The following is a 59,543-nucleotide window of genomic DNA, read 5'->3' as shown; positions in this document are numbered from 1 at the left end:
AAAATAAAATAACTTTGACCACATTCTATAACTTATACAATATAAATAAATTAGTATATGAGATCTTAATAGATTTTACTTATTATAAATTTTCCAAATATCAACTTTTTATAATTTTCACTTATACATAGCCAAAGATAGTCAAACATGTTCATTGGAGACCGTGCAAATACAAAGTAAGTCGAACTTTCAGAAACAGAGAGAGTATAATTGATGTTGGGCATACAATCAAGTATTCACATAAGAGCCTTCTTACATATTAACCCTATATCTTTCATCTAATAACTAGGTCACTATTTCCTTTTGTCTTACTCCTTTATTAATTTTTTTTTTTTTTTTTTTTTTTTTTTTTTTTTTTTTTGCCTTTATATCTCCAAATCTGTGGGTTTTTTCTCTGCTTATATATGGATAATATTTTGTGTTTGATTAATTAGAAATTTTCATTTTCAAAATTTTAAATTTTATATATAAACAAATATGTATGTCGTGAATTATGTCAAATTTTTGACTCATATCAATATTTATTAAACTAAAATTATGTGGTGATAGGAAAACCTAGTAGCATACTTCCTCCGTTCTTTTTTACTTAACTCGCTTTGACTTTTACACTATTCACCACCCTTCTTTTGACCGTCTTTTGTGAATAATAGGTAAGGAAAAACATATTCATGTGGGATCTTTTTTAATTTGTCGCAATAAGTACTATCATAATATATAACTTTTATAATTTTTACTTATGGAAAATTAAACTTAGGACATTTTCAATTTTGCTACCACCAAAAGGCATGCACCTCAGTTTTGCTACCCCTTAAATTTTTTTATTTTTTATTTTACTACCACCTAAATTAGAGTTGTTGAAAATCGGTACCAGTTGACGGAAGCTGTTAATTTTGCCGTTTGGTGGGCCCCACTTCAGTTAACTAACCTCCCTTCACTTCTTCTCTCTCCTAGAATCTATTCCTCTGCCAACCTAACTCTTCCTTGTCTCTCCATTGAATACTCCCAACCCCCGAATTTAACTCCGTTGAAGGCAGGGTTAAATTTTTTTTTTTTTTGTTGATGAATTTTTCTCTCTCCTCTGTCACCATCTCCATCTCTCTTTATCTCTACTTTTCTGCAAATTGAAGCATATAATTGTGCGCGTGGAAGGTCTTAACTGGGGCAACATAGCAGGGGAAGACAAACAGTTGCAAGGAAGCGTCATCTCCATTGTTGTAAGCTGAAGATTCGCCTGACAACGATGTATTGGAAGGTACGAAACCCTATCTATTTATAGTGGTCCAACAATGGTGGTAATTTTGCAATAATTCATTGTAGTTTGGGTATTTTTGGGAGAATCTGCAGTAAACCCTAGATTAGTGAGCTTTGAATATTTTAAGCAACGTTGTTTGACTAATTAAAAATTGATGCTTGCACAGTCATGTGGTAGGGTATGGGGGTTTATTGAGAATGCCTTTTTTTGTTACAGTTAAGAATAAAATAGTGTTTGATCTGTTTTTTTATTGCTATTTAATTGTAGTTCCAAACAAATAGCTGATGGTGATGATAATGTTGATATTAAGCTAAGAATATATGGGGGTTTTGTGTTTAAGAGCCGTAGGGGAGTCCAGTACCAAGTGTATGAAGCTGGGTTCACTTGTTGGAAAAGGGATGTATCTCTGACTTACTTGACAGTGGGATATTTAAGATATTTATGTACTGAAGGGATTAGGGACATGGGATGGGATGTACCTAACATATATATTCTCTGGTACAAAGAAAAGGGTAAGAGTTGGATGACTGGTAAAAGGAAGATAGAAACTGATGAGGATGTACAAGGGTTATTAGAAGCCAAGCATAGGGATGGGTATTTAGAGGTGTATTGTACAGTTTCTAATGACCCCACCCCTAGTGAGAACCCCCAGAGCATTGTAGTTGAGGATAAGAACCCCACCTCAATCCCACAACAGTCCAACCTCAATGAAAGTGCATCCAACTGGGTTGCCCATGTGTCTGCCCATAGTGTTACTGGATCCAACCCAACCCAACCACATCCATCTCAAACACAACAATGCTCTACCCCACCTCAAACCCATGTGTCTGCCCATACTGTTGCTGGATCCAACCCAACCCAAGCACAGCCATCCCAAACACAACAATGCTCTATCCCACCTGAAACCCAAAACAAAACACATAAACCTACTGTCCTTGTCTTGAGAAGGAGCCTTAGTCTTTGTAAAGTGCCTGAAACAGAACTTGGTGTGAGCAAAGTCAGGAGAAGCCCTAGCTAGGTTTTCTAGATCTGTTGATAAGGGGAAGGGTAAGGTTACAGAAAAATTTGGTGATGGTGGTGTGAGCCTGCATAAGGGTAGAGGGCAGGGAAGTGGGAAAATAAAAGCAAAGAGGGCTCTTAAATTGGGTGAAGGGGAGGAATTAGGTTCTGGGTCATCTAGCTCAGACGCAATTGATCTAGGTGGGTCATAAGCTCAGATGCAACTGATCTAGGGATTGATTGGGAGCCTGGGGAAGAAGAGGCAAACGGTGATGATGATGAGTGGCATAGGCAGACTGGAGAAGGCATCTTAACTACAGTACACAGTAGCTTGGAGGTTGTGACACATAGGCTTGAAAATTCAGAGGGTGTAGGTGTGGAAAGGGAGGGGAAACTGAAACAACTGAGTAAGGACATTGGTTGGAAGGAAGTGGATGTGCATGATGAAAGTTCTGAGTCAGATGAGCTTAGAAGTTACATGGGTCAAATGAGGAAGAACATGATAGTCCCTGGTTTCATGAAGAAACTGATTTCAAAAAACCAGTTGTGCTAGTGAAGAAGTTGCAGTTCTGCAACAGCACCATTCTAAGGAAAGCCTTGAGGACACATGCAATAGAGAACAGATATGAGTATTACTATCTGCACAATGGTGGTAACAGGATAACCACATTCTGTAAGAGAAGGTGTAAGTGTGAGTGGAACTTCAAAAGAAGCAAAGTGACAGGGAGCTACAACTGTAGTGCTAGGGTTAGAAAGTGCAAGTTTAAGGTGGCTGCTAGAAGAATGTACAACAGTCAAGCTTGGAAAATCATAGATTTTAGGCCAAAGCATATGTGTATGAGGAGTAAAAAGAATTCAATGGTGAATGCTGAGTATCTTGCTAAGAAGTATGTTGAGGAATGGAGGCACAACCCTAGTTGTTATAAAAAGTTTCAGAGCTAGGGTGTTGAGTGACTTGGGCATAACAGTAGGGTATTCCAGAGCTTGGCTTGCTAGAGCTAGGGCAAAGCTGATGATTTATGGGCCAGCTATAGAGCAATATGCCAGGGTTTGGGATTATGGAAAAGCTATAATTAAGTACAGTCCTGGCTCTGGGGTGTGCATAGTGGTAGATGGGGAACACAGTAGCCGTGAACCACCACTGTTTATGAGGATGTACATCTGTCTTCAACCATTGAGAAGTGGTTTCATAAAAGGATGCAGACCTCTGATAGGTGCTGATGGCTGTCATCTAAAGGGAGCCTACCCAGGACAAATACTTGTGGCTGTTGGAAACAATGGAAACAATAACATATATCTAGTTGCCTGGGCTACAGTAGAAGTGGAGAATAAGGACACATGGTGCTGGTTCTTGGAGTGTTTGAAAAAGGACCTTGGTGATGTGTGTGAAGGTGGTGGCTGGACATTCATGTCTGACAGACAGAAGGTGAGCTTACATGCCCTAATTTGACTGTTTAAAGTAACTAAATTGATATGAGTAGTTATGCACTAATGTGTTGATTGTTAATACAGGGTCTCCTTGAAGCCTTGGAAGTGCAAGTCCCATTTGCTGAGAAGAGGTTCTGTGTCAAGCATATCTGGGCCAACTTCAAGCTTCAATTCAGTGGATCAACCTTCAAAGAGCTCTTCTGGAATGCTGCTAGGGATACAACATTGGTTAGTCACTGAACTTGAGTTGAATGTTTGATTGATTGCTTCAATTCCTTGGAAATGCTTGAACTTTGATTGATTGCTTAAACTGAGTTTGAATGCCAATCTGCTTAAACTGAGTTAGATGTAATCTTGATAAATCTTTGATGTCAACCTTGGGGACTCTATTGCATGTCAATCTTAGTACAAGAAACATTGATTTTGTTCTGCCGTTTTTTGTATGATGTGGTAGGCTGACCTTGAGGTGGCAATGGAATCAATAAAATTCATGTCTGAAGATGCATTTGTGTTTCTTGATGACATTCCTGCTAAGTACTGGTCTACGCATGCATTTTCTTCTGATTGCAAATCAAATATGCTGTTATACAATGTATGTGAGACATTCAATGCTATTATAAGAGATGCATAGGACAAGCCAATACTCACTCAGATGGAGTGGCTGAGAAGGTATATGATGAAGAGGCATAATGAGAAATGGGAGGCTGCCAAGAAAATGGAAGGGAAGCTGGTGCCCTATGTGACGAAGCTTTTTGAGAGGATTGAGAGGGCTGCAAGGCACTGCATAGTGCAGATTTCAAGAGAAGACTCCTATGAGGTTGAGCTAAATGGGGATATAGTGCTAGTTGACATAGGTAAGATGACTTGCACATGTTACCATTGGCAGTTAACTGGTATTCCATGTGTACATGGGTTTGCATGCATATTGGACAAGAGGGTGGACCCAAAAGACTTTGTGGATGTGCATTACACAAGGCAGAACTATCTGTATGCATATGAGGAAGCTGTGAAGCCTATGCCTGGACCTAAGCATTGGGAGAAGCATCATTTCACAGAGCCCCTGCCTCTAGCAGTATGAGTTATGCCTAGGAAGCCAAAGTCAAAGAAAAGAAAGCTGGAGAGAGGTGAGGGAGCACCTGGGAGCAGTGGCAGACATCCAAAACCACAGAAAAGATAGAAGCTAGAGGTGTGGCAACTGTGGACAGATTGGTCATTATGCCAAGACTTGTGGCAATGCACCAATGCAAGTTCCTCCACCTCCACCAGAGGCCACCAAAGCATGCAAACTAGTTTTGCACAATGATTATATTGGATGAAGGAGCAAAGAAGGAGGAAGCAGGCAAGGGCTGCTTGGAAGGTGTGTAAATTATCCTGCCCAAACTGTTACATTTTAATGAATTTTCTTCTTCTTATTCTATTTTTTTTTATACAGACTGGTGGAAATCTTGGTCCAAGGAGCATAGCTAACAAGACATTCCCTCAAGAGAGACCACCCCAACAACTTGTGCCCTGCACCCAAGCATCCCAGGCATCAACAACAACAACAGCAGCAACACATAGGTCAACAAAGCAAGGGAGAAGGGAAAGGAAGAAGAAGAATTAGGCTATACTGGTTTTTTGAGTACTTAGAATTTTATCTACCTGTTTCATAGGTACCCTGCAACTATGCTACTACTGTTTTTAAGTGAACTTTGATTTGGCACTAATTGTCTGTAACAACTAAGTATCAGGAATTTAACTGTGATGTTTTCCATGCACTTTGGTACTATGCACTATGTTAATGATTTAGGTGAACTTATATGTTAATTGGCATTGCAAGTTGCCTGTACCAACTTACTTTATATGCACTGCAAATATTTATATGTTGCATTGATTTTTGCTCATTTATTTGCCAACACAATCAAACTTGCACCATTTTATTCAAAGTACTTCAAACTCTTACATTTGCAATTCATACTCCTAAAACTACTTCATCTAAGTACAGAAGCAATAAGAGTACCCTAATCTCATTTCATAACAATTAAAACAACAACAATCACAAATACACAACACATTATACTTGCTAACACACAAGTCATTCCACCAACACTAATCTGCTGCCCTTCCTTGTTGTATTTCTTCATCTCAGAACTTAGAGCTTTGCACTTCACTATCAGGTTGTCATTCTCAGTTAGCGAACACCTCCTTTGCCCACTTAAATCTTCAACTTCTCTCTGCAGTGAGTTGATTTCTCCCTTCATCAATTTTTTGTCCAGTGGAAGTTGATTGATGACATCCCTTTGCCAGTCAGTGCCTTCTTCCTCATCCACCCACTCAAAGCAATTGCAACCCCTACTTTCTGTTTTAGGATCATAGAATTTGCAGGCTTTGAACTTCCTTCCAGGGTTCTCTCTTGTCCATGATGTCAGCCTAGCCATAGGAATCCCACAGTCACACTTCCTCTGTTTGGAGGGAGAAGACCTAATCAACGACATTATAGCCTGCAATTCAACCAGATTTATCAACAATTACATTGATACAATCATTATTTAACAAACATCACCATCTCGTCCATGCATATCCCAGCTGAAAAACCCCTAATTTCAATTGGGATATGAACCCTAATTCGATTAAATGAAATTAACTACCAATTAAACCCAATTGAAAATTAAAATTGTATTCTGTATCATTCCTAAACACTCGCAAATACAATTAACCAGCAATAATTTGAACGTAAATAGCAATTTCATCTCCTAATTTGTTTCACATAAAGGAATTAATTGGCTTAATTAAAGGTGCTCACCTTAATAGCCCTAAATTCCGAACGTAATTTCACCTTCTGAGCTCTTCGCAATTGATCGAATTTGTCAAATTCTCCAAGAAAATTGATTGATTTTTAATACATATGTTTTCTGTAAGAGTACAGCTTTGGAGAAGATAGGTTAGCAGCAGTTACTTATATACATGATATTGACAACAGTACCATTGAAGTGGGGCCCACCAAATGGCAAAATTAACAGCTTCCGTCAACTGGTACCGATTTTCAACAACTCTGATTTAGGTGGTAGTAAAATAAAAAAAAATTTAAGGGGTAGCAAAACTGAGGTGCATGCCTTTTGGTGGTAGCAAAATTGAAAATGTCCTTAAAGTTATTGATTGTTAAAGTTTTGCATTGACAAAGGTGATAAAAAAAACAGGTCAAATAAAAAAGAACAAAGAAAGTAATACTTATTTTATAATATCTACCATTTGTTAATTGAATCAATCGAAACATGTAGTATTTCTTGAAAATTTATTGCGTTTTTCAAAAACTAATAATGGAGGGATAGCTCGATTGGTACCCTGCTAATTTGAAGAATTTATTGTTGATTTCAATCAATGTAAATTGATTAATTATATAAAACATAAAAGTTTGATATATTGTGATGAGGGGTGTACACAAAATGACCCAGACCCGAAACCTTTCTTAAACCGGAGTTGTTTGGACCGAACATGTAGATTCAAGTCTAGTTCTGTTCCTTGAAAATTAAAAATTCTGGGTTTTCGGTCCGATCTAGATAAAACCCTGGGGTTTCAAATCCAAACCACAAAACCGGTCCAAATTTCCTAATAGAGTAGCAGTCTTCTTCCAGCTACTTTCACTCTTTCTCTCTCAATATCACTTTCTGATTTCTCTAACTATCCTTTTCAATCTCCCTCCTACCACACCGTATGACCGACCGAAACAACATCATGCGAGGGAGTTCGGTGGTGCTTCACTCATTAAGAACCACCAAATCTGAATTTTTGGGTTTTGTTTTTAATTTTTTGAAATGTACTTTTATAGTTTATATTATATATTTCGAATATTTTTTTAATTTTTGATTTTGGTTTTTGTTTTTTTTTTTTTGTTTTTTTTTTTTTTTTTGAAGGGAATGGTTTTTGTTGAATTAATTATTGATTGAAGAAGAAAACAATGTGTTGAATTAAATTGTTTATCAATATGATTTAAAAGGGTAACAACTCTAAAATGTAGAAAATACTAGTACTCGAAAGTAAGTAACAAATATTTAGGCCTTGTTTGATTTGGTTGACATTCAAAAGAAAAAATTGGAGGAAGTGGGAATTTTCATTTCCACAAAAATATTGAAAATAAATTACTAAGCCCTTTAGTCAATTAAAATTCATAGAGTGTTTAAATTTTCATATTATTAACCAAACAAATTTAAAAAAATATGGAAATAACTTTTCATAAAATGTAATTTGATTCTCATCTATAATCTAATATTATATATATACATTATTATAAAAATAAAGTAGGCATTTTTGGAGAGCATTCAAAGCGCCATGTAAGAAAAAGAAAAGATTTGTATTTTATTTTTGAATTAATAAATTATGTCGCCACCTAGATAAAAGTAACGAATTAGATTTGATATATCTAAAATTTTAATGCCACGTAGATTATATTCCACGAATTAAATTATTTTAATGAAAAATAATAAAGTACAAATATAGGAAAAGATAAATTTATTAATTCAATACTACAAGTATAAAAAAGTCCAAAAAAATATACACTAAAAAATATTTAAATGATAAACGCTTATAATAAAGTTTGATACATATCATTATAAGATAAATTTTGATAGTATTTATGATAAAAAATAAAAATTGTTCGTTAATTATAATTAAATTGAAATTTGTGATACCTACCATTATAAATTGACACATCATACGACACAAACAAAATTTCGTGTCAACAAAAAAACTCCATCAAGCGAATTTTGTGTTAGTAACTTTGTATTAATTTTGGTCATCAATAGTCGGGTAATTTTTAGCTTAATTTTTAAAATCTTGTTTAAATTAATATTTCTAATTATTACTTACATTGTATTAATTTGGAATAGTTAACGATTTATATTTAGTTTTATTTACTAAATGTTTTTTACATGCAGATCTAACGCATCATACGACATAAATAAAATTTCGTATCAATACAAAACCCCACCAAGCGAATTTTGTGTTAGTTTTTGGTCATCAATGTCCGAGTAATTTTTAAAATCTTATGTTTAAATTTATATTTGTAATTATTAGTTACATTGTAATTATTTAGGATACTTAACAATTATTTGTTTATGTAATGGCATACGATTAGATGTTGTATACTTATTATATGGATGGCTTTGGTTATTTTTGGAGATGATAAAAAGTTCCTATGCATAGATTTGATTTTATATCGCAAAAATTTTTCATTTATTGGTAAATGTATTGATTTATTTTATATAAATGTAAAGATTTAATTTATATCAATTTCAGTTTGGCTTACATTTCACGGTTCAATTTATCCATTGATGTAGTAGATTGGTTGTGGACGAGGTTGGTGATTCTATCGAAATAAAAGATATGGTAAAACAATGAATAATGATTTAGGATTTAAATTATTAAAGATTTTATATACCGAAATATATATCATATTTACAATTTATTTATATTTAATAAATTCATTATAAATTATAGTAAAAAAAAATATTAATTTTTTGTGATTTTGTCTGAAAGTATTATATACAATAAATCAAATAATTAAAAATCTTAGATGAAAAAACCGTGCATCGCACGGGCTTCCATCTAGTTAATACTAAAGTATTTACCGCTAACATCACCAATGCCATGTGTCAGCTTCTTATTAAAAAAATTCCCTCCAAAATTATAAATGACATCATCCTTTTTTTTTTCTTCCCATTTCTAGATAAAGCTAATGTTTGAAAGAGGTAGATTAATTTTCCTAAAAACTTTTATGACTAAATTTAATAACTACAAAATTCTCTTTCGTTTTCCTTCTTTCCTATTAAATACTACACTTTTTTTTTCCGCTACATTTTATTAATGGCGGTATGAGTTTGAATTTTCTAAATTTTATAAATTCTTCAAATTTTTTATAATTAAACAAAATACCACTAAACTGATATAATGCTAACATTTCATATATTTTATTTAATTATGAAGTTAATTAGAATATTTAACATTTTTTTAGCTCAATTTATTTAATAAAAGAGAGATCATTATTTATTGTGTTTTTTGTTAAATATATATGTTGTGCGCATAAGAGGAAATGTTTTATTGTTAAAGTTGTACATCACACGGAACTAACCTAATACTTCCTCCGTTCTAGTAATATTGCAACAACTGAACTTTTACACTATTCATCATGCTTGTTTGACCACATATTATGATTTATACGTAAAGTAAAATATAGCCATGTAGGGTCTTGTTAGATTCGCCTCGTAAAATACTTTCACAATATCAACTTTTTATAATTTTTACTTATATAATTATAGATATTTAGCATATAAAATGTGTTTTGGGATGCGTGATTTCATTCTTGTTGCAATATTTGTGGAACAGGGGAATATATACTAAAAGACACACTAGCAATGACACGTGTCATCTCCTGGTGTGTCCTTGGTTTTTTTAAAAAAAATTAATTATTGATTAAGGAAACAAATTATTTACAAAAATAATATTTTTATTATACATATTCCATACTGATACGTAATAATTATTATATTTAAGATTAAAAGATTTCACAAATCATTCTAATAAAATTTGGACTACTATAAACCAAAAATCATATTATTAATATAATTTGTGACATGTTTCACAACAATAAAAAATATTGGTCAAATTTTTTGCCCACTTTTGTTTTAATTAGTTGTGTATTAGAAGCTATAACTAAATATAAAATGCAAATATCAAATCAACATATTATATACTTTAATTATTACTCGACTAATTTATGATTATAATACTTATCAATCAATAATATATATATAACTATATATTTAGTATGTATAATTCTAGATTCCGTGCCATGTATGGCACGGGATCTAACTTAGTATCAACTAAACGAGGCCTAAAAAATATGCGAAATAGTTAATTACATTCTACGGAGTAAAAAAAGTAAACAAAAATTAATAAAATTAACATAAGTTCCGCAAAATTCTTAAAATAAACAATTTTCATCAAACACCCAAAACCGAAGTCCACTCTTAACCTGATGAATCGAGGAGGACATGGAAAAGACCATAAAATGATGTAATTTTATATCCGAGTATATAATAGACACCCTGCGAAACACAAAGTAAAGTCTAGATGATTTATGTCATGGTAGTGAGGTAGTTGTAGTAAAGTCTGAATGATTTATGTCATTCATCAGTTGTTTCTGCCATTTTCCCCTTATCTAATATTTTCTGTTTTTTCGCAGCCCTGGGGTTGGATCAAGAGGACTTTTATTGAAAAGCAAGAAGAGCAGAATTAAAATATGTTTTAGCTTGCAAAAGTCCCTCCAGTCTTCAGAAAATATTGAATATTTTAAGGATTGATAGTTCGATATTAGTTTATTTTTATATTAATTCCTAATCCAAAACATGATATATTTCTTTGATAAATTTATTAAAAAATTACCGTTAAAGTTAAAAATGCAAAAAGTAAATTTGTGTCGTAATATGAATGAAATATCATGCAAGTTCCTTGAAAATTCTAGAGAATACATGTTTTTTTTTTTCTTCTTTTAGGACAGAGAATTGGGTTATGAACTTTCTAGAATTTTTTAGCCACGAGAATGATGAAGAAATTGAAGTTCTGTAATCTTCTAACCATATGTTTTGGCCACCATCTTCATCTATATATTAATATATATTATTGATGTTGGGCACTTGATAATACTTTAAGCTTTCATACAAATTAACCATATACCTTTCATCTAAATACTAATCCACTATTTCCTTTTTGTCCTACTCCTTTATGAATTACCTTATATATCCCATGTGTGTTTTCTCCCATTTTCTTCTTTCGTTGTGCCCAATGGCAATAAGGCTTTATTCTTTTCTTTTACGTGTTTAATTAAATAGAGATTTCCTTCTTCGTAATTTTATATAAGGAACAAATATTCATGTTGTGAATTATGTGGATTTTTTGCCTCATATCAAAATTTATCTAATGTGATGATAGGAAGATCTGGAAGCATAATACTTGTTTTATGAATTCTACCATTTTTTGCAGATGTTAAATCGTTTGAAACACGTAGTATTTCTTGAAAGCTTATTAAGTTATAAAAAATGTACGAATTTGTTTTTTTAATGTTTTGGTGTTATTTTCTTGAAAGATTTTGTGGGGTTATATATTTCAATAAACAACCATCGAGGGATATCTCAGTTGGTATACCGCGATTTTTAGAAATCTCCGATTGTTTTCGATGCAAGTAATTTTCAAAATTAAAATTATAATGGTTGATTTTGATGCGGTGAAATGATGTGCTGTGAATTGGCTATATTTTTGTGTCGAGCTGGTGCAAAGGTGGACTTTGGTTAGACTTGACCTGATGATTTGATAACATCTGGCAAATTGTATACCAGTATCTTTTCCGAATAAACCTAGAAATTTTGATGGAGCTTGATTTAATATGATTTTTGCTTGTTTTTTCTTAAAAACATGTTTGATATAAATATTTGTTATTTTGTTTTATTGTCACCCATCAATAAGTCATCAATTAATTATCACTTATCCGATGAATAATGACCCACGTCCGAATTTGAATTTTTTCAGAAGGAATTTTTCTTAATCCAAATAATGAATTTACTTTATACAAGAATATCCTAAAAGAGATTTATACGAAGTAACAACTTTATAGTTTACCCGTTAAACTTAATTTTTTTATTTTGTTTTGAATAAACCCATTAAACTTAAAATAATAATTTATAGCTATATAATATATACTGCGGTGTCTTGTATTATAAAAGTGAGTTATTTGTTGGCAAAGGAAACATTGTTCTCTCCATCTAAAATAAGGAAATCTGGTCTAATGGTCTGGTTTGATCTGATTTATTAATTTGACTAAACTTTAACCGCATTTTGATATTAATTTATAAAGAAAAGGAAATTTTGTAAATAATCACCACTCTATACACCCTATTTTGAAATAACCACCCTGTTTTTTCAATATTATAAAATACCACCCCCGTTTTTTTTTTCCCCTAAAGTGTTAGATTTCACCACCTTTTGATAAAAAAATTCATTTTAAAAAAAAATATCGATTTTTGAGCCAAACTTATTCTTATTAAGGTTTTAGGGGTCATTGTGGACCTTTGGAATCGATTTGATGTCAGAATTTGAAAAAAGTTATCAAAAATGCCTCATTTTGTATGTATCACGCAAATCGAGGTAATATTAGCATGCAAAACGAAGCATTACGGATAACCTTTTTCGACCTCAAATCAAAACCATAGGGCCAAAATGACTCCAAAAATCTTCATAGAGCAAGTTTTGGCACTAAATTCAATGTATTTTTTTTTTGAAATAGGATTTTAATTAAGAGGTGGTAAAAGCTAACGTTTTTTGAAAAAAAAAAGGATGGTATTTTATAAAATTGAAAAAAAGGGATGCTTATTTCTAAATATGGTGTAATGAGGGGTGATTATTTACAAAATTTTCTAAAGAAAAACATTATCAAATTGGATCGTGTTAGATTCATCTCATATTGTACTTTATATATATATATATATATATATATATATATATATATATATATATATATATATATATGTATGTATATATATATATATGTGCAAGTATCATATATTTTTAAACACGCAATGAACGATATTTAGCAATAAATAAATGATAATTAAAAATTCTGATCTGATCTGAATATTTTTGGTCTAATCTACTTTAAATGTATTAAGAATAAGTAATAAATATGTGAAACAAGTTGAAGTGAACAAATCCAAAAAGAGTAGTAACTATACATAGTAGTTAGTTACATTCTAGGGAGTAAAAACAAAAAACAAAAGGCAAAATGAAAAAAACAACAAAATTCTTAACACAAAATCAACTAAAAACCACTTAAAATAAGCAATTTTCATCAAACACCCAAATGTAAATTTACCCTTCTACCTCATCCATCGGCTCCCCACGTACACTCGTGACATGACTACTCAAGTAACACTTCGAAGGACTATTTTTAGGACTATTTTTACATCCGAATATATAATAGACGCTTTACGAAACACAAAGTAAATCCTAGATGATTTATGTCGTAGTAGTAACATCATTAGTAGTAATTTCCTTGAGAGCTTGAAAAACCTTAGAACTCTTATCAAAAATCTGAGCCCTACGATTATAATCAATCGGCTCACGTCCTTGATCATCACCCATGATTGCTTCTCTCTCCAAACACTCTAACAATTCAACCAACGTCGTTGATCCTTCTTTGCATTTCTTGTTCAATTCTCTCCTCCCTTGATCATTTTCAATCTCCTTCAATTCTCTCTCCAATTCCACCACTAATCTCGTGTTCTTGCCGCACTTGATCATACCCCCACGACCTGTTTTTGGGCCCATTTTCTTGGGTATGGCCCAATTAATTGGGCTTTGTTTGGATTGACGAATTATTTTTGGGGGAGAAAAATAGTTTGATAATGAAAACTCCATTTTTTTCTGCAATTTTTTGGGAAGATGGACGAAGAAAGAGTTTTAAGGAAATTTATAGATTGAAAATTTTTGTTGCTACGTGTCAATTTGTGGGTCAGAATTTGGATTACACGTGGTGCAATCTAGGGAGTTGAAAGAATAATTTAAATTTTGGAAAATTACAAAAAAGGCACGCTTCTCAAAATTCATGCAAATTTGCAAACTAATCCAATATTTAATGAATTTAAACATGTTTAGAACATACGTAATAACATAGTAATGCATGACGCAGGCAGTGAAGTAAGTGTTAAAGATGGATATACAACTATACAAGTAACAAGTTCCCAACCTAGGTTTGAAAACTATTCTTGCGTGAAACTAATTGATATTCGAATAATTCGATTAATCTTATCTAATTGGAATTACGTGATTGAGGATAATATTGTACTCGAATTTTGATACTTCTTCAGTTTGTTATTTTAACTTCTCGTTTTAAGAAAAGGTTAAAATGTCATTCTCTATTGTGATATATTTCTTCCGTTTTATTTTACTTGTAACACAATCTATGATTAGAGAAGGGTAATGTATCATATGTAAAATTATTTCAATTAATTAAGTCGTTTACATTATAAATTTTCGACCTTAAAATGTGTGCCACAAGACTGTGTAGTCTGTGTCGCAAGTATTTTAAAACGGAGGAAATATACTTCCTTTGACTTTTTTGAAAAGTCTTGTTAAGGAGTTCAACATATAGAATGATACATTTGCAACCTGTATAAGACTCCATTTGCACCCTGGAATATATAATTGTATTTGTAAACTTTGTATTTTTTTTTTTCCTTACGAGTTCGATTTTAATTTTAGCCTTTTCAAATTAAATACAAAGTATAATGAAAGAAACTATACTTTATATTCCATAAACAACTCTTAATTTAATATAATAATTAGAAACGATTGGAGAAATAGAGAAACTGAAGTTAGGCTTTAATATAAATCAGCTAAATACAGCCATAAGAAGAAACTTGCTGCTTAACATACATAAATTCAGCTTAAAGCTGAAGCCCTAAAATATACTACGTATTATTTTTTAAAAAAATAAAAGAATTATATGTACACCTACCTAAATAACTCCTTGCAAATAAATAGAAAAAAATACTCCGTAGAACTGAGATACCCAGCACAAATAATCTACATAGAAGCTATAATCACATTGTAGATTGGCCAAGCCTTTTCTCAGCGGCGATGGCAGCAGCAACAGAAGGTGGTAAGTGCATTAGACTACTACTACTTTGCTCGTTACTTTTATCCGGTGCTGCCGGAGGTGCTACTGCAAACAAGGACTCGACATCTTTCAATGTCAAAATAGGCTGATCTTGATTCTTCTTATTCCCACTAATAAAAGAGCTGGAATTTCTACTTTTGTTCAATTTGTAAATGCTTTCTTCAACTGTATCCTTAATCTGTTCAGCCAATGGACAAAAAAGGGATAAAGAAGTGAAGGTTAAGACTCTGAGCAGAATGAAATTGAGCAAAGAAAAACAAATGTAAAAATCATTGTTTATTTTAAAAAATCCCATGCTTTCTTCACAAAATAGTTCTATTAACAACAAACCTGGAAACCCAAAAAAACATGCAAGAGAATAACACTAAACACTCAATAGCCATGATACTGCAGTTATAAATATAGAATACTTTCAAAAGTGGAAAACACATACTAGAAATCGATGAACAGTAGTTTTACTAGTCTGCCCAATGCGGTGCACTCTGCTGATTGCTTGCGCTTCAGCTGCTGGATTAAGTAGGGGCTCAACAAGAATGACATGCTTTGCTTCTAGGAGGTTAAGCCCATTTGCTCCATGCTGAATTAAGAGGAGTAACACTTGGATAAACTTAGAAACTGGCTTCCGTTGATCTCTGATCTTGACACAACCCTTTTCTGTCATCTTTTCTCCTTTGAAAATGCTTAAAGCAGCTTGTGTTTGTTTTCTGTCGTTACAATATAAAATCATTTAGTTGTCCATCCATCATCAGACAAACCTATTAAAATCTGTAGGTTGCTTGGACTCCGATATAAGCTAAACCCTTTTTCAAGACTCCTACGCAGGATATCAGCAATAGACACACAACTTAGTAACAAACAGAAGATCAAGATCAGAATACGTGTCTGATAGATTTTGACTTTTGGAGTGTCATTTAAAAGTGTTGAAGGATACACAACACGATTAGAGTCACCATAACAGAGGCCAAAAAAATAAAAATAAAAAAAAATCATGGGGGGGATGGAATATGCGAACAATTGCAAAATGAAAGGGCATGTTGCAATTCAAGCAAAGGGAGGTAAGCAGTAGCATAAAAATTAGAAAGGAAACGTGTTAAATAGGTTTTACAAGGAAATTCAGACATCCAGAAAAGCTCTACCATGGATTTTATACTTAGACATCCAGACAACTAGACACTTTCGAAATTATTGACACAACATATCAAAAGATAATATCTCCCAACAAACAAAACATTCATAAAAATAATTCAGTAGAGTGAAAAGAGCCCCCACTACCTTCCCCCTTTCATACGAACATAACTAATCTCATTAGAAGCAAAAGCATGCTCCAACACATCAAGGACGTCATTCCAACTGGAGAAAACAAGAACTTTAGCCGCTGGATTGCTCGACTTGATCCACAGGATTTTCCTCGTAATTGCTTCAATCTTCGAAAAGTAAAAATTAACATGAGCCTCACAGCATTAAACTATTAAAAGATAACAAAGTTAGCAACTATTATGAAAGTAAGATCCTGATAGTCATGGATATGAATACCTTTGTACTGTATGATCCCTGGACAGATACAGAAGCCTCCAGATTTTCACTTTTTCCAACAGATGATTTACTCTGGCCATCATCAGCCAAGGCAATACTCTCAAAATCAGAAGGTTGTCGACAAGTAGGGCAAAGCACCCAATTATCATCCATCTTGCTGTAGGAAACCATCTTTCGCTCAGTTATTGTACAGAAACCTACAAAAATTACTTCTGTAATGTAAGTAAACACATAAGTTTCAAGCGCTGAAGCCAAATTTGAAAGCCATAGAATAAGTCTCTCTTGACAGCCAAAAAAAATTAAATGAATTACAAAGGTCAGATATTTTGAAGCAATAATGAATTAAAATCTCTCATTTTTGCAAAGAAACTTTCCGCGCAGGAGGAGAGGAGGGGGGGGGTGGGTTGGGTACTGCACAAACCATACTCTTTCACAATTATATATTTAGATGTTGGCTTGCTGACCAACATGATTAGCCAGTGTTATTAGATAGGACTTACATTTACAGCACGTTAGATGTCCACACTGAAATACCATTTTTTGATTTTGCAGAATTTCCTGACATATAGGACACATTTCCTCAGCCAATCTGGTACTATTTGCGCTCTCTGGTGTAGGAGTATCTATTAAAGCAGCTACCTCATTATCTGATTCTTCTTTCTGTTTAGAAACTACTAGTCCCTGGAAGAAAAAGACTCATTTATTGACAAGTCACTTAAATAGATATACAGCAAAATTAAGGGACATAGAAGGTTCAGTTCCCGACGAAGGCCACATATTGTTCCCAACTATAAAATAGTACACATGTTTGAACAAACAGACCATAAGCCACTTTGAACAGAAATGCAACGAAGGTCATATAGTTCCTAACGATAAAAATGCAGGTAATCTATAGTTCTATACCAATAATTGAAATCGGGTAATACAGATCCAAAATTTTCTCTTTAAACATAAAATTGTATCTTTATGTAGGATTCTTTTAACACTGACAAGAAAATTGTGATTGCTAAACTACAATTAGGCCTCCAATGCTTCTTCCCTAAACCCTTCATACTTTTAAGATAATAATCAGCAACCCCATATATATTTAATTACTGCTGCTCAAACTTTAAGCTACTGTCATAAATATTGGTTTAATCAAACCCTCCCCCCCCCCCCCCCAAAAAAAAAAAAAAAAAAAAAAATTGGACGTAGTGTGTAATTCTTACAAACGAAAACCATCATATTGCATCAGCTACTTTCTTTCATAGCATAACACTCTTATTTTTAGGGCCTCGTCTTTTTCGTCAGTTAACATCTCTTTGTACAAAATTTATATCGGACTTGCAATAAATAAATTTATTTGCAACTGTGTCAGTGTAAATTTGTTTATGGAAATTATCATCCTCAAACTTAGCATGCTAAATATATTCAGCATTACAGCCAATTGTATTTTAATAGGATTGCTGAGCCAACATTCTGATACATAATGATTTTGACATGTGCTGAAATCTTTAGGCAATTCATTTTTGGGAAACTATCCCATATAATGATATGACACCATGTTAATATTGGACCTAGTCATTTTCTAGGGAAATTAATTCTTGGATTTTTCAAACTTGGACTTGAGGACGCATTGTCACATAACCCCTTCTATTGGTAACCCCCAATTCTAAAAACCTCATTAAAGCTAGCAGAAAGGCAAACAGTGTTACACACTTACACATTTGCAATTTTGTTTTGGAAAAAGAAAATACAACAAACATTGAATACCACCCCTTCATCTCTCTCTCCACTCCTTGCTACCTTCAAACCCCTACTCCTCCCCTTCCCTTCTCTGGCAAACCCAGCTCCTCCAAGTTGCAGCAGCCACCTTCTCCCCGTTCCTCTTTTCATAGAGACAACTTCTTCTCAGATATTGAGGAATTTGGATCAGACGGTTGAGGCAAACCAATCAAATGATATGAAATCCCGCAATTTGTTGCTTCCACCACCTTCCCTACACTTTTCTTTCCTTGGTTTTTAAAAAGTTAGGATCTGGTGAATAGATGACTAAGGCAAACCAATCAAAACGATATGAAATCCTGCTAAGAATGGCAATGCTAACATCCATGCTCAAACAAGGTATAAAGGACCTATTAGATGACATGTAAATGAGTTCAAATACTTGACCTAGTACATCATTTTTTTTTTTCCCAGCAGGAAGATACAAACAAGTAGACTGGTGAATGGTGATGGTGTATCTGGTGACTGGAAGCTTTTTACAGGGGGCTGGATGACTGTAATAAAACAGAAGAGAGGGAAAACCAACAGGAGCATAAGGGGAATTTTGGATTGATATGCAGGTGGCAGGGAGGGAGGGGGGGGGGGGGGGGCGGGGGGAGGGAAGGGAGTTAATTTTGCCTAGTTTTTCCTCTTCCTAAATTTAATTCATCTTTTCATTTGAACAGAAATCTGCAAATATGAAACATTGTTAGCATCTCCACTAGCACTTGTTCTTTTGAGTTTCTGAGCAAAGCAGAGGAGAGCAGATTTCAGCAAAGCAGAGAAGGTATCAGCAGATTATTAATACTCAGCAGAGCAGGTTAGATTTTAGCAGAGTAGAGTAGAGCAGACCACAGCAACGCAAAAGAACAGGGCCTTAAATGAGATAAACAGAGTTGCAGGTATCAACAAAAGGGGTCATGCAGTGGGGTTGAGCCTACATAAGAAAATGGCTTTATGAACAGGGTTGTATGGTATCCCAGTTCAGACCAGTCAGCAATCAGTTGAGAGCTTCTTTAACAGTCCAATACCAATTATAATAAACAAATCTACACTGAGCACCTTAGCAGCTTAAACTCCCTACGTTCTCAAAACTCTTCTTATACTCCCTCCCTTCTAAAAAATCTTCTCATTTTGACTTCGCTCGTTTGCCAATACATTACTTTGGCATAAAAATCTTTAGTTGCCTATTAGTAAAAAAAATTGAAAATTAATTGACTACTCATTGAGACAAAACAAATGAGAGTATAAGACCCAACAAGATTATGTTATGCATTAAAAATTTAAGAGTAATTTAGAAGATTCTCTCATCTTATGAATAGTACCAAAATTCCAAATGGGAAGAACAAAAAGGAACAGAGGGAGTACTAAATAAGGAAGAGTTCACTGTTCATCTATTATTACTGCTCCTAAAGGCCTTTCCAGCTTTCCCACTATCATTTCTGCAAATATATGTAGAAGTAGGAAAATAAAAACCACTGCCAACTCAAGTAACAGGACAAGGAACCAAGAAATACATATCTTGAATATCAGCTTACTATCTTCATTTCAGATTTTCAAAAGGTATCAAACAATTCAAGATTTCCAAGCCCGTAATTTTGGCCTCTTCAAGCATCTCGAATTGTCATAAGCCATAACCCCCTCATAAATTTTCCCACGATCACGCGAGAGTAGACCTATCAATTTTTTACCCGACCCATTTTCCCGGGTCTTTAACAAAAAATTTTGACCCGAAACCCGATTTAACCCGAACCTGTTCGACACGCAAAATTTCCAGGTCAACCTCGAACTCGACCCTGGTTTGTATTATTTTGAAAATGAATTTGATTGAGTTTGACCATTTATCCACCATCCTAAGACATTCAAGTCTTTTCTCGTCTATTTATCTCATAAAACACTCTCACTCTCTCTCTCTCTCTCCCTCTCAGATCCACACCTACCATCAACCCACACCAATTGCATATTTGCATCCGCATAACCCACGCTACTGACAGCATAGCCGCTACCGACCGCTATTAGATAGTTTTTAGTTTGAATTTTGTATAATCAACGTCTTTTACACTATATCTTTATTTTGTAATTAAAGGTTAAATTGTATTGCATTAATAAACTTTACATAATACTTCTTATATATTACAGAAATAGTAAGTGAAGATAACACAATGCTACAAGTGTTTTTTATTTTCATAAAATATAATGCACTAATTTAGATAAGGGAAATAATAGTCAACTCTATGAGAATATTATTTACATAATAAAAGCAAATATATACACCTAAATATTAACATTGTCAAATATACAATTTGAAGAGATAATTAAATGATATCAAGAACTAAGTCAAGAGATATACATTACACTCCACATATATAATAAAGTTGGCTTCTTCCTTTACGTTTGTAATTTTTAAAAGTTTTATTTTTAATTTTATTATTATTTTTGATTAGTTAGGAATTGATGTTCATTGGTGATGATTTAAATTATCTAGTAGACATATAATGCCTAAAAACAATCTTGGCGAGAATGTTCAATTAAAAAATCAAATATTTCGAAAAATTAGCCAAAAATAAATTAAATTAAAAAAATTATTCTTAATTCGTTGATCAATAATTTGATTAGAAATGAAAATTTGAGGGAAAAATGACAGTGTGATTGTAAGCCTCGCATGGGCTTTTCCAAGATTGGTTCAAATTTTTGGCGTCATGGTTGCTAAAGTTGTTTTTTGTTATCACATTGTCACCAACTTTAATTTGTTTATGACCAAATTGTCTCCAGATTTCAATTTTTTAATACCAAATTGTCATGAACTAAAATAATATTTTTTTTACCAAATTATTAAAAAATTAAAGCACTTTGTCAGCTAGAGGCTGAGCAAATGTATACTAGAAAGGTCATCCATGTAACATAACCACCAGAGTACATGAAATAAATCATTGGAAGCCATAAATGATGCTATAAATAATAAGCTAGTACCTGCAAATACCGAAGTTTTCCCCGTATTTGTGATAATGTTGCCAATGACACAAATTTTTCACTCGAATTCTCCACGTTAGCAACATCGAGTTCTTCTAGGCTTAGAGCATCTATAGAGTTAGCATCATCACCGTTTTCTTTTAAGCGTAATCTTGAAGTTGCCATCTTAATTTCATCATATGCACGAAGAACCTGAGCTTGAGCAGTAGCCAACGATCTTGCATGAGCATATTCCTTCTTCATTTCCTGATATGAAGAAGGTAAAAGATTAGAATAGTACAAGCATCACACTAAACAACTGCACAACAAATTATAAAATCAGCATCAGCGAGAAACAAAAAACACCAAATATATCACCAATCCATGTCATAATTCTCATAAATCAAATTCTTAAGACTTCAGAAAGGGACATAATTAGCAACAACTTAAATGCAAGGAACTTGGCATGGCATACCTCAAGAAGAACCAGGTGTCTGCTGGCCGCTAATACACCTTCTCTCCCCAAGTGTGCCCTGAAATAAGTCCTTATAACACCAAGGATTATTTCCAATTCAGAGGGAAGTTTTGAATCCTACAAAACACAATATCATGACAAACTCCATAAGCAAGAAATTAATAAATGATAATAAAATTGAATTAGAAAGTTTGAATCAAAACGGCATATTGCATCATCCCAAACTCCTGGATAACAGCTCACACATAACATATGTAGCACAGCTCTAACAACATGCTCTATGTCTTATTTTTGAAGTTAGAAGATAAGGGAGCACAAAGTTCCAACTCGTCATTTAAGTGGAAGCACCATGACACTGATTTTACCAGGTAAATCCACCACGCTTGGGGGGGGGGGGTAAGGAATGAGATTAAGAGATGCTCACCATAAACATTTTTGCAGAATCCCTTTTACTTCTGCCTAAATTATTTGGACCTGATGATGCATCAATGTTGGACTTTTGCTCCAAATTCCAAAGAAAACGGTTCCTCTCCAATCTTTTCTTCTTTAGATCTACTGCTTCAGCAGACGAGATGAATCCTCCATTGTTCTCTTTTCTAAGAAAGAGCCTAGCCTCATAAGCCTAAAGACATGGTAGATAGGAACTTAGAAATATGCCACAAGCAGTAACCTCATTGAGTCTCATAATAAATTTACCTACTCAAGACATACCTGGAATAATTCATCCAATTCACAATGAGCACACAAAGGACCTTCCACATTCATATAACAATTTGGACAGTACCGTATACGGTCAACATCTTCATCTCTTGGTTTTTCCATCGTCTGATCAATTTCCAACAGTTGGTCTAATAACCTTTTCCGAGCAGCTTCCAGTGAGTCTAAGCCACTTTGAATAGAGTATTTAAGTGCATCTATACTCCGGAAACTGAAAGGAGATCCAAAAAAGGGAAAAAAAAAAGTTAAAACATAGGATGACTACCCATTTTAGGAGTGTAATCCTTCCATTTACTGTCCAGCTTACAACCAAATTTTGTCTCTGTCAAACCAACTCTTTTGTGCTACTAATATCAATTTTTTAATTCAATGTTTAGCAGCTTCAGATTTCAGTGCCAAATGATATTTGAATGTTTATACATGAATAGAGTGTTTCAATAAGATTACAATTCAATCCATTGATAAATCAGTTGAGAATTCATAGATCAGACAGACAAATTGGTTGTCAACAAGCATAGCTATTCACCATAACATGGCAACAATTCAGCAAAGACAGCAGCCATACTTCTTAATGAGTCAAGAATATTCAATAATATCAGCAGGTTCTTATCTATCATAAGGGACATCATTCTCATAGCTTAGAATCAGTCAATGTGAGCTATATAAAAGATGGCAACTTATTTCACAAAATAAGGATCATCCTAGAGATTGCCCGTTGGCTTGTCATTCAGAATGAAAACGAATTTCAGAGAATTTCAGATTTCTAAGAATACAAAATGTATAGCATACAAGCTTCAACTCACAACAGTTTGAAGAAAAGACTAAAGATTTAGAACCAACCGGGAGTCAATTCTTGCTGATTTTGTAATGTTCTGCCTGTCTAAAATAGCATTTTCAATCCTCCTTGAAAACTCATTAGCTGAATCTCTGTTTTGTTCAATTTGTTGGAGGGCTTCCAACCACCAGACTCTGTTCTTGTTTTCTCTGTTGTTTATAAAGTCATCAACCTTCAAAAAGCAATACATTAATAGTTTTTAGGCGTTCAGAAGAAACAAAAGGCAATATTCAACCACCAAGGCCCTCTTCTTTTGAGCTTCTGGCAGGATCAGCAGAGCAGAGTAGATTAAATATTAATTATAATTAGTATTAATTTAATATTAATTATTATTATTAAATATTAATCATTATTATTATTAAATATTAATAATATTATTAAATATTAATTATTATTATAATTATTAATTATTATTAAATATTAATTATTATTATTATTATTATTAAGTATTAATTATTATTAATAATTTAATATTAATTATCATTATTATTATTAAATATTAATTATTAATTATTATTATTATTATTAAATATTAAATATTAATTATTATTTTTATTGTTATTAATTTAATATTAATTATTATTATTAATTTAACATTGATTATTATTATTATTACTATTATGATTATTATTATTATTAAATATTTATTATTATTATTATTATTATAATTATTATTATTATTACTAAATATTAAATATTAATTATTATTTTTATTGTTATTAATTTAATATTAATTATTATTATTAATTTAACATTGATTATTATTATTATTATTAAATATTTATTATTATTATTATTAATTTAATATTAATTATAATTATTATTAAATATTAATCATTATTATTAAATTAATAATTATTATTATAATTATTAATTATTAATTATTATTTTTAAGCAGAGTAGAGCAGAACAGATTTCAGCAAAGTAGGGCCCAATTACATAACTAGAGAAAATAAAAAAAGAACATACAAGAGGATAACGTGATTTAGTTAAAAAAAATTATCCTAGAGAGCAATGGCATTCAGCAACAACTTAGCTCCATCAAGGGGACTACATATTTTATCATAAATTTGTTTGCTACACAAGAAAATTTTCAATTTGTTAAGCGGGCTTTGAGGCAGTTGATGGACCACATGCCTCACCCATACATGAATAGCTCACTGATAGTATGTACCGGATACTAAAATTACATGCATTTTAGAAAGCAGGGTACAAATTTGATATGAAACAATACAGAAGCTAAAAAATTAGAAAATCATCTCTCATGGTATCAGCAAAACAGCAAAAGTCCTTCATGCCCACCAAAACGACATAACAAAAACCCCACAACAAAAAGGTAGCCACATGAAAAAGGAGGAAAGCTACATACAGCACTTAACCAAAAATTCATGGAAGCGAACGAGGCTGCGTGCTATGAAGCAAATTGTACCACTTGTAATTTACAAGTAAATTGGAATTATTAAAATATGAAACATAATCACATCAATCACAATAATGTTTCTCAACTATTCCTCAAAGAAGATACGAAGTGATCCCATATTCTGTTGTTTTAAGGTATCATAGATATGCTTGAAATGGGATGTAACAAGGTATCGTAGAAATTGTTGTCTGTTTCTTCACCCTCATATTGACACACTTGGTAGTGAGGATGGCAGGTGCCACCTCCATTATCCAACATCAAGATGTGTAGTATCATTGTACTATGACAAATGATCGTCCTAATTGGTAATGCCAAAAAAACAAAAACAAAAAGGGGGTCATTATGGCTAGAAGACGCCCATTTCATAATACAAAACGCACTAGCATGCGCATCGCAATGCAACAAACAAGTAGATAGCACAGAAACACAAGTTGTGTCATAAACTATGCTAGAAGATTTGCAAAAAATTGTCCTTGCTTATTTTTAACATACCAATCCCATGTTACATTTGAGGATTCTGAACATGCAATTACACAAGTGCATAATCGAAACTAGATGAAGCACGTGCGATGCACGGTTTGTTTGTATTTTTTTACAACGTATATTATTTTCCTATGTTTGTGATAAAATTTGTTACTTTATTTATTCTTTGTACGTAGTATATCATATTATCATTTAATATTTTTATTTTATTTATTTCAAAACAAATTGTGAATTTTCTCTCATTCGTTATATATTTAAATGAAATTCCCAATATCAAAAGATAATATTTTATATTTATTAATTTAAACTTTAAAATTTCATTTAACAATTTTATTTTGTTAATGTAGAATTACATTTTTTTTTTTTTTGCTGGAAAAAGAGAGAGGATATATTTTTAATTTCAATGATTTTTTCTTATTTTTTGCATTTAATTTAAAACTTTTTTTTTTTAGAGAAAACTGATACTTTTTTAATTAAACGTGATTTCATAATTTTTATTAGTATATTTTAATAAACTACATTATTATAATCACTTGTCATATTTTCATTATTTTTTTATCTAATCCAATTTTTTTAAATATCAATTGAATGTGAATTTCATTTTTTTTAAAGTTTAATAGTATTTTTTTATATATATACAAAATAAAATAAATTGTTTTTTCTCTTTGGTAAAATTTCCAATTTAAAAATATAGTATTTTATTTTTATAATAAATTTTAATTTTTAATTTTAATTTTACGTGGTGCTTTAAAATAACAATTTTACGTGGCATAATCCTATACGTAAAGCTCTAAAAATACTAATCCTACATGGCACTCTAATAATTTTTTAAAAATCAAAAATCTAGGTGGCTCTCTAAAATCTTGGAAAAAAACTCCCCTTTATATAATTTAACGTGATTTCATTTTTTTATTACAATATTTTTATAAAATATTTTATTATAATCACTTGTCATATTTTCATTATTTTTTTTATCTAATCCATTTTTTTTAAATATCAATTGAACATGAATTTTTTTTTTTTTTTTTAAAGTTTAATAGTATTTTTTTATATATACAAAATAAATAAATTATTTCTTTTCTCTTAGATAAAATTTCCAATTTAGAAAGATAGTATTTTATTTTTATAATAAATTTAAATTTTTAATTTTAATCTTACGTGGCGATTTAAAATAACAATCCTACGTGGCATAATCCTATAAGTAGTGCTCTAAAAATATTAATCCTACTTGGCGCTCTAATAATTTTTTAAAAATAAAAATCCTAGGTGGCTCTCTAAAATCTTGGGAAAAAACTCTCCTTATATATATATATATATATATATATATATATATATATATATATATATATATATTAGTCAAAATAAAGAAAGCCAAAAAGTCAAGAGAATATATACCTGCATATATGACTTCTGGAACTCTTGTTGAGCTTGTGACAACCTTGAGTAAAATCCAGTTAAATACTTTTGTTTTAGACCCTCACATATGATAATCAAGCTTTCAATACTAGATTTTTTAACACCTTCTGAGCCATTTGTTGATGAACTGCAGTTCAATTCAGAAGTATCCCTAGCCCTATCCAAAATATCTTCGGTAACATTTTGAGTCTTATTTATATGGTCAAGACATGCAGTGATGCCACCACTAATTTGAGAAGGCATCTCTTCAATTTTTCCAGTTAGCTGCCCCCCACAAAATGATACTAGTTGCAAGGTGTTTGAAGCTGATTTGAGAACCTCAGCAAGATTTTGATGTATGTGGATATCTAACAAAGGGTCCACACGGAAATCTTCAGAATGTTCTTCAGCTAAATTTAATGCTTCTTTGTAAAAAGATGCTGCATTAGATAGTTCGCCTTGGATGATCGCTATACCGGCAAGCCCATTCAATGAAGAAACTACTTTCCTTAATGCATCCTCTCCCTCTACCTTAGTTTTACTAATAAGAACCTATAACATTACAAAAAAAAGCTCTTATTAGTAATTAGTACAGATGAATCAATTTCCAGCATGTAAGATGAATGATCTAAGTGACAACACACAGATAATATTTCATCCATGGTCATGGGAGATAGTTGGAGAGAACGTAGTCCAGATCCTCCCACTTGAGGGTGGCAGCAAGCTTGTCGAAGCTTCAAAAGTGAGTTTAGCAGCTTTGTGGCCTCTAAATGGGTAACAAAGGGATCAGGTACAGACGACGAGGAGGCTGAAAGAAACATCGGCTATTAGTAAATCTCTACTATTTTTCGCTTTTTCTCCTAGTCTAAAGAAGAATGGATGATTAAGTATTCCACTTCATAAAGAAGGTTTAAAATATTTTGCAAACCTGAGCAATGTCTAGACAAACTCTGACTTTTGAACCTTTCAAGAACTTCACAAGCAAAATCCACACAAGTTTCATGTTGCCGCTGGTAGAAGTGCTCTTCAACTGCAGAGAAAGAAAGCCAGGAGACCTGTTCTTCCTGCAGAGGAAGCTCAAGCTCATCTGCAACATGTGCCTTTGAGGAGCGCCACATCAACTGTCTGAATATTTGATGTGTGAATGCCATAGCTGCTACATTCTTTCGCTACAAAAGTAAGGTGCACGATCAGGAAAAACAACAGACTTTCAAATGGAAAAGGTAACTCTTCAGACAGCTCCTCCATGCCCTAATAATACCTCTGTTTAATATTATGGTTATGAGCAACAATTGGGTATTTTTGAGATAAAAAATATTCAATTGTTGCACATAATGTGAAACGGAGGTAGTATGAATTCGCAAGTTGGTTGTGAGACAACAAAATTAGTAACTCAGTTTGAAGATTATTCTTTAATTCTTATCTCTATGGAAGTATCAAGTAATCAGATGCTTTTGGTATCAAAGATCTTTTGTAGACAGCATCTTGCAATAGGGTAAGCCATAAGGACTGAAACAGGCAAGTCATAAGTTTAAAACAGCCTATTCACAACTGTACAGACTACAGATAAGACTGCATAGTTTTGGGATCATGGCCTAGGCAAAAGCCTACTTAGCAGCATTAGGATGATGGTGTGCTGTAAGAGAAATTCAGAAGCACAAAGAAGGATGTATAACCAAGTATGTCAGAACTCTAACTTTTTCTGCTTTTTTCTTAGAAAAAAGAATTCATCTTGTAATGTAACAAAGGACATGATCGCTCATAATTAAATAACCCCAATAATATCTCCCAGAGTATGGACACAAATATAATACACTAGATAATTAAGATAATTAAAACATTTAATAAAGAAAAATCACATACCTCATATGGTTCTCGTATAACTTCAGTCCACCACCTAGACACATCAAATGGACTTGCTTTAAGGAATTTGAGAAGACCATACAAATCATCTAATTTCCTTTGGATAGGTGTTCCAGTAATACACCAGCGATGTCTTGCATGTAGACGTAGTGCCATCTCTGCTGCAGCAACAACACTACTCTCGACCATTTGAGCTTCATCTAAGCAAATTCTCCACCATAACACCCTGGTCAGAAGGGTTGGAATCACAGGATACCTGTAACAAATTATACAGGAGAATTCTGTAACTTGCTCATTACAAATCACTGAAGTATCCCAGCTTACAGCTTCAGTTACAGGATATTCAATGTCTTGCCAAGCGAAATATTACACTGGATCATGACAAAACATAAAGGCAGAGGACATACACTCAGATAGGCATGTGTAAATACGAAGAAATTTACAAGAACAACCTCCACCACACCCCCCCCCCACCCCCTCAAAAAAAAAACAAACAAACAAACAAAACAAAAATATAAAAATTTCAGATCCTTTACAACAACAACAACAAAGCCATAGTCTCAAAATGATTTGGGGTAGGCTAACATGAAACGGCATAGGCAACCGTCCGATATAGAAAAATTTCAGATCCTTTCCTTAATTAAAAATCCTAGCCCTTACTTTCAAAATAAATTTATATTTTTTCCTTAATACAAAGTATTTAACATACTGCAGAGGAAATGATGATGCAAATAAAAAGGCAGATATCTATGACTGACTCAGGAGAGACTTGCATTGAATAGAATGGACAAACTGATAAACTCTTAAAATCAAGAATAACCTTGGGCACAGTTTATTAGGCTCCTATCACAACAGGTACAGAGAACTGGAGAAGATTGTGAAGCTTATACCATCCTCCTAAGATATTATATTATAAGCAAAACATTAAGAACGGCTTTCAACTAAGCATAATGACTGGAAAAAGAGAGAGAGAGAGAGAGAGAGAGAGAGAGAGAGAGAGAGAGAGAGAGAGAGAGAGAGAGTGGTGTAGAAGAAACCTTTTTCTATATCTCATTAAGCGACGATCCCCTTCATGCCTCTCTGAATCATGTGATAGATCATCTCTCAGAACATCATATGTCGTCAGCACAATATCAGCTGAGACTAATTCATTGATATCCAATGCAGTGGAATTTGATAATGACTTTTCTTTCACACCTTCGTAGACATAAGTTCTCATGGAGCCTGGATTTGTATGACTAAGAGATGGATAAGCAATCAATAAGAGAACAGTTACATGTCAAGCAAAAAATTCAGTATCATAAGTGTTCCAATGCAATTATAAAGTGAGCAACAAAAATGGCATTACAAAATTTTCTTGATCACTTTGTGTTTGTGGACTTTGGTGCATTATCAAAAAAAATTATTGAGGATCCACTACAGGAACAAGGACCAATCAAATAAAAACAATATAAACAATCTTGTTTTGCTACATAGAGGGGCTTAGAGGACATTCTGTAAAGGATTTTTGAAAAGGCTGTTCTGTAAAGATAATTGAAATTGTCATTCCACAAGGTCTAACAACATCCATTATAGAATGACATAATCCATTATTGAAACCATTACACATATTGCTACAATTGAATTGACATATAAAAAAAGATTAGACTTATATATTATTAACCTATTTCCCTATAGATGTTTAAAACCATTAGATAAAATACTTCATATATCATATCCCTTATACTAATTTGTTATAAGACAGCCACATATATAGTCTTTCTTGTATATATATACTCACCAACATTAGTTACAACTCTAGAAGATGCATGACTATATTCTTATCTCAATTTTTCACTATTTCTCTATATTAACACATTTGTAAAATTTTAGGTGATAATTAAATTTATTAAATAGCACCTTTTAGACTAAGGCTATTCACACACTCCCCTTAGACCATTTGTTGTAATCTTTAAGTACTAAGTAACAATATTTTTAAAAGAATTAGATATTAACAGTCAAGGTCGTGCATTGCTAAACATAAAATCCAATATGGTACTTTGTAGAATATATATATATATAGGAGAAAGTAAAATTTAGGTTGAATAATAATTATAATGGTGTATAGCCCATTGGGTCTATGTGCAACTGAACAATCTAGTTCATATCCATTTCCCAACCAAAACCCGACCCCTTTGACATGTAAATTTACAATCATAAAGTCAATCCTATTCAATTTGCCAATTCACACTCTAATGGTTGCAAAGCAAGTCATAACACATTAACACCAAGCATCTGCAACTCTACAGCCACAAATTTATTCCTTTGCATGGACCACATGACTAAGAGAATGTTGCAGAGCTTACAGTACTTAACCCCATGACATAGAACATATTTAAAGTCTACAGTTTCTCCTCACTCATCCCCTCTCTTCCTCTGCCCCTCTCCCGGGGTGGACTCATATCCCCACTCAATTCCATGAATGCATATACAAGGGGGAAAATATTAATTAAAGAACAGAGACATAGGTACATCAGGTAGTACCGAAGTATTTCAGCATGCCACTGAGGCAGTATGGAAGAAGGACAAATAATAAGGGTTGCTGCAGACTCGACCGGAGAGCTAGTAGCTTGCATCAACTGCAAGCAAATTTGGCACACATACTCATTATTCACCATGACGATATCAGCAACATTCCTCTTCCTTTTGTTATTGTTGTGTTTTCCCTTAGAAGTTTCCTTGGTTCTTTGCATTCCTTCTGAGGGTGAATAACCAATACAGTCTGCATGCTGCCATGCATCACAGACATCACACTGAACCCACAATCCTTCATACTTGTAACTTTCACTAAGTGCACCACATATACACTCAACACGCTCTCTTTTCAGTCTATTAATTCTGGTTTTCTCCTTCTCAGTAATATCTGATATACCTCCTGAACAACAGCCTTGTTCAGATGATGACTTGCGATGAGCTAATATACATGCAAGAAGCTCAACAGTTTTTCCCATGCCCATCTCATCTGCAATAAAAACAGATAAAACTAGCATAAACATACAACAAATGGATATTGACACTAACATATTGCATATGTGTATATTAATAGGTAGAAAATATACACATACATAAACTATTCAACTTTTAAAAGCTAACACTTTTAGCACCTTTACATTGTATACTATACAATAATACGAATACTAAGCATATAAATTTGAGAAGTGATAAAATAACATGTAGCATCTAATGGGGACCTCAAGATGAGAGAGTGGGTTGTCAAAAATGAGACCCATCAGATGAGTTAAACAAGAATGACAATTACCAAATTTGATAATTTTTCTCAAAAAGTTTTCTTTCTTGGAAAAGGAAAGTTATGCTTTAAAAAACAAATAGCTCACACATAATAAATTTATGGGTCTTCCATTCAACAGTAAATGAGAAGTGATTTTATAATTGTCTCAGCATTGGACATTTGAGTCTCAAAATAAAATAGATATTGGGACTCGCAACAGGAGGAAAAAAAATCTTATGAAAAGCATTTGAGCCTCCAGACTAAAGTTATTCTAGTGATGCTTGAACAACTCTAGAGTAAAAATCTTATCATACCACAAATCCCTCATTAGAGAAATAAATTCATCTCACATCTATTAGGTGAACTTGATGCCAGAAACTTCAATAGCATCATGAATCTTAGCTTCACAACTTCAGCGATGCATTTCATCTCGTTGAGCACTTGAGCCTTAGTTAAACTACTACTCGTTTGTGTCCAATTTTCTTAGTAGGGAGAAGTCAAAATGGCATTAAAATAGATGGGATTGAAGAAAGCAGTTGGCCTGATAGCATTCCTATTGAGGTTTGGAGATGTTTGGTAGAAAGAGAAATTGAATGGTTGACAACTTTTTTCCAACAAGATTTGGGGATGGATGCCTTTGGAGTGGAGGAAAAGTATTGTAATACCTTGTATTAAAAGTTTAAAACAAAGGCGATGTCCAAGATTGTGCCAACTATTGAGGGATCAAACTAATGAGTCATACTATGAAACTTTGTGAGCGAGTGATCGAACAAAGGTTAAGGAGAAGTGTGAAGATCTCGGAAAACCAATTTGGCTATATGCCAGGAAGATCGACTATGGAGGCAATACATCTTATGAGACAGCTACAGGAGATTTATTGGGATAAGAAGGATTTACATATGGTTTTTATTAATCTGGAGAAGGCTTATGATAAGGTACCAAGGGAAATACTTTGGTGGGCTTTAACAAGAAAAGACATTTCGTGGAAATATATTTACATCATTAAGGACGTGTATGAGGGAGCTAGCGTGAGTGTGCTTACCTTACTACTATTAGGAAGAATGAAGAGTTACCTATTACAGTTAAAGTTCATCAAGGACTTAGCCTTTTTCTTTTTGCCATAGTCATAAATGAATTGAGGAGTTCAATTTAAGATTATATACCATGGTGCATGATATTTGTTGATGATATTGTGTTGATTGATAAGACGAAAGAAGGCGTGGAAAGTAAGTAAGAATTATGAAGACGGACTTTGAAATCTCGCTTGAAGGTAAGCAGGATTAAGAAGGCCATTTTAAAATGAAAGTTTAGTGGAGTGGGAAATAGGTAGGGTGATCAATTATTCAAAAGGATAGAGAATTGGATGGAAATATAGCTCATAGGATCAAAACAGGTTGGTTAGAGTGGACAAGTGCTATGAGGTTTTTATATTATCCTAGCATGCTTCATATATTAAAAGTAAATTCTACCAAAAGACAATTAGGTCTGCATTGTTATATGGTTACAGAATGTTGGTTTGTGAAGCATTGTCATGTGCTTAAGATGAATTGGTAGAGATGCGTATGTTATGATGGATGTATTTCCATAAAAAAAAGGATCGGTTGAGGAATGAGATAATCAGGAAAAAAAAGTAAGGGTTACATTCATTGAATACAAGATGAGGGAGACACGTCTAAGGTGATTTGGCCATGTAAAAGGGAAACCAAGTGAGGCTCCAGTAAGGAGGGTTGAAATGTGGCAGAGTGTTGGGATCGCGAGGGGTAGGGGAAGACCTAAGAAAACTTGGAAGAGGGTGATTGAGAGTGATATGAATACTATGAGGATTAAGGAAAATATGGTATTGGATAGGTCGGGGAGGTTGGAGAAAATTCATGTCGAGGATGTGTCATGATTTTAGTATTTAATTTTATTATTTACTCAGCTCGTGTTTTTGCAAACTCTACTTATTTGCAACCTTTATGTGTTTTACTTACAAGTTCTTTCTCTTTTTTATTCCCTTACCAATCTTTTAATACTCTCTTAAATATTTGTTCGTATTCTCTTTTTTGTTTCACTTTACACACCTTTTTTTCCAACCTTTTATTAAATTGATTATCTTGCTATGCTCTTTTTCCTTTACGAACAATTCCTTATGATGAGATTCATGTTAGCCGACCCAAAATCATTTTGGTACTAAGGCTTTGTTGTTGTTGTTGTATAAAGTTATCTAATACTATGAGATGTGAATGAACAACCAAGCACATGACAAGCACAAGAAAGAAAAAATGAAACTTAGCATAACGGGAGCACATCTTACCTAAATTACTTATTAATCAATATTCCTTATAAATTCACTATTTAACATTTTAATTCACACAAAATAATCTTTTAAAAATCACAATATCAACATGGACCCAAACATGAACATGGTTTTTTGAAAAGGAATTAAAACATGACTCATTTTCCCAAATTGCAAATTCTTAAGTATTACCTATATAAAAGATTTACACTTAACAAGGTGATACCTACATGTACCCAAAAAAAAAAAAAAAAAAAAAAAAAAGAGAAAACAGAAGAGATTATAAAAATTAATCAAAGACTCTTACCAGCAAGAATACCACCAAAGACATATGAAGGGGCGATCTCTTGACACAAAGAAGCGTTCCCACTAGCAAAAGAGAGGGGAAAAAGAAGGAAAAGGATAAGAGAAAAGTCTAGACTAATGGAAAGAATGAAATGTGGACAATTCCACGCTAAGTAAGAAAAAAAATTCAAAGAATATAAATAAATTAAAAACAAACGCGTAAAATAGGAAAAGAGACATTCAACTACAGCAATCATACTTATCCTTCATATTTAAAAAGTCTGCCTAAACGAAATTGGGGGGAAAAGGAAGGGGAAAAAAAAAAGGAATTCTATTACGACATCAATGGAAGGATGTAAAGAACCGGAATTCACACCACCACAATTATACTAATTATCACGAATTAAGGCAAAAGCTTGAGTATTAATTGATTAAGATTCGAATTACAGATTTAAGGAAAGATAAATATAGCTTTAGGCTATAACTCTCATGGTAGCTTGAGGCTACTAATCTCACCAAAGGTTCACTCAATTTCTGGAAGGTTGCTACTACTACTAAAATTACCTTATATACTCTAGCTACTCTCAAGCAATTACAATGCCCTAATATTAATTAAAGTTGTCATCTAGTAAAAAGCATAACAAAGACATAGCACCAAAGTGTATCAGTCAATAGCTTTGTCTTCCTGTCATCTTTCCCAATTCGGCTTGCCACCCAAAACTACTGCTCTTCATGTCTTTCCCTATTCTAGTCTTGCTGGTTGACTTTGTTAGCTCCTCCCTCTTTACCGTTGTGAGTGTTGTTGACCTTGGCCTGCGCTGATACTCCTTGAGTGATGGACCGAGTGAATTAATGGGTCCATAACATTGAACCATGGTTTACATATGAAATGATTTGCCCTACTTGTCAGCTAACAAAGACTTGGCATGTTTGACCAAAATCATCCTACTGTCCACCACTAAACAACAAAGTCCAATTAGAGTATCAACCACATGAACAGTGCTTAAAACTTATGAATTTTTTGCATCATTGATGTCAAAATTATCCCAATTTCAAAAAATTTACCCCACATGTATCCAGGGAATAGTGACATAACGACATTGACAATCCTACAGTTCTACCTCCCATATCATCATGTGAAACAAAGATGGCCCAGCATAACATGAGCACCTCTGGCACAGCACAAGACACGACAGGTAGCCCACAGGCCAACACATTCGATTAATACAAGGTGTACAGACTACTGACTGTGTGTACAGTGTGAAAAAAATTTGCACATGCATGCTTCTCGTTCTTACCAGACATCTCCACTTACATATATCATACCTCTAGGCCCTACTAAATGTTGTGACCACATTATTGTATCTTCAATTTCATGTTTCATCACTTTCATGACGGCTCTATGATCCATATTTGAGTGTCACTAAAACCATAGGCCCTTGTAACCACATTATTTCAAGGTAAAAGAATATTCTATGACATTCTTTGATCCATATTTGAGTATCACTAAAACCATAGGCCCTTGCAACCACAGTATTTCAAGGTAAAAAAAAAAAAATTCTATGACACTCTTTGATCCATATTTGAGTACCACTGCTGTACAGCCTGTACCCCGATAAGAGCATCATAGGTTATGGAAATACAAGTTAAAGCTGCAACACTATTAGGGGCCTAAAATTGACCAAAGGGGATCAGTGATAGTCATAGTCATATAGTTTTTTCAAGTACATATAACTATAGAAGTTATATTTCTAGTTCATATTGGAACATTTAGGGGCATATCTGCATGGTTTACTCAAGTTGTGCTATACTACTCTGTTTTCATGTTTTGATGATTTTAGATGATTTCGATACAAATAGATTATCTTGCACAAGGATCGCAATGCATCTCTTTGGAATAAATGCGTTCAAACGGAGCAAAATGCTTATGAAATGACTCTAGTTCACTCTTTTGCTCATAACTTTTGATCTATAAATAATGGAGTGATTTTAATTGGATTGGAAAGCAGACTTGAAGGTCACACGCCAATTTTCTACGAGAAATAAGCTATTTCAATGATTTTTTCGCACCCGACAAGTTATCTTGGAGCACGCCACCCAATTGAGTTTAAAAGTTGGTTTCGCACTCTATTGGGGTCCAACGCAAGCAAAGCCCAAATTCTTTGTTTTTAAGGATTTTTGTTCATTGCCTATTAATACCCATTGTAAAAGCCATGAAAAGGGATGCCTTATTTTTAGTGTGGTTTCTTAAAAGCTTAGAATGCTTTTAGGTAGTGTTTGGATACAAGGATTTCATTTCAAATGCTTAATTTCAAATCTATAATTTCAAATACTAACATTCAATTCCCAAATTTCTGTTTGGGAAATATTGAGATTTATAAATCCATCATTTCAAATTTACTTTGTTGTTTGGAAATAACTAGAATTTCAATTTCAGAATTGTAAATTTAGTAGCTTAATAAAAACATTATAAAACTAATTCATCCCTAAACTAAAAAATTAACCAAATTGATATAAGATCCTGAATTTGTTGCAACTTCAAAGTGAATTGCTTTCGGTGAGATGATTGTCGTCGGGTTTGAAATTGATGAATTGGCGAGAAAGATGATTCAGTAAGAATTCAAAGTATACACTACAATGGAGGAGAGAAAGCTCCAAAGCCACTTTAATGGAGATTCTAGAGAACAAAACCACAAAGCTACTTCAATGGAGGAACGAAACCACAAAGCTGCTTCAATGGAGGAACGAAACCACCAAAGCTGCTTCAATGGAGGAGAGACCAAACCCTAGGAGAGAGAGAATTGGGGAAGCAGGTGAAGGTGGAATTTGAAATGATAGGGTAAAATAAGTAATTTACAAATCCAAGTTGTAAAGAGGGTTTAGTAAGGAGGTTGGAATTGGCCCAAATTCAATGTCAAATTCTTTGGATTCCCAAACAAAGGATTTGGGCCAAATCCATCATTTGAAATGAATTATCTATTTCCAAATAGGCCATTAGTTTAATTCCAAAGTACACTGAATTCAATATTGCACCTTTAGAGCTCTTTCTCCTTGAATGAGAAGTATTGTAATTTCAAAGGTATTGTTCCATCATTTGAAATGAATTACCTATTTCCAAATAGGCCATTAGTTTAATTCCAAAGTACACTGAATTCAATATTGCACCTTTAGAGCTCTTTCTCCTTGAATGAGAAGTATTGTAATTTCAAAGGTATTGTTCATATTTGCTTTTGCTATCTATTCCTTAATTGCAATTATTCTATCTTAGATTTTTTTATAATGTCTTCAATCATGTTTATAGCTTTTGTTACTATAAACATGCATGAGTAGTTTAATTTTCTAGGGTTAAGAATCTATGAATGAACAAAAGGGATTAAATTTAGGTGAAACCTTAATACTAATGATGGGGTCGGCTACATGAACCAAGATTTCATCTCTAATGATCATCAACCATGATCCTCTCTCCATACCCTTCTGTCAAGTGCAAGGTGCTCCTTTAAACTCATATTTATACTATATACTAAAGTAACCACCAAACTTATCCCTAAAATACACGTGTCACATTCACAATAAAAATTCTCCCGCCAAAAACTTTTTATTTTTCTATATTTTTCTTTAAAACATAACATAATAAAAAAGTTAATGAATAAAAACTTAATTTGTAAAAATATTTTAAATAAAATATATAACAAGAGAGTTTTAGGGTAGACATTAAATGAATTCAAATTTCAAAAAAAAAAATGTTATATAAGTCATTTCATTTGAACTAACTTCATTTTAATTGATTTTTATTATTTTCAAGTCTTATTATTACATCTGTTTCATATTTTTTGCAACTTTGGGGTAATATTTGTGAGATATAAAATATTCCAAAGTTGCAAAATATATGAAATGGAAGTAGTATTATAAAACCGATTACACAGGGCAAAAACTAGTTTACATGTTATTCTTAGCTCCTTCCACCTAAGTCATATTAGATCTCGCCCTCTTTAAGACTATCTTAATCCCACCTTTCTACTTTCCTTACCGCCGCTTCTTTTTTTTTCGTATCACATATCAAACAATTTTCTTCCCTTAATATTTACTGAACTTAAATTATTTTTGCTAAAGTTAAATTATTTTACTGAACTTAATTTATTTTTACCGATTCCCTATTACATATGATTATTTGTTCTTTGAAGTTACAAACTTACAAATCTAAACTGATAAATTATTTATATTGAACTTAACTTGTTTATACTGAACTTAACTTAGTGTACTAAATATTATGTTAAAGGTGAAGATAACAAGCCTTTAGTTGGATTTTATTCCTCTTTCTATTATAAATTAAAACAATAATTGCTTGGTTCCACAAAATATAATGGAGGGTAATTAAAATTTCTGTTTGTTATCGATCGGTCTATCCTTCCCCTTCCTTTTATCACTTACACTTTTTTACTAGTGTAAACATCTTATTTTACGTTAAATTTATCTTTTACCACACATTACATTGCTCTCCAATTAGAATTTGTTCTTTATCATTGTATTTCCTTTGTCTCTCAATGTTAAGAGTATTAGACTACTAGTATTAACATCATTATCATTGTTACGTGAAATATTAGTTGTAGTTGCAACCATCATCCTTTCCTTATTAATCGTACTCAAGTAATTACAGGACACGGTTGCGTACATATTGACCATCCCAAAAACCTAATTTATGGATCCAATTTCTTCTCATTATTCCACCTCAAACCATAGGGATTTTCTCTTCATCCTCATAAGTAAATGAGCTGTTTTATTTTTGTGGAGGAGAGGACATTTGCAAAGAATATGTAACAAAAAAACAAGAACTTCAAAGACATACCAAAATGGGTTGTAAAACATTTTTGACGGAGACTCCAAAAAATCCACAACCACACTCATAGGAGAACAATAAAAATTATTTTCCCATGCAACCGAATCCTGCAAAGCACCCCTCTCCCTTTGTACCATCCAACAAGCAGCCCGACGTTGATATGGTCTAAGCTCAGGGAGTAAATCAGGCAACTCAGCATCCAGCATAGGACAATCTCTACATAATACAGTATGCATAAATGGTTAAGTAAATCATCTAATGAAGCACACGTATTCCAACTTTTCAACAATTCCATAAAAAACACTCACTTTGATCGTTTTATGGCTTCATAAAATCCACCAACATCAAAATTGGAATCTTTGAAGCTGCCATTATCCACCTCCGAATTCAAATCTTCTTCAATTTCACTCAATACATGGACCCCATACCGAGCCTCAGAAGTTGTCAACTCAGGCCGAAGCCAAGCCATTACACTCATCATGCTCTTCTTCCATGCATGCCTAGTGTTATCTAGAAGTGATGTACAAGCATTAAATGCATCTTGAAGTATCTCCACCCTTATCCTAAGTGAGCATACATCCTCACATAACCTAACCCCAAAAACCGGCCTCAACGTCAAGAATTTCATACTAACTAATTGAACTAACCCGGTAATCCCGTCATCACTCCCATCAAATTGCCCACATACAACCACATCACGAGCTTCGATATTGTTAACTACCCTCCTACTAAAAAACTCCAAATATATGTTTTCAGACGAAAACACAGGCCAATACCCTGATTTTATTCTAACAACACGCTCATTCACATCACATAACCTAACCCTTAAGCAAATTTCCTCATTCAATTCAAACCCAACAAATTCAGGACTATAATTCAAATTATGGAGTACAATTTCAGATAAATCTCTATGTTCTAATGAATCCCAACTACTTTTATCAACATCAAAAAATAAAGGGGGGTTTTGAATGTTACCAAAATCAACAACTTTGAGGTCATTAGCTAAATTAGCACCTGTGTTTGCTGTATTTTCACCATAATTGCTTGTGCTTCCATTCTCAAAAAATCTCACAGAACGCCGGGGTTTCTTTTTTATCCTACCCATCTGAAAATTTGCCAAATTCAATCAAAAAAAGCAAACATTGCAGAAATTTGATGAATGAATTGAGTGTAGAAACCCAGAAATATGGGAATTGGAAGAAAGTATTGATATTTGATATGGGTTGTGTAAATTAGAGTGATAACTTGAACCGAGGGAGCTCAAAATGAGTCGAGAACGGAAAAATTATCTCGGGGATTTACGAGGACAACGCTATAATTTTGAAGAAGAAAACAACGCTATAATTTTGTTTTTTTTTTGTTACGAGTGAAAAAATAAATAAATCTATTCTGATACGTTTTTTAGTCAAGTTTGTCAATGCACAACTTTAACAATTAATATTTTTAATTACCAATAAACAAAAATTTTAAAAAATTGATATTTTGAAAATATATATAGTGACGAATCTAACAAGATCCCACATAACTATATTTTTCATTATGTTATGAAGCACAAAAGACGATCAAAAGGTAGTAAGTGAATAGTGCTAAAGTCAAAAAGTGTCAACTAAAAAGAAACGGAGGTAATATAATTATAGAGTGGAGCAATGAGGAGCCTCCAAAACCCCAACCAAGCCTCCTCATTCACTCCCACCTAATTACCCTAATCCCTCCAATTTCCTATTAACCAATCTAATTTAAATTTAAATTTAAATTTCAAAAAAAAAAAAAAAAAAGAAATGCGCTACAACGTATAACTGCAAAACTATTCCCAATACTCTCCCACCATTCCATTTCATTAACTTAACTGCAAACTACTCCCATGCTTGATACTTCTCCATTCCCATTTCACCAACCCCGCTGCAAATAATTCCATACTGCATCTTCATTCTATAAAAAAAAAATTAAAAAAAAAACAAACAAACAACTAAAACAAATACTTCACGACAGAGAGAGTACCTGTAGGGAGTATTTCAACACTCAACTTTGAGCCCCACTGTGATCATGCATTTAAGCATGGTGGCGTCCAAAGGGAAAGAAGCTAGAGCAAAAGAGTCGCCAACAAGTTTTAGGAACTTGTAAACCGTCCACGGGTGTGAAGATTACACCCCATTCACGATCACGAAGATCGCTATCTTTATAGTGATCCGGATCCATGACTGGATATTTTGGGATGATGGCACGAATCCAACCTAAAAGAGATTGAACCCGCCCTAAATCGGCCTTTACTTATTTTTTACGATATTCATGTGCGCTTTCCGATCAACATACATACAACAAATTAGCTCTAAACTTGTTTAATCTACGTTGGTTAATTATTAATGCACAAATAAATCTATTATTGGCAATCACTTGAATTAAAATCATATTAACCTAAAGCAAATTATTAATTATCTTATTAGGCATGATTCAAGTACAAATTCCCCTTAAACTTGTAAGAAAGGGCGTGATCAAGCAATAACAATAAAATATGAACAATCAAGCAACATAATAATTATTATTGACACAACAAATCATCATCATCATAATAAAGCAATATCTCCAAAATAATATTAGTAAGATCCTAAGCATGATACTGAATGGATTAATTGCAAACCCTAGCATGTCACTAAATAATATAAATCAAAGCTTTAGCCTAAACATGATACTAGAAATCAACATGATAATAGAAATATTAATTAACACCCTAAACATGACACTAAATCATAAAAGCATCCTAACATGATACTAGAAATCATAAAGACATCCTAACTTGATAATAGGAATTAAAATAATATTCTAAGCATGATTTCTATATCAAAAGAATAGTTAAGATAGTAGATCTACTCACTTTGATGCCTCGTATCTCTTTTTATTAAAACAATACACGCGTTAGTAGTTCAAGAAAGAAATAAATCAAACAAACTAAATAAATCAAATAAGAATTAAAATATAGATTAAGGACCAAACTCTCAGAAATATCAACCTTTGGTGCAAAGGTCGTATGGTGTGTGATGTGTTTAGGCTAAGGCTAAGAAAGAGAGAGAGAGAAAACTTATAGCTTATAGAGAGGATTAGGATGATGATTGTTGGTTAATCAAAACGGAGGAAAACGATCCTATTTATAAGGAAAAAAACGAGGGAAAAGATCAGAAAAAGAGTCATAATTCAACTCGGAGAAAAATGCCTTTCATCGCGTAACGACGGATCCATCGCGTCGCGATGCTTATATCGCTGTGCAATATTTCCATCGCTACGCGATGCTTTTCAAAAGATAAGATCCATACGGAATCCGACTTCCAATCAAATTGGGTTAGTCGAATATCCGTACTTATCCTTATTTTATCAGAATTAAATCTATTAAAAACAAGTGTTTTATCCGAAGTAAAATTCCTAGCCTTTATCTTTCGAAAAGAGGATAAATTAGAATCTTCTAGAGGATTCTAGAAGCTAATAATAAATCTTAAGGGTTTTGGGACTCAGAACAACCTTCTAGATAATTCTAGAAGCTTGTAATAAATCCTAATGGGATTAGGAATGAATTAAGATTAATGTACCCTCCACATGATCATTGGGTCCGTAAGTAAGGCTCGGTTTGGGCTCGGTTTAGTATTTTAGCCATAACTTCCTCGTTTTAAGTCAGATTTGGGCTTATAATATATCGTTGGAAAGCTCTTTTAAAACCTCATCCAATTACGCAGTCATTGGACCCAGATTATGGAACAAAATGAACTGTCTTGGACGTTTTTATAAAGATGACAAGAAATGAATGATTTTCAAAGACACGAAATGAATTATTTTGGGTTAAAACATTTAAAGAGAGATTAAAAATGGTCAAGACTTAGGGAAATTCACGAGACTCTTCAACTCTTCACCCAACTCGTTAATCAAAGACGTGAATGGTATTCATCACTGGGTTTGGTTTTTGGAGAGTCACAATCAGGTGTCTACGGTACCATTGGTTTTTTCTTATAATTTAATTAATGTTTTCTCCAAATGTAGTAAACAAAGTGGCCGACAAGTTCTGCGGCATTACAAAATTGGTATGTAATGTGATTTTTAGGTATTAATTTACATTCACAGGGTTTGAATAAATGGGTTTTTTGAAATTTACTTCATTTGAACATACTGTAATGAATTTGTGATGGTTATCTATGCTTATTTTAGAGCTTTTGATGTTGGTTAGGAGCATTCCAGCAATTAATATGTTTTAAATTAAAGAATTATATTCAATTTTTGGTTAGTGGGTAATTTTGATGATGATAATGGGGTGGTATTGTTTGTAAATCGGGTTATTCGGATGCGTTAGCCGATTACAGGTTTGGTAGATACAATTATCATCATTTTATGTTAGGTACAAAACTTTGGTCATTTGATCCTTATAAGTTTACATGATGAGCATACTCGGTGACAGGCTAAATTCGTATCACCTAATCAAAAGTAATTCCTAAGACCACTAACTAATAATAGATAGGGAAGTAGGGTCGAATCCACAGGGGAAACAGCGGTTTTTTATTCCTTATCAATTCAAATAATCTAAATTATCAAGGGACAAATAAGTTTGAATGAATTAATCTAAGGGAGAAATCAATAATAAAAGGCCTAGGATCACAGGTTCACCAATAATTAATATTCCGGGATAAAACATAACAATCAACAATTAATATTGCAAACATAACATGATTAACATGCTCTCGCAATTTATTAATCAACATAGATCTAACAGGCTCTCGCAATTTACTATATCTAAGTTCCTATTGAAAATAGTCTTTAATATCAAATTAACATCTGCTCGATTCATCAATTCAATGTTGCTAAACTTTTACAATCAAATCAAATATGCTTGATTCATAATCTAATTTTAAAGAATTAAAACAATCCAATAAGAAATTATTATACAATATCAATAATCAACCAAAATAATTTATCCATTCATATTAATTATGGATCCCCCTAAAACCCTAGAAATTAACTACTCACACATAATTAAATCTAAACTAATCAAAGCATATATAAAAGGCATGATTGAAATCAAAGCACAAAAATAGCAAAGCAATTAAGATCAAAGTGATAAATAAAGCAATAAAAGAGACGAGAAATAATACTGAATGAAGTAAATATGAAATTGCACCAAAGGGGGAAAACTTGAGTTCAACGATGATCTCTCACTAAAAATCTCTCTAAAAGCTTAAGAATGAAAATTGTAATCTAAAAAACGTAGCTAATAAAGCTTACAAAAGAGTTTAAATACTCAACCCAAAATTAACTCAAAACACGATTCCTAAGCGCCTCTGGAAAAACACGCTCCCGATCGGGCCCGCCTTTTTCTTCACACCGCCTTTCTGGGCAACCACCCGATCGGGCCTGGTCTTTTTCTTAGGCTGAGTCTTCTTTTCTTTTCTTCTTTTGGACTTCAATTACTTGTGGCCCAAATCCTCTTTCTTGGTCCATTACTTGGACCAATTCCACGAACCAAGCGCTTAGTCACCGTAATAATCGGTCTTGGGCTACAAACGACTGTCATGAATGTGATTATAGCTTCGATATTCGTAGTGGCCGGAAAACCATAGAAATTACCGACAAATCGGGAAAATTCCTACAAAACAAATGTCAACTCTACAAAACACTCGAAACCACACATTAGTACTAAAAAAAATCCCCGACGAGCACAAATATGTATAAAAATGACCGTAGGACGGGGGATAAAATAGTATATAAAACACATATATCACTCGGCATATTAGTGCTTCGATCACTGCTTATTACTCGGCTTCGCTATTGGGTATGGTGTATGGTGATAATGGTCAACCCCCAATGGAATACTAATCTTCTTTTATGTTTTTAGAGATGAATTCTAATGTATATTGTGTGCTTCAATGGACTTTAGAAACTGTTTAGAATATAAGTCAATTGATTATTGTTGATGGGCAGTGGCGCATTTTACACTCAATTTAAATAAACAATAAATCATAAAATCATATGCATTTTTTTATGTAAAAAAAGAGACACATGAGTTATTGAGTTACAAATTTACAATACTACCCTACTATAGAGGTGTCAAAATCACATCCGACCCGGCCCGATACGAAACCGATTCGAAAAATATCCAATTCAGATTTGGACTTGCGTGGAGTCCGTGGACACAATAATTTAGCATGACTCAACTTTAAAAATTGACCCAACTCGACACGACATCAATCCGATCATCCGAATTGACACCTCTACCCTACTAGGCTACCACATAGATTTGTAATTATGGGGTTTTTGAATTTCGGGTTTATTTTAGTCTTGTTAGATTGCTTATAAATCGGTACGTTAGGGGTACTATTAATGTTGACAATACCTGAAGATTTCTTGACCTTCAAAGATTGCAGATTGTACAAATTTTGGGGTAATATATAATCAATGCATATTTTCTTCATTTTTTATTACATTTAGAATCCAACAAGGTATTAGTATGCACATGCTAATGCAACAATAAGATAGGAAATATTAATCAAATGGAGTTTGAGTTAGAAATGGTTCATTAAATTTTGTTTTTTAATGAAATTGAAAAGGAGTTTGAGTTGTAGATATATGGTTAACTAATTTTTTTTATTGTTCCATTTTTACAGTACGTAAATCACTTCGTTGACTGTTTTTCGCCTATATCTTAATTTACTATACACTACAAGTATGTACACATTATTTTCCTTTAATTTTAAATTGAGGCTTTTATCTGCTCATACAAGGACACGCTATTAATTTGCCACTACACTACATTATATGCATATATAATAACAATTTATCTAATATATAATTTAAGAGTCGCTTTAATGTGGTTTCTCCAAAACCCCAATCCTACTCTCTCAATCAATCCCACCTAAATCTAAAATCCCTCCAACACTACAAGCCAATTTAAAATTCAAAAGAAGAAGAGAAAAAAAAAAAAACCCTTCCTAACTAAATATGCGTAGCATAGTATAACAGTTACCGTAAAATGAGGAAAACTGCAAAACTACTCCATTTCCCATGTACATCTTTAATTTTTAATTTTGGGATTTTATGCTTTGATACAATTAAAATACAAGAAGCTAGTTTCCTCTTTCTCTCTTCTTTTCAATATTATTTCCTACACTTTCATGGTTTATAATTTCTTAAGAGTTCCCACCTTTGTTTTTGAAGCCAGTTGGGTGATTAATAGAAAAAATGTTTTTTGTTTCATTAAGGAAGTTTGTAGTTGCACAATATTGGCAAATATATGAATCTGATAGTGCTACATTACTACATATATGTTGTGTTTTTCGTATGATTACATGAGTATGATAGTCCTACTTTGATGTAAATGAGAATAAAATCATGTTGCTTATATGGTTACTTTGATGTAAATAGATAGGAACACATTCTTGATGATGAGCGTGGGTAGGAGGCTTATGAAGCAGTTGAGTTTGATGGGCATTTTATTTGGGTTTATCTGAATGTTGAGATCATTACTTGGATGAAATAATATTTCGTTTAGACGGAAATTATTTGGGATTTTACGTTTTTTATCAAAACATAATTCCGGGTTGTAATAATATAGTATGAAGTTTTACTTTCTCTTATATCTATATCATTATGTTTTCTATTATGTTTGACGGGTCATAGCATATTATGATTATATTATGCCAATTTTATTATGTATCGTAATTTTTGGTGGAAAATTTATATCAATAAAATTATATGTAGATTGATTATCTTTTTTGTTAAATTTTGAACATTAATTAGGCCGGTGGTGATTTGCTAAGACTTTGATTATGCTAAAAAAATCATGTTTTATCAATAGTGGTTCATCATGGGCATCGAGTTTTTGAAATGGCTTACAATTCATCATGAGTCAGACCAACTACTATTATCTATCTTCATGTCGTAATATTATGAGGTTTATTATTTTTTTTTTTAGTATTCAGCTATGTACATTTTATTTTCTGTACTATAATAATAACTATGTTTCTAAATAACTTTATCTCTATATGTACATTTTATCTAATTAACTAAAAAATTCTTAAAAAAAAACCTCCCCATTATTTGTAGCGACAACCACGATCATTTTTTTTTAAAGACTGCCTATCAATGTAGCTCAATAAAAATGCTCACTTATTCTAAGTCTAATGAATTCATAAATATTTAGATAACTAAAAATTAATAATGATACGTAAGGGTTACTCTAAGTTCAAATTATAACTAAAACATGTGTATACAAGTTCTAATAAGTACATATAGATTCAGTTAAGGTAAAATAGGTAAAAATGAATGCATTGCTTTTGCAATTACATATAATTCTGATCTCCTACATTCCTATTTCCTACCTATCGATAATTTAAAAAGTGAAATTGTAATTTTCTTTTTTCTTTTGGCTGTTTTGTACAACTATTATACATACATACTTTTTTTTCCCTTCAAATCCTATCATTAGTTATAACCCGTGCATTAGCACGAGCACATACTAGTACGAGTAAATATATAAAGGGAGTCTGCCTAAGTTAATCTTACGGGCCGTTTGGTTAGGGGTACGTATTCAACAAAGGGAAAGGGAATCAACTACCATGAATCCCTTTGTTGATGTTTGATACGCAAATTCAATCATCCATTTACCCCTCCCATTACCCCATTTTCCTCTACTTTCATTCCCCACCCCACCCCACCCCCCACCCCCTACCCCCTAAGGGAATCACTCTAACCCCCAAATTCCTCTTCACCCAACTACCTTGACCAACTTTCTAACTAACTTGACCACCCTTGAAACACCAACTGCCCACCAACATCACCGACATCACCGACCAACCACCACCAGAACCACTGCCGAGCCACCAAAAAATCGTCGACACACTGATGCCACCACCGAAACTACCCAAAACGATCCAACCACCACCAAAACCACCCAAATGCACCGGAAAATAAACCATCTTCCCCCAAACTACCCAACTCCACTCGAAATAACCCTCACCCACCACGTATTACCCACGAAATCACCACAACCACCACGAAAACCACCAAAAAAAATCCTAACCATCTTAATAGAAAAACCCATAACCACCCCATAAACAACCCCCAAACACCCAAAAAACAACACATAACACTCTATTAACAAACAACCTACTAGATCTACCAAAAGATTACTTAAAAAAGGGATAGAAGAGGGAGGATATCGACATATAGCAATGGAGTCGGTGCGGCAGTAGACGAGGGAGGGGTGGAGTTGTTGCAGGAGAAGGAGAGTAGGTCGCCAGCAGGTAGGGGTGGAGGCTGACAAAGGGGAGTGGGGGAGCTCGGCGCCTCTGGAGGGGAAGGAGGCTGGAGTTGGTTGTTGGCTGTGTAGGTGGTACTTCAAAATTGATTCCATTCTTTTGCAGTAAAACAAACAACCTATGATAAATGAGGGAGTTGCTTTCCATTCTCCCTTTTTTCCTTTATTTTAATCATTTCCTTTCCCCTTTGCGAACCAAACGATCCCTTAATATTTATGTTTATCTTCTTGATATACGTATTTTTGTGCCACATTATTAAAAAAAAAACATTTATTACTGAAATATAAAAAAAATTTACTCCGTATTACATTATAACAGAATTAACAGGAGATATGTTCGCAAGTTTATTTCAGATATAAACTTCTCAAGCTTTTTCGAGGACATATTAAGGATGTTAGTAAATTGTACTAATTGAGCAAGCTTAGTGGGGAACTCAGGGGGGATTCTCTTACCTTCCTCACTCTACTCTCAATTGTTGACCTGCATAGCTAAACTGGCTTAACCTGTGAGAGGTGTTAGTGGGTAAAATATGAGTGGGGGATAGGCAAGAGCAACCGCAGCAGTTGAGTTTCAACAACCTTCTTGCAATCAATGATAACTTGTAGCTACATAAGCTTACTAGTGAGGGAAGCATGCACTTAGTAGCTTTGTGTAACCACATTAATTGCTTGCTAGTGCAATGTAATTTCACATTGTTTAATGGATGTGTTGGCATATTTGTTTGTGGCAATTTGCTGGCAAGTGGATAATTAATACAACTTTGCTTTCATGCTCTCACATAAAGTCTTTGCTTTGGCATGCAAAGCATGCTACTAATTTTGGTTTTACAAAAACTTATTATTGATATTTAAGAAAAAATAGTTAAAAAAAACAAATTTAAGAAAAAATCATAATTAAAATTTAAACATCGTAATTAAAATTTAAACAGGTAAATATTTTTACCGTCGTATAATGAAAATATTATTTTTCGTTGTGATGATAAATTTAATTTGCAAAGTAATTAAAGAGTATTAGTAGGAATATGGATATTATTTGGGGTCTACAAAAAAAAAGGTTCTTGCTATCCAATGTAGAGACTGTAGCTAAAATTAGATGTAGTTTGAGATATATGACGTGGCACAGCTAGCTACAAGAGTTGTAGCAAGCTGTTGCCTGTTGTGGATGATCTAATCACATGTCAAATATATATGAGACTTGGCAAGAATAGTCATATTGAGTTTAGCTTTGGCGAGTGCCGGGTGGTGGGGTATGTGGGGATATTTTAAGCAACATGTGTTTGTGTTAAATATAGAGGGGGGAAATAAGGAAGCATGTGATGAGGAAAAAGATAAAAAGAAAAAATAACATTTGTTACATGACTTGCATAATTGCATCTAATATGTAGCTTCATTTTACAGTAACTATTGCAAATATAATGTAACGAAGATAGTAGATAAGATTGAATAAAAGTTTGTTTATTGTGATAATACTTACTAATGCCTGCAAATAGTAAGTGAATGATGAATATACTCCAACTCTCATTCCTTCCCTCACTCATCCTCTCTAACTTTCTCTCTCTTCCATCGTCCATCATAGTCTGGCGTTAGTGGCCACACAACCACTAGTCCATCATTTGTCGCCACCAAGCGCCAGCCCATACCTAACTCCTCGACCTCCACATTGTTTCCCACAACCACCAGACAACCTACCACCAACAACAATGAAGGTTTTTCTTTATTTTAAATCAAGGGTCGCCAGATTTTAATGATCCCACCTCTGTGGTGGCGCTGAGAAAAATTAGGTGATGATGTTCCAAACTGCCGCCTGATTTTCTCGGCACCACTAAAGAGCACCAAGAAAACCAGGCAACACCCCTTGGTTGCCTGGTTAAAATCAGGCGGGCAGCGAGGAGTATTTTTGTATATAATTGATGGAAGATTTGAGATTTTTTGGTGCTTTAGAGGAGAGAGAAAACGCAAAGGAGAGAGAAAGTTCGAGATGAGTTTTTATTTATTTTGTATTTAAAGAGCCACAAGGGCGAGTGATGAGAATCGATCTCAAGATCAAATGGAACAGGAAGGAAGCTTTAACCAGTTGAGTGAGGGAAGGAATGAAATTGGGTATTTTCGTCATTCACTTACTATTTGCAGGTGGCCGAAAGTAAACCACGCACGGGCGTCGTTTAGCAATTCATCAATTTAATTAAGGTTAAATAAGATATTTATATAACATTGGTATAAAAACAGTGAATTAGGGAAAAAAATTATTAAATAAAAAAGTTTGTAGCCATGTGGTTCACTTTTTACACTAAAAGAGATCAAGTTCTGCAATACTGTTCCTTTTATACGTAGTATTTGGTTAATTGTTGAGAAATAATTTAGTTAATTATTGCAAAGTGGTTTCTCGATTCTCTTGATCTCTTCATTGATATTTTATAAGGTGGTCTAGCTGACTGTTTGGAAGGAGAATATTGTGCACATACCAAAACATTTTTCGTCTTTTCGTGTTGCTACACTTTCGAAGAAAAGAAAATAGGAAAAACTTGTCGACTTTATACATCCTTTATTTCTTTTTAGTTACATCACTTTCCTAAAATAGAAGTTTTAAATTAGTTGCATCACTTTCCTTTTTAGAGCAAATCCATTGGTTTCCCAAGCTAATAATGGTAGTCATTAACTTTTTTTATTAATATCTCTATCTTCTACCTTATTCATGCCCAATCACTATGCTCAATTATTCCAATGTACACCCATTGGTTGCCCTCTAATTTTGTATGATCATAAATATTCATCAAATAATAGAAAATAATAATAAAAAAAAAACTGACAGCCCATTCATATATACCATGATAAGTGGCACATACATATTGTTTGCCTACGACCCTTAGAGCAAACACAATGGTTGCCCACAACCATTGTAGTTATTAGTTATTTTATTAATTTCTCCATCTTTCACCTCACCTATAACTACTCTTAACCCATTTAATAAATAATGTATCCCAATAGTTAACCATAACTTTTTGGTTATACATTTTCTCTCTCCTTTTTTTACCCAACCCCACCATACAATCTCTCTCTTAAATCCTATCATATATAACTAATGCACTTGGTAATAATCAATCAAAACTAATAAATATACATTAACATACATTAATTAGATAAAATGACTTATATTTAAAAATAATGCATTTTGAGATTTAATTAGTAAGTAATTAGTCGTTAATTAAGAAATAAACAATAATTGCAACTTTACTAAATTCCATAATAATAAAAATAATACATATTCTAACGAATCACAACAGTATTTCAAAGATAACAACGAACCGTGATTAAGTACAAACACAATAATTTAATGTTACGATTACACATCCATTAACGCATATTATTTGGCCTACTATTAACACCGAATTTGAGCCACATATGTTCCACTAAGTCTTTCTTCAAGGCTTTATGCATAGCTTCATCACGAACACGAGCTCTATTAGACATGTTATATTCCAAACTTGCAATTCGGTTGTTGATATTTTGGAACTGAAAAGTCTCTTCATTATTTCCATTACTTGAAGACACATTTGTAGCTTGATCATATTCATTTGGATTGTAATAAATTTTATATGTATCTCTTTCATCCTCAACGATCATATTGTGCATAATGATGCACGCTATCGTTATTTTTCCTAACATTGATGCGTCACAAGCTAGCGCAGGATTTCGTATTAGTGCAAAACGAGCTTGTAGTACTCCAAAAGCACGCTCAACATCCTTTCGTCTAGCTTCTTATACTTTGGCAAAAGACCTTCTTTTTCATTTTGTGGTAGTGATATTGTAGGAATGAATGCTTCCCATTTAGGATATATACTATAAGTGAGATAATACCCCATATTGTATTGGCGGTCATTCACAACATAGTTAATAGAAGGTGCACGACCATAAAAACATCGTTAAATAAAGGGGATCTATCAAGAACGTTAATATCATTACGACTACCTTGTGTCCCAAAAAAAGCATGCCAAATCCAAAGATCATATGATGCCACAGCTTCCAAGATTAATGTAGGTTTACCTAGTCTTCTAGAAAACATACCTTTTAATCGAAGTGGACAATTTTTCCACCACCAATGCTTGCAATCAATAGAACCTAACATGCCCGGAAATCCTCGACGTTCACCAATTCTTAGTAGTCTTACCAGATCTTCTTCATTGGGCTTTCGAAGGTATTCATCACTGAAGTAAGAGACAATTCCTTCCACAAAATGTTATAATAAATCTCTTGCAAGAGATGCACTAATTCGAATGTAGTCATCCACGTAATCAGCAGAGGTGCCATAAGCTATTAGCCTCATAACAACTGTGTATTTTTGCAATGCAGAGACACCAAATCTTCCTGTAGCATATTGACTTTGTTGAAAGAAGGGATGGCGTTCTTCTAAAGTTTGCTTTATTTGGAGAAAGATATGTTTGTTCATGCAAAATCTCTGACGAAATAACTATGGAGGGAACACAGGATGGTCAGCAAAGTAGTCATTCCATAAACGATGTGTCCATCCTCACGATCCCTTGGAACGGGGATCCTTGCTGCCCATGGAACTTGATTTAACATTTTATATACTTTAATTGGATTGGACATAAGAACTACTTCATCCATCATTCGGTCAACGAAATGATTGGCTTGTCTTCGTCTTTCATATCGTTGGGTTTGGCTATTTTCTGAGTTGGAATAGGAATTAGAAGAGTTGGAGCTTTCGTCGGATGACATGTTTTTAAAACCAAAGTTGATATGAGAATGGAAGGTAGAGGTTTTAGCTGGGGAAAAAATGGATGGTTGATTGAGTGAAATGCATCTCATCCATCTTATAGAACAAATGTGTATGGTATGTAGTCATCTTTATTGTCTTATATGATAAATTTGAAGTCTTGCATGCATGCATGCATTCAGAAAGTAGTTAATAATTTTTCAATAATGTAGATGCATGCATTTGTATTGTCACTATCACCTTAGCATTGTTATGTTCGTTAAAGCAAAGTAATGTTATTGTTTCCTTTTCAGTGTTAAGTACATCGGTGTATAGTATTTTTCACCATTACCTTTTCAATGTTAAGTACATCAGTGTCTAGTATTTTCAATATTTGCTTTTCAGTGTTGGGTACATCAATTCTTTTTCAGTGTAATGTAAATCAATGTACATCTTTTGCAGTGATATATCAAAGTGAATTAATAGGTTTAGTCAGATCAATAATAATTATATGTTAATACATATAAAGTGTAATGTATTGAATAATATTAATACGCGTATAATATGATTTTAAGACGGGACATGTAATTAACTTATTTTCTTTTATTAATAATTACATTACAATATAACATTCATTCATATCCTAAATCAACAACACATTAAAAATTGCCAAATTAGAAACCAGACCTTAGTACATAAAACAGAAAATCAAAAAAGAAATTATTAGAAATCAATCAACATTAAAACTATAATCAACCATACACTAATACATCAGTCTGAGGAGAACAACTTCTTCAACAAATTGCTCCTTAGTTATTTTCTTTGAATCGACGTGTTTAAATCGACGTTTCCGAAGATAAGTTTGGCTTTGAATCGACGTGTCTAAATAACTCCATATTAATTTTTCTTTGCTTCCTTGCTTCTTTCCCCCTTTCTAGTTGCAACCTTGTAAGGTCCACTTGATTTTCATATTGCCTTATAAGGTTCATGTTGTGGGCAGTGTCCAACCATTGCTGTCATGCTCCAAGTGGCATGTTTGACAACTTGCTCTTTCCTTTGTTTTTGCTAGATTCGTTGCTACGAAGAGAAGCCTAAATACCCAATACCACCACTGGTTGGTGTTTCTGGGTTGGATGAAGATGAGTTGTTGCCATCTTCATATATTGATACGTGATATCTTTGAGTCACTTCCTTGAGTGGATGTCTTTTGCTTACATTTTTGAACAATATCTTCACTTGGTTTCCACGTATCATGTTGTATCAAGATGTCCCAAACATGCTTGTCTTGAAAGGTTTTAGACATCAATGGTGTCTTTGTTTTGTCGGCAGCATATATTGTATGCTACGTTCATAACATCTTCATCATTTTGACCACTTCCCCTTCTTGATTCAGCATGAGCATATGAACCACAAAATTTAGAACATGAAGCATTGATCCTTCTCCAACGGTTTCTAAGTTGCTCTGTACCCCTCATTTTCAACAAATCTTCTCGTGTTACCCCGTCAGTACCTTCTTTGAAACATCTTTGTTTGTATAGTCTAACATTATTATACATTTCCTCAATTTTCCTCCAAAAAAATTCCCTTTTTGGTTAGTGTTAGTTTTTTTTCTTTTTTTTTTTATTTTTTATTTTTTATTTTGACTAACCTCAAGCCAAGCCTTCACAAGAACCACTTCTTCAGCTTTTGACAAAAACTTTGTTTTTCCATCTGGATTGCCTCCTTCATGACCTCTTTCATTTTCTTCGACGTCTTCAACTTTTGCTTCATTGTTGTCATCTGTTGCGTTCGATGTGTATGAGCAATCGAAACTCGGAAATGAACCATCACCTTGTGACATAGGAAAATGTTGAGACATAGAAAATGTTGAATCACCTTGAGAGATTTGAATATTCTCAAAAGACGGGATAACATTTTGAAAATATGAATAATTAGGATTTTGTAGTGGTTGAAAAGGAAAAGAAGTGAAAGTACTTGGATTTGAGAAATCGAGATTTTGTGAACCATAATTTGAAAATTGTTGAAAATTTGTATCTGAATCTGAGTTGAGATCAATTGGAAGGTTAGAATAGTAAGGTTGAAGATTTGGATTACTTTGGGGTTGTGATGAGTTTTGAGATTTTGTGGGGTTTTTTTTTTCTATTGGATTTTGGAATATTCATCTCTACACAATTTAATTTACAAGAGAGTAATATTCACTTTCATAAAAGTTGTTTCAAAATACCACAATTTAATTTACAAGAGCCGTTGGTATTTTTTTTTTTTAGAAATGTATTTTAAAAATTATGGCTGTTACAAAAATTACAACGGTTATAAATTCGGAGTAAATCTCAGCCGTTGATCAAATAAATGGGTGTCACATTCTCCTTCTGCCACATCACCAAGGACAAAAATTAAAACCAAAAAGTGGCTATTTTTTTAATCAATAACCAATCTTCACAACCGGTTACAACAATAACCTGGTTACATGATTTATTTCCCCAAAATTTTCTCTCTCCTCAATTTTTAATTATTTTTCCACTTTTTCTCTCTTAATAACCATGCATCATAGTTATTCGTTGTGTATGCTCTTAGCCAAAGGTCATGGCCATGACCTGGTCATTAGATTTCTCTCTCCTAAAGTATCATTTTTAGATTTTTTTTTAATTACTTTTCCTTTTTCTCTCTCTTGATGCTCACCTTAAATGGGCAACCAATGAGGATGCTTTTAGTTAATAGACTCTCTATATCTCTCTCCTATTACATGAGTCTATTTTCTTTATTCTCTATAATTCTCTTATCTCCAAAAATTGCCTAGGAGTTTGCAATTTACAAGTGATGCAACTAAAAAAAATGGAGGAAGTAGAAAATATAGAGAAAGGAAGGAAAAAAGAGAGCGAAGGAGAGAGGATATATCTTGTATAGATGTATGTTGTTGGAAGCTTGGAAGGGAGTACATTAATTAAAACTCTTTAATATTTTAATTAAAGAATACGTAATTTATCTATTATTTTTTTATAAGATAAAGACAACATCAGGAGAAATTCAAAAGTTAAGAAAAAAAAAATAATAAGACAAATGAATAGTTAGTTTTACGAAGTAGAAAAATAACACACCTAAAAAAGTCGGTAAAAAGCAAAATTTTGACATGGTAGGACAAGTAGGTAAATCCTAATACTACATACATACAACTAAATACAAGTTTCTCAATTGAGAAACCTTATATGTTTCTTAAAGGGTTAAATATGACTTTTTAGCCAATAAAATAGGGATAATAATGTAATTTTATGATTTTTTTTCCCTCTCCTCTTTCTCTCTCCTCTAGCTATATTCCACCAGACCACCACCATCAACACTCCCCACTGCATGACCACCACTGCTCCGTCGCTCCAACCCACGACATAGCATCGTCTCATCTCTCCAACTACCCGGGGGTTAGCAAATACCTTTCCCTAACGGGATTAGTATTGGCCTAATTTACATATTTTGCTAGTAGAGTATCTTTTGTTCGACTGGCTTTCCGTCGCGAAGCGATGATCCATTGAAGCAACTTTTGAGTTAATTATCGATTTTTCAATCTCAAAATCTACTGGCTTCGTCGTCGGAAATGGCCGCCGAATGGTTGGTTGGGGTTGGTTTATGTAGTGTTGTTGGGTTGTTGACTTAGATTTTGGTGAAGAAACCGCCATTGTTACATTGAGAAAGCAAGAAGGAATGAGGAGGAAGAAAGGAAGGAAGAAGAGGGGTGAGTCAACAACTAACATTTGAGAAACATCCTATATATGTTTCTCAATTAAGAAACCGAGGCTTGCTCTCAAGGGCTTCTAACACGCTTAATTAAACGGGTCAACACGATAAGATCTGTATATCAAATGGGTCGGGTTAGCGCTGATGTTCCCCAATCTGCTTAATTTTCGACACGAACACGACACGATTGCCAACTCTATTTGTATGCTATGATTCGGGTCATACAAATGACCCATAATAGACACCAAAAGAATCTATCTATAATCTATAATAATATTATTAAAACTCAAAGAGATAACATGGTATCGCTATGTGTCAACATTCATTTGATATATTTGGCGCCACATGAGCAATGACATGTCAAGTCCTATTCATCTATACTAAATACAGTACCAAAAATCAATGCAATAATGCAAATTTATGATTAAGTTATAACTTGAACCACTAAACTTAAGAACGACATTTACAATTAGAGGTGTACACAAACTGGCCCGCACTAGAAAACCGACCTGAACCGCACCTGTTTGGATCGGAATGATTGAATTCAGGTCCGGTCCTGATCCTTAAAAATCCATGACTCTGAGTTTTCGTTCCGGTCCTGGTAAAAACCTGAATTTTCAGGTCCAGACATGAAACTGGTAAAGCTGTGTATTTTTTTATTTTTTTATTTTTTTTATTTAACAGGTCATATCAGGTCAAAACAGGTCCATATCAGGTCTAAACAGGTCCATATCAGTTCTAAACAGGTCCATAAACAGGTCTAAACAGGTCCAAATAGGTCCATATCAGGTCTAAACAGGTCTATACAGGTCCATGAACAGGTCTATACAGGTCCATAAACAGGTCCAACAGGTTTTTTATTTAAAAAATAAAAAAAAAAGACGAAACAAATTAATAATCAGGTCTATTCAGGTCCAAACCTGTTGATTCAGGTCCGATCTCCGGTCCTTGAAAATCAACGATTCAGGCCAGGTCCGGTCCGGTTTTGGACCGATGTACAACCCTATTTACAATCAAACTATCTATGCTTCTTAATACTTATTGTGCTTAATAGAATGATTTTAACAACATGTTGTAGTTTTTTTAATTTGACAGAAACGCTTCTAATTTCACAACTTTGCACTTCTCAATATATTTATTGTTATATTATGTATTATTCAAATTAGTAAGCAAACATAAATTCATTTTTTTAGTTACAATTTTTTCGTATTGGGCATCAAATATTCCCACCATAAATTTCTTATCTTATCAAATTGAGAAATTAAACCGTTAATATTGAATTTAAATAAAATAATTATAATCAAAATACAAACAATGCCCCAAAACATAGCCCGGACAAAAAAACTAATTATACTTGAAGAATGGTTACCGATTACGGATTTATGGACTGTTTAATTTAACAAGTTGTTGAAGTCATTTAATTGAGTGAAAAATCTAATACTAGTATGAGTAATTCAGTAGTATGGTTGTATGATTGTCTGGTTGAGCTTCGTGTTACAAGTTTCAACCAGAAAACACAAATTTATATTTGAAACCAAACAAAAATGGCGTAAGCAGGTCAATTTTGCAACCATCATCTCAGCTTCTCCCCCACAAATTCCACCCATTTCCTTACTTTCGCTTTCACTCTACAATTATTTACCCTTATTTTCAAACTTCAAAGTTTCCAACTTTCAGCAAGAATTTGCAGCTAAATCAATGGCGATTATGGCTTTCAAGACATCAACCTATTCCTCTTATGGCCGCTTACCTTTCTTTCTCTCTCCTCCTCAGGTTTCTCCCTCTCTAAATTCATAATTGGACCCTTCATTTATGTACAAAGTACTATATTTTTGGGTCTTTACTGTGCTTAATTTCACGGGGTTTTGATGTTATTTACATTCTAGACTTGCATTATAAATTTCTTGTATCTTTGTATTGTAGGTTTGTGCTTGAATTCAAAAACTCTTTCTGGGTTATTTAAGGTAGTAACTAGTATTATGAAATATAAGAATTGGGATTTGGGAGTAGGTTGATGTTGGTTTATTATTGGATTTTAGAGCAAGGAAGATTTTTGCTGGTAATTGTATCATTGTATTTTTTTTTTTTTTTTTTTGAAAGACGAATTGTATCATTGTATGAAAGCTTAAATTGTGGTTTTTTTTTTTTTTTTTTTTTTTTTTTTTTTTTTTTTTTAATTTTTTTATTACAGAAATAAGCTATATCATGTGTTGATTTTGGAACTGTGTATGGAATCATGTAATTGTCAGTTTAAGCTTTATAGGATGCACATGAGTATTCCGTTTGTGTTTCAGCCCCGAAGTGGCGAGGTGTATGTGTTTAGGTGGATTCGTTGACATAATTAGTCAATTTGGATGTACTGTCA

At 33.2% G+C, this 59,543-nt stretch overlaps 3 protein-coding genes across 4 annotated transcripts in view; 1 reads left to right on the top strand and 2 right to left on the bottom strand.

Annotated features, from left to right (window-relative positions):
- Window positions 1-15,109: 15,109 nt before the first annotated feature.
- Window positions 15,110-40,795, bottom strand: LOC110704442 (E3 ubiquitin-protein ligase SHPRH-like). 2 transcript variants are annotated; one of them, XM_021882227.1, is made up of 19 exons: window positions 39,767-40,795; window positions 39,468-39,674; window positions 34,647-34,708; window positions 31,317-31,794; window positions 29,831-30,031; window positions 28,794-29,049; window positions 27,859-28,099; window positions 27,575-27,738; window positions 26,931-27,482; window positions 23,638-23,804; window positions 22,792-23,008; window positions 22,505-22,702; window positions 22,081-22,197; window positions 21,627-21,872; window positions 17,414-17,594; window positions 16,914-17,110; window positions 16,653-16,804; window positions 15,814-16,084; window positions 15,110-15,558 (listed from the first exon to the last, which is right to left on the bottom strand). In XM_021882227.1, the coding sequence occupies exons 1-19, from the start codon at window positions 40,561-40,563 to the stop codon at window positions 15,304-15,306; spliced, it is 4,959 nt and encodes a 1,652-aa protein (XP_021737919.1). In that variant the 5' UTR covers window positions 40,564-40,795; the 3' UTR covers window positions 15,110-15,303. The 2 variants fall into 2 exon arrangements, with proteins under 2 accessions (XP_021737919.1, XP_021737920.1); XM_021882228.1 differs by lacking the exons at window positions 34,647-34,708; window positions 39,468-39,674 and having other exon boundaries at window positions 40,434-40,793.
- A 12,180-nt stretch (window positions 40,796-52,975) lies between these two features.
- On the bottom strand, window positions 52,976-55,310 carry LOC110704367. Its single transcript, XM_021882149.1, has 2 exons — window positions 55,101-55,310; window positions 52,976-53,206 (listed from the first exon to the last, which is right to left on the bottom strand). Exons 1-2 carry the CDS (start codon window positions 55,308-55,310, stop codon window positions 52,976-52,978), a joined length of 441 nt encoding a protein of 146 aa, XP_021737841.1.
- A 3,308-nt stretch (window positions 55,311-58,618) lies between these two features.
- LOC110704441 (uncharacterized aarF domain-containing protein kinase At5g05200, chloroplastic-like) overlaps window positions 58,619-59,543 on the top strand; it is a 9,291-nt gene continuing 8,366 nt past the window's right edge. The window contains exon 1 of the mRNA XM_021882226.1: window positions 58,619-58,951. Within this exon, the coding sequence (XP_021737918.1) occupies window positions 58,649-58,951 (303 nt within the window). The 5' untranslated portion in view covers window positions 58,619-58,648. The remainder of the gene's footprint in view (window positions 58,952-59,543) is intronic.

This window comes from Chenopodium quinoa, unplaced genomic scaffold (assembly GCF_001683475.1).
Source record: "Chenopodium quinoa cultivar QQ74 unplaced genomic scaffold, ASM168347v1, whole genome shotgun sequence".
In the NCBI taxonomy this organism is placed as follows: Eukaryota; Viridiplantae; Streptophyta; class Magnoliopsida; order Caryophyllales; family Amaranthaceae; genus Chenopodium; species Chenopodium quinoa.
Note: the sequence above shows the minus strand (reverse complement) of the source record. Positions and strands in the feature narration are given on the sequence as shown.

Bases quoted from the DNA above. Each gene is read 5' to 3' on its own strand.
- LOC110704442 (XM_021882227.1), bottom strand. From the start codon at position 40,563: ATGGGTAGGATAAAAAAGAAACCCCGGCGTTCTGTGAGATTTTTTGAG. The intron at 27,483-27,574 runs GTGTGTTGTCAC...GTAATGTTATAG, and splicing joins CCATGGATGAAATATTATCT to GTTCTTATTAGTAAAACTAA. The intron at 16,085-16,652 runs GTAGTGGGGGCT...TTGTAACGACAG, and splicing joins GTTCGTATGAAAGGGGGAAG to AAAACAAACACAAGCTGCTT.
- LOC110704367 (XM_021882149.1), bottom strand. From the start codon at position 55,310: ATGTCTCAACATTTTCCTATGTCACAAGGTGATGGTTCATTTCCGAGT. The intron at 53,207-55,100 runs GTTAGTCAAAAT...TTCCCTCCATAG, and splicing joins TTGTGAAGGCTTGGCTTGAG to TTATTTCGTCAGAGATTTTG.